This window comes from Macaca mulatta, chromosome 11 (genome assembly GCF_049350105.2).
Source record: "Macaca mulatta isolate MMU2019108-1 chromosome 11, T2T-MMU8v2.0, whole genome shotgun sequence".
Classification (NCBI taxonomy): domain Eukaryota; kingdom Metazoa; phylum Chordata; class Mammalia; order Primates; family Cercopithecidae; genus Macaca; species Macaca mulatta.
This window is the reverse complement of record NC_133416.1, coordinates 10,770,559-10,830,788: the sequence shown is the minus strand read 5'-3', so window position 1 is coordinate 10,830,788 and position 60,230 is coordinate 10,770,559. Positions and strand designations below refer to the sequence as shown.

At 38.4% G+C, this 60,230-nt stretch overlaps 2 protein-coding genes across 2 annotated transcripts; both read right to left on the bottom strand.

The window, feature by feature from the left end:
• Nucleotides 1-21,069: 21,069 nt before the first annotated feature.
• Nucleotides 21,070-38,513, bottom strand: CLECL1 (C-type lectin like 1). Its single transcript, XM_077953576.1, is given in 4 exon segments — nt 21,070-22,314; nt 26,833-26,952; nt 26,954-27,003; nt 38,162-38,513. Coding segments are annotated over 4 exon segments (483 nt in total). The 5' UTR covers nt 38,391-38,513; the 3' UTR covers nt 21,070-22,230.
• Nucleotides 38,514-53,048: 14,535 nt separating this feature from the next.
• CD69 (CD69 molecule) lies at nt 53,049-59,799 on the bottom strand. Its single transcript, XM_015151059.3, has 5 exons — nt 59,639-59,799; nt 56,827-56,949; nt 55,606-55,805; nt 55,136-55,239; nt 53,049-54,154 (listed from the first exon to the last, which is right to left on the bottom strand). Exons 1-5 carry the CDS (start codon nt 59,700-59,702, stop codon nt 54,043-54,045), a joined length of 603 nt encoding a protein of 200 aa, XP_015006545.1. The 5' UTR covers nt 59,703-59,799; the 3' UTR covers nt 53,049-54,042.
• Nucleotides 59,800-60,230: the final 431 nt, after the last annotated feature.

The window sequence follows — 60,230 nt, the reverse complement described above, 5'->3', positions numbered from 1 at the left end:
GAAGTTGTTCTCTGAAGTTCCTTTATCTGCTTCAAGTTCAGACTCACCAAATAAGAAAACAGCTACTTCTGGTGCCTTCCATGGGTTTTCATTAACTGAAGTCACATTGCAGGAAAAAGAATGAAGTCTCTTAACACACCTGGATAGATTTTTCTCACAAACCATTGTCTTCTCTGCAAGCCCAATAGACTTTGTCCCAGGCCATTCGTGTGATCTTCACCCCATTAAGTTCTCCCCAAATTATTTACTATTCTCCTAAAATCATCCACACCTCTCCATCTCCCTTTCCTCTAAGAACAAGGGTATTTCACCATCTATACCCTATTGTTTGGTGGGGTGATGACTTTGTGATTCTCTCCATGCATTTTTACAGATTTGTTTGCCATTTATCCTATTAATCTACCTCTGTCAATTGATGTTTAGCAAAACTTCAGAGGGGGAGAAGTTTTACTTTGGGTCCTAACTGTATATTCAACAAGGGGTTAATATTCAAACTATATAAGGAACTCGAACAACTCAAAGCAAGAAAATAAATAAACCTGATTTAAAAATGGGCAAAGCACCCAAATAGACCTTTCTCAAAATAGGAAATACAAATGGCCTAATGCTACAGAAAAAAAAAAATAAACCTCAATATCACTAATCATTTAGAGAAATGGAAATTAAAACCACAATTAGATAGCACCTCATACCTTTTAGAATGTTTGCATTCTCACCCATTCTGTTCTGAGGGAAAAATTATGTTTCATATTATCTTTTCAAATGCAAGAATCTGTTCATTCGGTTTCTCTTTTAAATCTTTCTCCAATGTAATTGCTTTGTTTGCAATTCAGTGTTTCCATATTAAGATGTCTAGGTGAAGACTAGGGATTAGGTAACTCCAGATGATACAGTAACTGGTGATCTGAAACCCCAGGTGGTTACTATCTTTGAGGTTCAAGGCCGTTGGTTGCCTAGATTTACACATTACTGTTCTCAGCAGAGCAGCTTAATAATGACCTTAACATTCAGAGTGGGAACAAATTCAGGCCTGAGATATTTCTCTGCAATGATTGGCAGCCCTTAGAGAAATTCCCATACCTTCAGCTTTGCCTTTAATGCAGAATTTTGAAAAATTTAAAAAGCTATATCTGGATTAATTTGGTTTGGTGGAAAGATCCCAGGGATGCTTTCCATGGGTAGTGTTCCCAGATTTAGCAAAAAAAATAGAGTATAACTAGGGTTATATTTAAATATCAGATAAACTACAAATCATCTTCTATGTAGTATATTCCATATTATATTTGGGACATACTGACAAAAGTTCTTTGCTTGGGAAAACTTTAGTCAGCCTTCTAAATCTTTGGCTAGTCCCATGTGTGGATTTCCTTATAAAATTCAGTTTTAGCAAATGAACTATCACTCTGGATATCTAATCAGGTTCCTCATCCACCATCCTCCAGGTGATGCCTGTTCACCCTGACCTGTCTCCTGCAAGAATCCTGTTGGGTTACTTTAGCCAGAGTCCCCCTTATGCCTGATGTTCCTGTTAGCAATTTTCCATCCACTGACTCCCACACTGGTCCTTGGCTATAAACTTCCACTTAACCATGTTGTATTTTGAGTTGGCCCAATATCTCTCCCTCACTGCAAAACCTCATTGCAGTGGTCCCTTTACCTATCCCGATGGTCCTAAATAAAGCCTTGCTAACAGTGCTTTAATAAGTATCATTGAATATTTTTAAAAAATAATATACTACAGAAAACCTTTTATCTGAAATTCATTTTTTTCTTTTTTTTTTTTTTTTTTTGAGTTGGAGTCTTGCTCTGTCACCCAGGCTGGAGTGCAGTGGCACGATCTGGGCTTGCTGCAGCCACCGTGTGCTGGCTTCAAGCGACTCTTCTGCCTCAGCCTCCCGAGTAGCTGGGCCTACAAGCGTGTGCCACCACACCCAGCTAATTAATTTCTTTCTTTTTTTTTTTTTTTTTGTATTTTTAGTAAGGATGGGTTTCACCATGTTGGTCAGGATGGTTTTGATCTCCTGACCTCATGATCTGCCCACTTTGGGCTCCTAAAGTGCTGGGATTACAGGTGTGAGCCACCATGCCCGACCTGAAATTTAAATTTAAGTACACGACCTGTATTTTGTCTGGCAATGCTACCTGAAAACTGGTTTTACTCCCCTCATTCCTGGTCACCAACAATCAGGCCCTCATTTTGTCTCTTTTTGTTTAAATTTCGGAAACTGGGAGAAAAAAAACTCCAATAGACATCATTCCAGCCTTTAGTATCAGTAGGTGGCGCTGTGGAATACTGCCGTATTGCTGCTGGGCCTCCTATCAGGCTGGATCAGGAAAGCCATGTAAGCTTGGGGTAAATCCTTCAGCTCTTTTCCCTAGAGCACCAAATTATGTGATGCACAAAGCCTAGTACATATTAAGTACTAAGCACATTAAAACATTTGTTTTCCCTTTTTTATATGATTATCATTTAATTTTAAACAAATATAATTTGTTACATCTAAATATAATGTATTATATATTATATAAAATAATACACAGTGCATAACAATTGTATATTTATAAACTCTAATCCCAAATCTGCGAATTTGTTCTATATTCTGGAAGTATATAACCTAGGAGTGTTCTATAAGTACTTCTCCCTTTTCATTGGAATATACAATTTAATCAGCTGTAAAAAAAAAAGTCTTTTTTTTCTCATCAATAAATGAATTTTACTCAGGATTATCTCCAGCTGCTTAGCTGCAGCTGAATAAATTCCACAAGACTACAGTTCACTGTCAGTTGCACAATACCAGGAATGGGGGAAGAGTTGGAATTTGAGCCCAGATGCTGGCAGCACCTGGGTCTAGGGTCAAACAGGGGCACCCCGAAGGCTGTGACCTTTCTGTCATATTTGGCTTAAAAACCAAGCAATGGCAATAAAGCATTATTTGTGTTGCTTCATATTTTCTAATTCTTAAAATCCATTTTCTCTAATTTATATCCCAAATAGAGAAACAGCTTTGCCCAAGCATTGGCTAGTATTTTTCAAGACTTGAAAACAAACAACAACAACAAACAAAGCAAAAATATTCACAGATACAAGCAGATACAAGAGGCTCCTAATTCTCTCTTCAGCATTAACATACCAAGGTCATAGTTCGGAAATTACTACCCAGAACGTTTTATTATTACATAATAACCACTTTTTAAAATTAACATAGAGTGATGAAAAAGGGTTTGCTTTAAAACAACTATTTCAGTAAGACTGCTTCATATAAAATATTGGGCAAGACATTCTAATTTTTTTATAATTTTTAAGAGTGCATTTCAAACAGTGCTATGGTATTACTGGATGCTTGGGATGAGGTTGGAGCCAACATTTCTCATTGCTGATTTCTATACCACTAAATATTTCCCTCAGTTGGCAAGTTATCGGCATATTTTGTGACTTTTAATTATTCTTAATGGAAAGACACTTCTGTATACACTGGAAATCTCAGAAAATTTCTTTTTTCCTTAAGCTTAATTAAAATGTTTGCTTTTCAGTAAAATTTGAAGCTTGAGTAATGTTCATGCCTGCTTTTCATTGAAGTAGAATGAAAAGGTTGTACAATAAAATATTATTTTCATGAAATTACTTCTAGTATAATTCTGAGTAAATACTCTGAAAGGCAGCGAACTGCAAATATATTACAGCTATCTCTCATTCTTCAGGGTGGGTCTCAATTATGCGAAAGATGATTGGCTTTCTGTTTTACGTAACAGTCAGTTTGAAAACACTTTAAAACTGTCAAGTGAAGTGTGATGGCTAATTTTACATGTCATCTTGACGGAGATAAGGTATACTCAGCAGGGAAAGCATTTCTCTGGATGTGTCTATGAGGGCTTTTCTGGAAGAGATTGGTGTTGGAATCACTAAGCTGTGTAAAGATGATCTACCTTCACCAATGTTGGCATGCATCATCCAATTCATGCAGTCCCTGCCCAAACAGAGCAAAAAGTCAGGAAGGGTAAATTCATTCTCTTCTAAACCTAGGGCATTCATTTCTTCCTACTCTCAGACATTGGAGTTCCCCAGTTTCCCAGACCTTTGGCCTTACACTGAGAATTCTGCTTTGTTTGACTTAGGCATATTTTAATAATACTTCACGTGTTAGTCATGAAGACATTCCCTGGTTCTAAGGCTTTGGACTCAGACTGGATTACAACACTGGCTTTCCTCGTTCTCTAGCTTGCAGAAGACAATACTAGGAAGCTTGTACTTCCTACACAAATAAGAAGAGGAAACAAACTCTCTGGTTTATAAACTATGTAACCAACCACAATTCACAAAGATTGCATAATTTCCTTGGCAGGAGGCCAAGATCTAAAGCCCAATACGATTGTGCTCCTCTTATCAGTTTTCTGTAAACACAAGAGTATAGAACTAAAATAGAGCTTTGTTAAAATAATGTTGATTCATTTGTACGAAATATCAGATCACAGAAAAAAACATGTTTTTATAAAATATGAGCTCTGTCACATTGGCTTATGGGAAAATTAGGCTGTTTTTTCCAAATAACAAAAAGCCGCACGCAGCAAGCTGCCAGTGCTCCTGCAACACTTCTAACCAGAAAGCCTTATCTGACTTTTATGAAGTTCAGTATAATGCCCAAACTGCATATTTCAAACTCCTGCCATCAGATTCACCTGAGAAGACAAAAGATACATTGCCTCTGAACCTACAGTCCCAGAGCGCCCGACGTGAACTTGCTTACATCCAAGGCGGAGCAGCTTCTTATGTAGTGAATTCCCAAAGCATTGCTGAAATTATGAACAGTGCCCTGCTTCATACTGACAAGTGAAACCTTTATCTCTGATTGCCCAAAAATGTCTAATGAAGCTATAGCATCACTACAAGTTGGAATAGACACTTAATCCAGATTAAAAAGATATAGATAAAAATGAACTGAGTTCAAAGTCAAAAGATAAGAATAAATATGCCCCCCTCGCTCCAAAAAAAGATCCTGACTAAATCCTTGGCAATGATATTAGAGATTCCTCGCAAAACTCCAAGGAATAAAACAAGAAACCATAAAGACAGGTAGAGATCCACACATTATAGTAAATCCCCCTTCCAACACTGTTTCTGATAGGGAAGTTAATGGTGAAACGACCCCTGCTGGCTGAGAACTGCAAATTCAGCAGGGCATATTTGAGAAGCTCTAAATGGACACAAACAGTTTCTGAAATGCCTTTTCAGTCCCAAAGTTGATTCCAAGCTTCAGGCTGAGGTCCCAAAAAGGAAAACCAGGTCTGAGGGATCCAAGGACAGGCAACAGACACAGCATAAATGGGCAGAACTAATTTCTGCCAATTGAAACCTCCACCCCATGGAAGGAGGCCATGCTTCGTGGCATAAACAGGCCCAGGGAACTCAAAGTTTGCCAACAGCAGGGAGGAAAGTAGATGTAGGTGAGGGCAGCTAATTCCTAGTCTCCAGATTTTCTCTACTTCATAGGTACCTACTGCATTGGCACCTATGTCACTTGCCAAGGTCACTGGGGCTTAGGGACAAGAGGTGGAAAGTGAAGGGGGACACTCACTTTCTCTCTCCATTACACCCTGAGTATTCGCTGAAAGAAGACAATGATGGACTCCTCTATTCCCTGTCTTTCAGAATGGGCAACCAGTTCTCTTCACCACCTCCAACTTATACTCCTCTGGAGTGTACCCTGCAGTTGGGACTGTTCTGACCCTCATAATCTGGAGGAAAAACACCTCATAGCCCTATGCACAAAGGTTTGGCCAAATTGTGATTTACAGGAAGGACTGAGTTGGCCTCAGGAAGGAATCATTCATTTCAATACCACTTGGCAGTTGGAAGTTTTCTGCAGACATGAGGACAGATGCTCTGAGGCCACATATATGCAGGCTTTCTCTACCTTGCAAGGCAATCCAGACCTTTGCTAAGGATAGATCCAGCCCTCGTGTTTGCCATCTCAGGGAAGGCTGCAAGGGGCAAGCCTAGAGAATTAAAGATAGGAGTCCCAGAGGCACCTCCAACAGAGGAGCCAGCTCCCTTTAGCCCTGCTCTTCCAGGTCCACCCCAACCTCCCTATCCAGCTTCAGCCTCTCACTTGCCCCCTCCTAGAAATCCTCACCCTAAACAAGCCCCAGTCTCACTCCTGCCCCTCCAACAGATGCCCAGTGAATTTGAGCCCAGTAAGGTCAAGGTCTCCTTCTTCCTACAAATTAAGGAGGATATTGACAAGTTTTCAGATGATCCTTATAGATACATAGAGGCTCTCCAGAATCTCACCCTAATATTTGAACTCCTTTGAAAAGACGATATGTTACTTTTGAATCAGACCCTGATGGACACTGAGAAACAATCCACTCTGCAAGCAGCAGAGAGATTTAGGAATGAGCTTTGTATCCCATATAGCATCAGGGAAGGGGATGAATATTATCCAACTGGAAGAGAAGCAGTACCGGTGAATGACCCTAAATGGCATCCCGATGATGAGATGGAAGACTGGAGGAGGACACACTTTCAGGTATGCATAATGGAAGGCTAGTATAAATTTATTACTCAGGCAGCGCCTGATATCAGGAGGAAGTTGCAGAAATGAGCCCTGGGACCAGATAGTACATTAGAGAACCTCCTGAAAGTGGCTACCTCGGTCTTTAATAATAGAGACAGGGAGGCCCAGGAAGGAGAGAGCAAATACACAAAAGAAGCAAAAGCTTTAAAGGCCACGATGCAACCCGACAAACCCTAGAATTCCCAGGATACACCTGTTAGTTGCTAAAGATGTGGCAAGAGCAGTTACCTCTCTTCTAAAGTTTATTTGCCCCTGTACAAGGTTTCCTTTCTTTCAACAGTGTGAAACAGCTTGGGGTACAATGTTATTGTTAGTATATTTTTCTTCTTATCTCTGTAATATTTGGCACTAAATTCTTTCCTTTAATAATATACATGTTTAACCCTTGCATACTTAACCTTATAAAACTTGTGTTTTCTCTCATGCCCAGAAGTCATCAAACTTCATATGTTCAGGCAACCAGAGCATCAGATGATGGTTCCGCTTTACTAGGAATCCCTAGGTAGACCTCTCGGAAGCCTCTGACAGCCATTTACCCCAAAACAATGCCCCCTGTCAGCAGGAAGCAGCTAAGACCAGTCATTGTCCATATTCTAATGGCAGTTAGATACACCTCTTCAGAGAGGGGAAATAATATGGGAGTGCTCGGAAAGAGAGAACGTGGTCCCTTTAAATGATATGGAAGAGGAGAAGAGAAGTGCTGGGTAGAGGAGGGTGTGGACCCTGGCTAGGGCTCCACACCCATGGACCTAATTGAGGACAGGCATTTCCTGCCCAAATGTTGCAATTCCCAAGACCACCCTGACCTGTCATGCCCCTATCTTGTGCCTATAAAAACCTGAGACCCTAGCAAGGCAGACACAGAAGCAACTGGACATTGAGAGGAGCACATCAGCGCAGGAACACACAGGCAGAGGAACACATAGGTTGCTGGAAATTGAGAGGAACACACTGGCAGGCACCAGCATGCTGGTAGGCCACTGACTGACAGAACAATGCAGAGTGTGGCTGGGGTAGCTGGAGGAGAGCCTGGGCCGCTAAGCAGCCTGACTCCAGGGGAAAACCATCTACCTCTCCCACCCTTCTACCTCTCCCATCTGCTGGGAGCTATTTCCACTCAATAAAACCTTGCACTCATTCTCCAAGCCCACATGTAATCTGATTCTTCTGGTATACCAAGACAAGAACCTCAGGATACAGAAAGCCCACTGTCCTTGTGATAAGGCAGGCGTCTAATTGAGTTGACTAACACAAGGCACCTAGAGCAGCTAAACGAAAAGAACAAAACTAGAAGAGAACACTGTAACACATGACTACTGGGGCTTCAGCTGCAAACATTCACCCCTAGACGGTTCTGTGGGATTGGAGCCCCACAGCCTGCCCGCCTGTAAGCTCCCCTAGAGGTTTGAGCAGTGGGGCACTGAAGAAGCCAGCCACACCCCTATCTCACACCCTGTAAGGGGATAAGGGAACTTTTCCCTTTTCACATTCAAGCCAGAACTGTTAAGAGAAACAATGGGTAATTTCCTGGCTTAATCTGGGTTCTAGAAAAGGTTGGTGTTCTGTTTCTACCTTCAGAATTGCGTTGGCTACTTAATCTAAAAGCTTTGGTCAAACGAGCTGATTGTGGAGTTAACTGCTCTTCATTAAAGCTACTTAGAGCTTTTCCACTTCATATAAGAAACCCACCTATTGGGTATTATACTCAATTATACCTGGATGACAAAGTAATGTGTACATCAAACTCCTATGACATGCAATTTACCCATGTAGCCAACCTGCACATGTACCCTTGGAACCTAAAATAAAAGTTGGGAAAAAAATGTTTAAACCACACATTTTATGTGATGATAATGTTAATTAATTACAGATGTTTGATAACTTAAGCATCAAATGCCTAATTATATATTTTTTCTTCTTAAAAGTAATATGAAAACATCAAAGATCTGGAAACTGGAAAATAGAAGACAAATGTAAAATTTGATCAAAACATAAGTACTATGGCTATTTCTTGACATTCATATACATATTTTATATAGGCTTTAATTACCTAGCTAAAACAAATTAATAATGTTGATTTTAATTTTTTTGTTAGTGACTATTTTCTTGAAATGAGGAGAAAATGATTTCCCTTTGGTATCAACATTGAGACCATAAGCAAGAAATTATAATTAGGAATTTGAAGGGCTTTCTTCAGTCAAACAATTAGGATATAGCCTCAAGCAAACTCAAACTTTTTTTCTATAAAAAAGTTAAAGGTAATTTATTTGATCGTTATGAAAGAGAAAAATAAATGAACAGAAAAGGAGGGTAGCCTGGTGAGAAAGTAAGAATAAATATAAAATTTGACTGGTGGTCAATGAATATTTTCTAGGGAAAAAGGAATCTCGACCAAGGAATTACATCATCACAATTTCATTTGTAAGTCTTTTCATACATGGAAACTGAGGGATTTGTACATTGAGGCAGAGCAAGATTGTCTCAGTTCTTTTTTATTTTGGTTGATGACAGGAAGAGAATTTACAGCAAAGGAGAATCTGTACTTTTGTTTTTTATGATGGTATTTCAGTGTGAATCAATACAGTTACATTCGATGTGTTTCTGAGTCTTATTTTTTAGTTTGCATAAGTTAGAATCCCTGAGCAAAAAACAACACTTCTATATCTTCACAGATTCTTGCTGTGGGTATCTGTAACCCATAGCCCCTGGGTTTTTGGGTATACACAGTGAAAAAGTAGCCCTTTGTAACTGTTGCTCCTTGAATTCTTACTGTTTTAAAAAAGTTCCAGGAAGAAACTGAGCCCAAGAGATTGGATCCAGAGATATCTGAGTTGGAGACAAACTGTAGCTAACTCATTGTTACCGCAATAAAAGCCATCCCAGGGAGGGGCTTACTTGCTATTTTCTATACATGCAATGTATATGGAAGCATGATCAGTGACTGCACTTGTGCTCCCTTTACTCCATCTCTGCATACAATGACTCAGCTCATCAGCCCAATAAAAGCCTGGTTTTCGCTTTTGTTCGCGGTGGCACTGCTTTGGGAACTATTACCGATGCCCTCCTTATTTGCGGCAAGTAATGAAATCCTTAGGTTAAATCTTTCTTGGTTTTGGTCCTTGGACTCTCTGTCACTTGCCAAGCCACTGAACCAACATGTTGTGTAGGTAACATATCCTGTTCAGTTGAAATCAATCATCCCTTAATGTGAGAAGCAAACACCACTCCTGACGTCTAGGAAACAGCATAGTACTAACAGCTAGCCTTTGATGTTACTAGGTTCTGATGTGGCAGTCACAGTTAGACCTTGGGGTTTTCCTGCTGAATATGAGGAATATCACAGAGCACAACGTCAGCCAAGGTCATTCTGTGACAGTAATAAAGTGATGCAAAGAACACTTCTTAAAAACAAAAACAAAACAAAAATCAAGACCATCTCATAATTGTATCTAACCACAACAAAACAGTCATGAAACCCACAAAAATGCCAAATGCCATCTCCTGTCTCATGATCTCTATCCCTGCTAACATGACTGATGCTGCTTTTTTTTTTTTTTTTACAAATTACAGCTATAGTCTCACTTTATTTTTAATTGCCTTAAGATGCATTGAGTTAAATATGGTTAACTGTTCAAAAACCAATTAGTTGAATTTCTTGTATTCATCTGGAGGAAATCTGTTATTTTTATTCTACATTAGCACTGTCCAATCAACTATCTGAAGTGATGAAAATGTTCTATATCAGTGCACCCAAAACTGTAGCCATTAGCTACATGTGGCTATTGAACAATTTAAATGTGGCTAGATTTTTGGTTGTATTTAATTGTAATGAATTTAAATTTATATAGCCACTTGTGATTGATTGGCACAGGCATTGCTGGACTGAACAAAGGAGGATAAATGTGTCAATAAAGACAAAGACAAAAGAGTATATTTGGACGAAAGGGTCAGTAGTCTCCTTGCTTCTGAGCCTCTAGAGCCCTTCGTATTTATTGAGTGAAGGAGATAGGGAGAAGGAGGTGGTTGTCAGTCAGCTGCTTGACTTAGTACAGGCCTGCATGACTGCATTCTTTGAACAGTAGTCGCCAGATGTTCCAGCAGATAACCTCAAGGAGCACGGTGCCAGGGAGTGACTGCCTTGAGCACCGTGGAGTGACTGCCCTCAGCATACCTTCTGGCAGCAGGAGCAGAAGTGAGTTTCCCCACGTTCTGCATTCCTGATCAACAGTTTGCTATTTGATCATACAGCCTCCAGTGGAATGCTGAGTCTGTCATGACCCTTAGGTTTTTGGCTCCCTACAATTGATGGCTACTATATGGGGCCGAGTAACTCTGTAGGTCTGGTTTGGATCTAGTCATTACAGCACTTAGACAACAATTGTTTCATGATAAAATTCCTTATCAGGATTGGGGTGGCAAAAGCAATACAAACTTCAAAATGAGCTCTTGATTACTGCTTGTGAAAAGTTGGTACATTTATAGATTATAGACATTAATCAGATATTTGTTTGCTATGATTACACAAATTAGCACCTACTCACAGCATAAGTCAAGGATTGATTTCAAAAGACCTGATGCTTTGGAAATCAGTTAGAAGAAATCGTGTTGGGGATGCAGTAAATTAGTAAAAAATTAGATACCATGTCTATAAAGTGCCCAGCAGGCTGGCAGATACTTGGTAGACACTCAAATCTACAAATCTATCTATAAATAAACAGTAGCTTCAAAAAGCAAGCAAGCAAACAGACAAACAAACAAAAACAAAATTAAAACAAAAAACAAAAAATCTGTGCTTCTACTCACCCCTAGGACCAAACTAGAAGCCCAGAGTTTGGTTGGTCTATTTGGATTTTGGAGAACACAGGCTCTACAGCTGGCCTGCTCCTTTCCATAAGACTACCTGAAAGAAAGCAGTGTACAAGTGGGAACCTAAACAAAGGCGGGTCTTATCTAAATTGCAAAAACAGGTAGCTTTCTCAATGCCTGTGGACCTTTATCATCTCAACTCAAATAGGATTTTAGAAGTGTCTGTCACTCCCACGAATGCAGACCGGAGCTTATGGCAACAGCTCCTAAGTGCCTCCCAGTGGTTACCTTGGGGATTTCGGACCAGAAAATTTCTGAATGGGGCCACCTAGCACACACCATTTGGGAGACAATCATTAGCTGCTATTGGGTATTAACTGAGACTGACTTAATGACTAAAGGACATAAAGTAATCATGAAATCTGAGATAGCTGTAATGTCTTGGGCAATGTCAGAGAAAGGGTCTAACAAGGAACGCAGTGCTCAGAAGGTCTGGACAATAAAATGGAAATGTACACAGGAGCATGCAAGCAGGGGGAACGCAAGGAGGCACCCCCCATATTCATGAACAGGTGGCCTCCTTTCCCCCAGGACTGACTTTGGAAGCATCTGAGTTGCTGCTGAAACCTATTGCCAATGTAGACATGTGCCCTATGAGCAACTCTTAGTCAACTAATAAAGATCTGCTTGGGTTAGGCATGGCAGCTCCAATGTGAATGGATGGTTTCCTGTTGGAAACTTACCACACATTAAGGCCAATGGATGGAAAGACTCTGAAGAACATTAAGAATGAATCGCCCTAATGTGCTGAATTTCATGCTGTTTTTCTAGCAGTAAAGAAGTGAACAATAATAAAACTCCTATGTTTAGATTTTTACTAACTCATAGGCGGTAGCCAGTGGCCTGGCCCTATAGTCAGGTAGGTGGGTGATGGGAAACTGGACCCTTAAAGCATGTTCATAAGGGATGCCACCCTATGGAAATGACTCTGGGAATTTAGGAGTGCATGAAAGTGGGACATGTCAATGTCCATCATAACAACACTCATTCAGGAGCGGAAGGTGATTGGAAGCATCAAGTAGATCTTTTGGTGTGCAGCCTTGAGGTGGCCACTTATATCTATAAAATGATTGGAAAGGGTGAAGGGACTGTAGCAATTTAGAGTTGGGCCAGATCTGGACATTCCTATTGCACTCTCTAAGGCAGAAAATGCCAACAAGAATTGCTCTGCTTGCCAACATGGGAGATAGAGACTTCCGGTGGCTGTAGAGAAGATTTCAGGGTGTGTGTGTATGTGTGGGGAGTCTCCAATATCGCTGGACCAATGCCAGTAGCCCCAAGGAGCTCTAAATAATTTCCAACTGGAATAGATACTCTGGACTGAGCTTTCATACCAAAATATTAAGCTTGCTCGCTCTTTCTTTTTCTTTCTTCCTCTTCCTTTCCTTTCCTTTCCTTTCCTTTCCTTTCCTTTCCTTTCCTTTCCTTTCCTTTCCTTTCCTTCCTCCCCTTCCCTTCCCTTCCCTCCCCTCCCCTTCCCTTCCCTCCCCTCCCCTCCCCTCCCCTCCACTCCCTTCCCTTCCCTTCCCTTCCCTAACAGAGTGTCGCTCTGTCACCAGGCTGGAGTGCAGTGGCACGATCTTGGCTCACTGCATCCTCTGCTTCCCGGCTTCAAGCAATTCTCCTGCGTCAGCCTCCTGTGAGTAGCTGAGATTACAGGTGCGCACCACCACGTTCTGCTAATTTTTGTATTTTTAGTAGAGATGGGGTTTCACCATGTTGGCCAGGATGGTCTCGATTTCTTGACCTCATGATCCACCTGCCTCAGCCTCCCAAAGTGCTGGGATTACAGGCATGAGCCATCGGGCCCAGCCCCAGGTATTAAGCTTTCATAGTAGATGTAACTGGTAGATGCAAGTGCTTGAAATACTATTAAATGATTGCAACAAAATATACTGTACCAATTTGAGCTGTTCAGTTACACTTTTTCAGACCACCGGACACATTTTACAGCTTGTAGTATTCAACGGTGGGCAAAGACATACCATGTCAAATGGACACAACATGTTGCATATCATCCTCAGGTAATAGTTTACTGGAGAATTGAAATGAGTAGTAAGAACATTTGTTAAGATCAGGGGAGATAAAGGCATGAAGCTCTGGCCTTCACGCCTTCATGATTGCATGCTGTCACTCAACATGAGGGCGTCTAGGAGAGAGACCCCACTGGATAGATTCCTCTGTCTTTCTGAATGATTTCTGGAAGAAACAGTGGAGGAAGGTGCTGGTTTAACTGTGTAATTCTTCCCAACATAATCTCAACTCTCTGTTTGTCTACCTAATACAGTGGTTCCAGAAACAGAAATGCAAACTGCAGATTCCTGAAGCAGAAATTATTCCTAAGCAGAAACTGTAACTATAACCTTATTATTATTATTACTTTTTTTTTTTTTTTTTTTTGAGACAGAGTCTCGCTCTGTCAGCCCGGCTGGAGTGCAGTGGCACGATTATAGCTAACTGTAACCTCTAACTCCTGGGTTCAAATGGTCTGTCTGCCTCAGTCTCTAGAGTAGCTGGCACTGCAGGAGCGCACCACCATGCTCCGCTAATTTTTAATTTTTATTTTGTAGAGACGGGGTTTTGCCATGTTCCCCAGGCTGGTCTTGAACTCCTGGGCTCGAGCCTCACCTCCCACCTGGGTCTCCCGGAGCGCTGAGATTACCGGCGTGAGCCACCGCGCCCGGCTGAACGCTTTTGTTTAATGGCGCCATCTTCTGGAAAGAGCCTGCACTGTTTGGCTTTGTTACCCGACAGACACAACAGGTGCAAGGACAGGCTTGGCAAGTCCCTAGAAGTATCTGGAAAATTTCCAGGGATTTGGCCCAGAGGTAAAACCATTGTTAACCGCATTGTGAGGGGACCGAGGAGGAGGAAGTTCTGGTCCTCTGGGCTTCTCCTTTCTTTGTTACCCGGCACCTGCCTCCCCTTACCCTTATAGGGAAATTTTATTCTCTGGAAATTCTCGGGCTCCTGTGGTCAATGTGTCCAGTCTAGCAGTTTATTTTGCAGTGCAAGGCCCTGTGTTAGACCTTCTCCCTTGTCTGCTGCCATCTGGTCTTACTTAGCCATAGAAATGTAACCGTCTCCGTCTAAAAAGGAAATTCTCTAGCCCAGGCTGCTTAGCTTTGGATTTGGAGTGAGTATGGATCTTTTCCCCAGTGCTTGCACTTTCCTATCCATACCGGATTTTCCTAAAGAGCCCTTGGGAGGTCTCTAACATTTTAGGCTGTCCCAGCTGCCTTTCTAGTAGCGGCAGGTGGTGCTCTTTTGACATTTTCTTGTCCCGAGACTTACAGAATCCTGAGACGTCAACCACGCAAGATCCAACTATCTCAAAGAGGATGGATGGAGTCTTCCTTCTAGGCCATTATCTTACTGTGGATACTTTACCCTGGAATTCTTGAGTGACCCTATAGGGGCCATCATCCAGCCCACTCTGACCACAGAGCTCCTGGCCTGCTGAATTTGGCTAAAGGGCCTGCTTAACTTCATGTTCCCCTCTCCTGAGTCCTCTATCTTTGCTCCTGGGTGCAACCAGCAGGGTGACGGGTCATTTAACCCTTTGGGTCATTTAACCCTTCTTACAGCCAAAATGTCCAGCCTTTCAGAGTGATAATAACCCTGGGCCAACACATGCATACAAACATTGGCTTCCCAGTGCCCTAGGTTCTGTCTCCTCTGCAAAGGGAGGCTCAGTTTGCCCTCGTAATACTCAATTAGACTTGATGGATACAGATTTTGGCACGGAAGGAGGTTCTAGAGAAGCAGAGTCTTCAAGATGAACATTCTGAATTGATTGTCAGGTTTCTGGAATCAGTTCTCTAATATGTTAGATTTGATTGCATGAGTGACTCCGTTTCCAGTGTAAAAACGGCACTGGTGCTCTATGGTGTATGTGGCAGTAGAGTTAGGTAAAACATCACCACCGAATCCTCCCAATCAAATGCCTATAAAACACAAGGTTCTGGGTGATTATGTATTTTATGCCTTAGAACATTTTAGTGAAACTGAGGAGTACAGTGAGATGAGCTACTTGTTGCTAACTGCACTGGAAAAACTGGGGGAAGGAAACAATGACCTTAGGACTTTGAATTCCCAGCTCAAGCTCTGTTCAAATAGTCTGAAAACTTTGATGTCTTCCCTGAAGGAAATCTTTATTTTCCATAGCCGCAGGGCTTAGAGCTCTGAAAAACAAAACCCAACCAACCCCAAAACAACAACAAAAATCAAAACCAAACAAAACAAACCATATTCTTATTTTGCAAGTGCATAAATTGTAATGATCCCATTACAATATAAATGGAGTACCTAACCTTGCAGGATTTCTTCTGTTAAAGTGGTAGCATTTATGGAAAAAAAGGGATCCCGAAAATTAGAATGGGAATGTATGGAAATAGCCAAACCAAGCTAGAGACATCAAAACTCTAAATTCCGCTGAGTCGTTTCTGCCAGTAGAGGTCGCCCTTCCACCATTGCCTGTAGAAATTAACAGGCAATTTCCTCCCTTGACCGAAGAATCTGTAATGCCCTTCCTTGGATAGAACAATTCTAGGTCTAGCTAACAGAAGTCTAATTTGAATCACCAGCACAGAGTCACAACTCCAGAATCAATTTCCAGACTTGAATCAGTTTCCAGACCCAGAACCCCTTCAATTAAGTGAGGACAGCTAAGTCTGCAGAGGAAGGATTCTGTTAAGCTGGCTAAATGTATACAACTCAATCTTTCACTGACTCTTCCTCAAAGAGACATGTGACCACGCACCTGGGTGACTCCTAAGTCTGTCAGTCACAGACTGGGTGATTGTGCATTGGAATAAAAGAAAATAATCAGACTTTGAGGGGGTTACTGGACACTGGCTCAGAATTAACACTAATAGCAGAAGACCGAAAACATCACTGCCTTCCACAAGTGAGAGTAGGAATCTGGCAGATTCCCCACATTAACTGAATGACCTGTGATGTTAGAGTGATTATGATAGAACAGACCAAGTGGAAGCCACTAGAACTGTTTCTACTAAGGAAAATAAATCAAAGCAATACCACATTTTTGGAAAGACTACTGAGATTAGTACCACCATCAAATATTTAAAGTAGGGGTGGTAATTACTAATAAATCCTCACGCCACCCACCTATTTGGACTGTGCAAAAAAGAGATGGATTTTGGAGAATGACGGTGGACCATTGTAAATTTCACCTGGTAGTGACTCCAGTTGCAGCTGCTGTTCCAGATATAGTTTCAATCTTTGAGCAAATTAACCCTACTGGATAAGCATCTCCTGATCTGGCAAATACGTTTTTCTTAATATCTGTTAGCAGAGACCACCAGAAGCAGTGTGCTTTCACTGGAAAAGTCCAGCAATACACCTTCACTGTCCTACCTCAGACACAGATCAACGCTCTACTCATATGTCATAATTTACTCCACAGGGAGTTTGATCATTTTTCATTTCCACAAGACATCACACTGGTCTATTATATTGATGATACTGGACCTGGTGATTGGACCTCGTGATTAAGAATTAGTGACTACTCTATTGACGAGACATTTGCAAGCCAGGGAGTGGGAAATTAATCTGACAAAATTTCAGGGAACTTACTTCTCAGTAAAAAATTTGAGGGTCTAATTGTGTGAGGAATGTCAAGATATCCATTCTATGGCGAAGGACAAATTATTGCATCTGGCCCCACCTACAACCAAAACAGAGGCCCAATGTCTAGTGGGCCTCTTGGGTTCTAGAGGCAAGATACGCTCTATGTCAGCACCAAATATGTGGCCCCATTTTTCCCGTAGCTAGTTTTCAAAGTTCTAGGAATCAAGGGGTGAAAACATCAGTGGCCCACACACTTTTATCTCTAGTGATCCACTAGAAAAAATGTTCTTTTCGTTCCTATGACCTTGTGCTCTGCTGGTCTAGTGGTCTGAGTTCCAAAGAGGATAATTCTTCCACCATGGTCACAATAATAGTTCCTTTGAACAAGAAGTGAAGACTGCCACTTGGCCACTTTGGGTTGCTCATGCCTTTGAATCAACAGGCCAAGAAAGGAGTTACTGTACTGACTGGTGTGGGTGATACAGATTCTAAGGGAAAACTGGACTTCTAATATACATTGGAAGTGAGGAAGAGTGTGTCTAGAATACAGGAGATCCCTTGGGGGCATCTTTTAATATTTAATACTACCATGTTCTGTAATTAAGGTCATTGGAAAATCACAATTCAATTCAGGATGGTCCAGACCCTTCAGGAGTGAATGTTTGTGTTACTCCATTAGGCAAAGAAGCACAGCTAGCTGAGATGCTTGCTGAGGGCAAAGGAAATACGGAATGCATATTGATGGAAGGTATTAATAAGTACCAACTATGATTAAGTAACTGTTGCAGAAATGAGGACTATAATTGTTGTATTTCTTTCTTATTTTGCTATGCATATATTATTTATATGTAAAGTCTATACAAAATATATTTTTGTGTGTATATATACAAAGAATATATACATATATAAAAATATATGTATATGTATATATGTATATTCAAGTAATATACATATATATTATTTACCTGTTGATATATGGTATATAGAGAGAGCACAAATTTTTTTGTTTTCCTCTCTTTCTTATCCTTTTATCATTTAAGATAAGATGTATTAATAACAGTGAACTTTACATGTATACCTGCCATCTGCCAGATTCCTACTCTCACTAGTGGAATACAGTGAAATTTTCAGTCACCCAGATACATGGCCATATGTCTCTTTGAAGAAGGGTGGATGAAAGATTTAGCTATTTAATGTTACATCTCAATATTTCAGTTACATGATTACCAAGAAGAGTGAATGTTACACAAAGACTTTGCATCCTTTTTTTGAGGAAAGGTTTTGCATATTCTTAGTTGCATGCAAGATAGTTGTGTCATTTTAGGCAGAATTATGCCTTTGTTATCATCTTTATTTGGAGATTAAGTATGGTTTAAGGAGATTATATATTAGTATCAGATGGACAACATGTGGACTGTGATGATTTGTTTTACATGTGGACTTGGCTAGGTTTCAGTACAGTCATTCAATCACACACCAGTCTAGATGTTGCTGTGAAGGTATTTTGTAGATATAGTTAACAGCTACAAATAAGTTTACTGTATGTAAAGATCATTCCTAATAATGTAGGCGGATCTTATCCAATCAGTTGAAAGTCCTGAGGTTTTCTGGGGAAGGAGAAATTCCACCGTAGACTGAAGCATCAACTCCTATCAGAGTTTCCAATCTGTCCTTCCTATGGCATGCCCTGTGATTTGGGATTTGCCTAGGCAGCCCTCACAATTGTGTAAATCAATTCCTTGCAATCATCATTCAATCAATCAATCAATCAATCACTCAATCAATCAAACAATCTCTCTTCCTTTCTCTAGCTCTCGTTCACAAATTTTTGGTTTTTTACTCCTCTACCTTCAGCATCCACTCTCCCAGCTGACACTCCAGAGGTCCAGTTACCATCTCCACCATCTCAGCTCCACTGCTGAGCTCTCTCCAGTGCTGGCCTTTATTCCATCTTCTTGTTGTGACCTCTCTTTGGAGGACTTTCATCATTGGTTCCGATCTTGGCTCTGATTCTCCCTTATCATCTTAGTTTTTCTCATTTTCTCATGACGTCACATTGGGTCCTGTTCCTGCAGCACTCCTTACTGACATCATTGGCCTCCTCTCTGCCATCAGAGGCCCCTCTGACATTGGCCTGCACATTTTCACTACTTTTTTCCCTCCTGCCCACAAATTGCCTTGTATCTTCTGCCTTCAAAGACTTTCTGGCCCCTGGGTTCCACTCATCCGTCATGTGTTCTTGGCTCACCTTCACAGTTGACTTGCTTATCTTGGTTACCTGGGCCTTCTCTGCCATGAGTCCTTGCTCCCCACATCTCCTTTCTGGCTCATTCTCACCACTGTGGTTCTGCCTCCCCAGCCCTTTGCATGACTGTATTTTATGTTCTTGTGGGACTGTCTTCTGCCCTCACAACTTGCCTTTTCCATGCTTTTCCTGGAGCAAGCAGGCCCAGGATCCTGTTCCTATATCTGTGTCTCACTCTGTCTCGGGACACCTTCTCTCATGATATTGTCTTCTCGCCAAACTTGGTCATCTTCATTTATCCCACTGATTCATATTTCTTTTATCTGCTATCACCAGTCACTCTTCCTCATCCTCCTTAGACTTCACTGTGTCTCTGACTAACACTAACTCTGACTCAGACAGGGCATGGCAACTTGATGAACACTGTCCCAGAGAGTTTACCTCCAGATGATTCTATTTATTGGTCTTGAATTTCCCAATAACCTGGAAATTGACTGTCTATTTCAGCCATCTCCTGGTGGCTGGTGGCTGCCAAGAACTTGTCCCATCCCTCTTGCTCAAACTGGGATATCAAGCAGAGCTTTCTTCTCTTCATCAGAGGCCTCTTCCTGAGAAGACCCCAGAGGCAGACATATGGATGCCTGTAGCCTCTATCTCCTCAGCACTGAAGTCTAGGAACTTCTATATGCATATGTCAACAAAGATTGGATTTCTAGATTTGAGAAGAGAAAGAAAATAATGAGATATCATTCCCAAAACATTTGAGGCAAAACCACTGAATGGATTATTATGGGACCATCCTAGAATCACTTGCTAGACTCCATCTTGGAATCACATGAGAAGTAAACCACAACTCCCATGTCCTTGTGTGAGCTGGATGCAAACCAGAGCACTGACACATCTCTAGCAGGGTCTGAATCCTAAGAACTTGGTGAACCATTAGCAGCATGAACGATGTCAAGTATTGTTGTGTCCATCCCTCTACCCGGCGAGTCCTGGATGATTATTATTCCTGGAAGTATTTCTGTGTTTTAAAATAGCTTAGTTTGAAAATTAGTGAAACAAAACTGGGCGCGGTGGCTCACGCCTGTAATCCTAGCACTTTGGGAGGCGGAGGCGGGCGGATCACGAGGTCAGGAGATTGAGACCATCCTGGCTAACATGGTGAAACCCCGTCTCTACTAAACATGCAAAAACTTAGCCAGGCGTGGTGGCACTCATGTAATGATGATGGGCGTAACGAGCAGAAACCCCGTAGCAGATCCAGATAATTATGTCAAAGAGACCACCTGTTGCATATATTCTAAGACAAGTTTTCCCCCAGTGCTAATGTTTTGGAATTGGAAACGTCTTATCAATGACTTGCAGTAGTTTAATGGGCAACTTTATTTTTGCTTTCTAATTGATATTAATCTTACACCTTATAATTGAAAGGACCTTAGATGCAATAAAATAAGTAAATATTTATCTTGCTTAAGCTTGTTTTGCTTCTCAGTCACCTACAGCTGAATTCACTTAGCATATTAAGTGCTATAGCTATTTGCTGGAAAATAGTAATTAGGCATACAAGTGAGATAATAGCTTTCCTGCATGAATTACCTTTGTACTATGTTAAAAACAACCAGTTGACTATATTTGCCTGGGTCTATTTTGAGCCTATCTTTCCAGTTTCACTCATGTATATATCTCTACTTTGACAGTTCTACCTGATCTTAACGAACTTAGCTTTATAGTAAGACCTGAAATTGAATAGTGTAAGTCTTCCATTCTGCTTGCTTTGGGTTTAGCTTGCTCTTCTTTTTCTGTTTTTTTTTTTTTTTTTTTTTTTCCTTTAAGTAGATGCTTGGATTATAAATTCTACATTATCTCCTTTTCAAATATAAGCATTCAATATTATACATTTCCCTCTAAACTCTGCTTAAGCTAAAATCCATTAGTTTTGATACTTTATGTTGTTATTTTTATTTTTTTATTTTTATTTTATTTATTATTTTTGAGACGGAGTCTCACTCTGTCGCCCAGGCTGGAGTGCAGTGGTGCGATCTCCGTTCACTGCAAGCTCTGCTGTCTCCCGCATTCATGCCATTCTCCTGCCTCAGCCTCCCGAGAAGCTGGGACTACAGGCACCCGCCACCACGCCTGGCTAATTTTTTTGTATTTTTAATAGAAACGGGGTTTCACCGTGTTTGCCAGGATGGTCTCGATCTCCTGACCTCGTGATTCGCCCGCCTCAGCCTCCCAAAGTGCTGGGATTACAGGCATGAGCCACCGCGCCCGGCCTATATTGTTATTTTTATACAACTCAGAATACATTTTTAAAATTTCCCCTGATTCTTCCTCTTTGGCCTATACATTATTTAAAAGTCTGTTGCTTAATTTCTAAATATTTAGGCACTTTCTTTCTTTTATTAATTTCTAGTTTATTATGATTTGAGATATACATTTTATATATCTATATTTTCCATATTTGTAAATATCAGATTTTTATGTCCCCAGATATGATCCACATGAACATTTCATGTGCACTTGAAAAGAATGTATAATCCCTGTTGTTGTACAGAGTTTCCAATAATGTCAATTAAATCCAGTTGGTTGAGAGTGTTGTTTAGTTCTTCTGTTTCCTTACTATTTTTTCTTTTTGTCTATTAGTTTAATTAGTTACTTAAAGAGGTGTTTACGTCTCCAGCTACAATTGTGAATTTGTCCATTTTCCCTTTCAGTTCTGCAGTCTTTACCTTGGTGCATGCACATTTATAATTGACCCTTGTTATGGGCCGTGGGGCCCAGAGAGTGGAATATTACGGGCTGGATTGTTCTACTCCAAAATTCATATTTTGAAGTCCTAAACCCTCAGTATCTCAGAATGTGACTGTATTTGGAGACACAACCTTTAAAGATGTCATTTACTTACAGTGAGGCCATTGGGGTGGGCCCTAATCCAATCTGACAACGTCCTTACAAGAAGAAATTTACATAGACATCAGAGATGTACAGACATTGAAAAGATGCCATTTGAAGGTACAGCAAAAAGGTGATCATCTGAAAACCAAGGAGAGATGTCTCAGAAGAAACCAAACCTGCCAACAATCTCGATCTTGGACTTCTAGGCTTTAGCTGTGAAAAATAAGTTTCTGTTGCTTCAGCTACCTAGTCTGTGATACTTTATTGAAACAGCCCTAGCATATTAATACAACTCCTTTATCATTATGTAATGCCCCTCTTTATTCTCAGGAGTGTCTTGGGCATTTTTGTATGTGTGTCTTTTCATATACCTCTTACTTGTTTGTTGAAAGTTGTACATCTTCATCTCGTCTAGGACAGTGGGAATTGAATTAAAATGCTTTTGTACTTGGAAGTGAGCACACAGGTCCTTCTCCTAGGTCTTTAATGTGGGGTTTGAGTTAATCATTAAGAGTTGGAGCCAGGTGCAGTGGCTCAAGCCTGTAATATAGCAACTGTTCATGACGCTGCCGTGGGAGGAACCCTTGAGTCCAGGAGTTTGAGAACAGCCTAGGCGGGGCATGGTGGCTCACGCTTGTAATCCCAGTACTTTGGGAGGCCGAGGTGGGCAGATCACAAGGTCAGGAGATTGAGACCATCCTGGCTAACACGGTGAAACCCCAACTCTACTAAAAATACAAAAAATTAGCCGGGCGTGCTGGCAGGTGTCTGTAGTCCCAGCGACTCGGGAGGCTGAGGCAGGAGAACGGCGTGAACCGGGGAGGCAGAGCTTGCAATGAGCTGAGATCGCGCCACTGCACTACGGCCTGGGTGACAGAGCAAGACTCTGTCTCAAAAAAGAAAAAAAAAAAAAAAAAAAAAAAGGAGCAAAAAAGAGAACAGCCTGGGCAACATAACTAGATGCCCATCTCTAAATAAATAAATAAGCAGAGTGTGGTGGTGCATGGCCTTCTGGAGGCTGGGAGGGTGGATCCCTTAAGCCCAGGAGTTCAAGTGGGCTATAATCACATGACTGCAGTCAGCCTGGGTGAGACACAGTGAGATCCCGTCTCTAAAAATACAACCAAACTAAAAAGAGTTGGTTTGGGTTTGTGATTTGTTCTTGCTGTGATTATCCTCATTGTTTCACACACTTTAAATTCCTGTAATGATAGCTGGTGTTTAATCTGGAGATTTGTTTGCCAGAAAAATATCTTCTTCATCCTGGGCATTTTACTTTCCATTTGCGCAGTGCCTTGGAGAAGATTACTTGGCACATTCTGATTTCTCTTCTTTTTCTCTTCCAGCAGCATTCTCTTTCACTCCTTTTCTGAAAATGCTATCTTGGTAGTACAAGGCAGTGAGTGGAAGGGAAGATTGCTGTTCTCACTGGAATTCAGTCTTATGCACTGAGTGAGTGCCTGTAATGTTAGTACCTGGCCTGCTCAGGTCTCTGCCCCTACCCTGGATATAGTCATTGGTCCAGTGTGTATTCCTGCCCCTCTTACAAGAGTAGATTTTGTGTTTTGGCTCTTTCTCCCACCTGCAATGCTGTTCCCCCAGTTCCCTAAGCGCAGAGATGTTTGTTGCCCTTCTCCCCAGCACACACAGTAGGTCTTTTATTTTATTGTGTAGATAGCAGACAGGGGAGAAGGTGCTCTGTGGAATTTCATGCCATCTCTGTATTTTTTTTTTTTTTTAGATGGAGTTTCACTCTTGTTGCCCAGGCTGGAGTGCAATGGCTGAGATCTTGGCTCACTGCCACCTCCGCCTCCCGGGTTCAAGCAATTCTCCTGCCTCAGCCTCCCGAGTAGCTGGGATTACAGGCATGCACCACCACGCCAGGCTAATTTTGTATTTTTTAGTAGAGACGGGGTTTCTCCATGTCAGTCAGGCTGGTCTCGAACTCCCAACCTCAGGTTATCTGACCACCTCGGCCCCCCAAGTGCTGAGATTACAGGTATGAGCCACCTTGTCCAGCCGCCACCTCTGTATTATCACTGTTTTCTCTCTCCAGGTCTGCATCACAATGGATACGAAGAATTTCTGCTTCTTTCTCATCATTTCTGTGAGAGTCTGGTGGAGTTTGTAGAGAAATAGCCTGGGCGAGGTGGTGGGATTCTCTAATCTCTGCAGACCCCAGGAGCTTCACACTGTTCTGCCACCCTACACTTAGCCCTAATCCATCTTTCAATTATCCTGGCTGAATTCTTACTGGAATCTGGTGTTGGATTTCTCTATCCTAAATAAGTGAGATGTGTCTCCTCTCTCTCGCATGTGCCTATCACCATAGATTTTGGCCAGTTGGTTGTTCTACAAAGTTCATTCTTCAATGGATTTGAAAAATACTGAGAAGTTAATTTGGCTATTTTCCATTATACAAGGGGTAGCAGCATTTCTCTGAGATATCTGCAGCATGGAAGTGAAAGCCATACATCTCCCTTACTTCTTTTTATGCCTCTTTCCCTGCCTCTCTGCCCTCCTTCTCCTTTTTCCTTCATACTTCTTATTTTATTTGCCACATGATGACACTTGGATACCCTGGATGGACTAATAATCCTTTTTTTTTTTTTTTTTTTTTTTGCCATTTTAACTTTAACTTACTTGAGAACTTGAGAATAATTGCTAGAAAATGATTTTATATTTCTTGGAGTAAATGTTCTTGTAACCTTTTATCTGTTTTTCACTTTTTTTGGGGGGAAGGTGTTTAGAAAGGGACATGCTTATGCATAAATTATACACTAATTCCTTTTAGATTTTTTTTTTTTTTTTTTTTTTTTTTTTTGAGACGGAGTCTTGCTCTGTCGCCCAGGCTGGGGTGCAGTGGCCGGATCTCAGCTCACTGCAAGCTCCACCTCCCGGGTTTACGCCATTCTCCTGCCTCAGCCTCCTGAGTAGCTGGGACTACAGGCGCCCGCCACCTCGCCCGGCTAGTTTTTTGTATTTTTTAGTAGAGATGGGGTTTCACCGTGTTAGCCAGGATGGTCTCGATCTCCTGACCTCGTGATCCACCCGTCTCGGCCTCCCAAAGTGCTGGGATTACAGGCTTGAGCCACCGCGCCCGGCCTCCTTTTAGATTCTTGTTTATTCTTGAAAGGGAACAGTTGGGTCTGACTCATATATTTACTTAGGAATGATGTGAAGAGGGAAAGCTTAAACTGGAGGAGGTAAGTTTCTGTTAAAATGTGTTGTCTTAGACCACCATTCTCCTAAATCTGGTTTATTGTTTGCTGAGAGACATGTTTTTCTACATTTTCACATTTTTCCTTTTGATTGTGAGCAGGAGATATATGAGATTCTTTTTTTTTTTTTTTTTTTTTTTTTTTTTGAGACGGAGTCTCGCTCTGTTGCCCAAGCTGGAGTGCAGTGGCCGGATCTCGGCTCACTACAAGCTCCGCCTCCCGGGTTCACGCCATTCTCCTGCCTCAGCCTCCGGAGTGGCTGGGACTACAGACGCCGCCACCTCGCCCGGCTAGTTTTTTGTATTTTTAGTAGAGACGGGGTTTCACCGTGGTCTCGATCTCCTGACCTTGTGATCCGCCTGCCTCGGCCTCCCAAAGTGCTGGGATTACAGGCGTGAGCCAGATATATGAGATTCTTAGTGAAGTCATTCATTGTGCAATGGCTCCATGCTATTATTTATTGTTGATTCCTTCGAGAACACTCTTTCTAGATGCTTTTTAGTTACTCTCTGCTTCCTCTTTCTTGCTCTTTAAAATTGAGCTCTAGAAGAACGAAGGTCTCTTATCAATTGCTAATTCCATTCTTGATTTGGCTCATAGTTTGCTGCGCCTCACAGAGTCTTCAGTTTGACATTTGGGGTAATGCTAGTTTCACTGAAGATATTAATAGGTTACTTCTCTTTTAGTTTTTCTTGGTGCGGATTTCTGTGAAACTCAGGAGGGACTTTTTCCCTCAGATGTCTCAACAGCTGCCCTTTTCTAAGTTCTGTCAGATGACCGATGTTCAACCAGGTTTGTAAAGCACTGCTAGCTATCGGGTTTGCAGAAACTGAGCTGTTGGCGTAGCTTGTGATTCTAACATACTGAGTCCCATGCTGAGAACTTTAAGATTGCAATTTAACATACACGTTGACCTTATCACTGAGAAGGTTTAAAGTAGTGTCCAACCTCCATTCAGCAAAACTTCAATTTAAATTAAGGCAGAGTTAGCTAAATGTTAGCTATCCTCTGGAAATACTAAATCTAAGTAAGAGATACTGTTCTGCCTTCCCTTTCTCACAGCATCATCCTTAATTTCAGCTGCCATGATATCTGGCTGTAGCCTTTATGAGCGTTGCAATAAACATGGGTGCTAAAAGCATATATTCAATCTCTTAAATTTTAAAATGAATCTGCTAAGAAGCGAGGGTCCTTTGGAGACAAGAACTTAGGTATAAAATATAAGATGAATGTCCACTCCTCCTAGCCAAGGGGGAAAAAAAAAAAAAAAACCTCGAAGGTAATCATGTAATTCAACAATTCATTCAACTAATATTTTAATAGTTAATAGAACATGAAGTTGAAACTTTTTTCACATACTTTCGCCAAGTTTGTAGCACAAAAAATTCACTGCCAATGTGGGGGATGCTGTCATCTCTAAATGTCAAATTCTCACCATAGCAGTAATGTCTTGAATCACCATGAGATATGAATTTTTCGTGGCATAGTCATTTTGACTTTCGTTCCAAGATTTCTTAGTTTCAGCAATCCAGTGACATTTTCCCTTATGCACCTTTCCAGTCTTTGGCAGGACATGATTTAAGGACAGTAGCAAAGTTGAAAGAAACTGGGAGAAAGAAAGATAAGCAATTAAAAGAAATGTAAAACTGTATCCTAATGATGTATACTAATTGCAGGGTCTCAAATTTGGTTATATTATGTGCTAAGCTTTCTTTGAAAAAAGTATGTGCTTTGTTCCAAGGTACATTTGAAAAAAAATTAAAAGAATTGAAGTCATGTGTATATTCATTAATTCATTCACTCATCCATCCTTTTTCCCTTTAATTTATTCTTTTAAAAATATATCATGTTTTGGCCAGGCACGGTGGCTCATGCCTGTAATCCCAGCACTCTGGGAGGCCAAAGCAGGCAGATCACAAGGTCAGGAGATCGAGACCATCCTGGCTAACGCGGTGAAACCCCGTCTCCACTAAAAATACAAAAAGTCAGCCAGGCGTGGTGGTGAGTGCCTGTAGTCCCAGCTACTCAGGAGGCTTGAGGTAGGAGAAGGGTGTGAACCCAGGAGATGGAGCTTGCAGTGAGCCGAGATTGCACCACTGCACTCCAGCCTGGGTGACAGAGCGAGACTCCCTCTCAAAAATATATATATGTATGTATTTTTTAAAAATACACATATATATAATGTTTTCTATAAGCTAGGAAATGCACCAGACACTAGGATAAAACAATGAACATCCAAGCTTCAAGGAACTAAAACTTTAAAGGAAAAATCGAAATTAAAAATTTTAATTAGTTGTCCACTAGCACATCAGAAATGTTGGGAGTTTATATCACACTAGAATAGTTACTCACAGGCAAAATTTGTGCTATAGATGGTCCCCCACAATCAAATAGATTCATCTCTACTATCACACAAAAGGATCTTGACATCTAAAAATGTACTCTTAACAGCTAGTTCTAATTTATAATATTTCCCAGCAAATTTAGATGATGATACAGGGTATTCTAGATATACCAATAATTTAGTATTCCTGTAAATAAATATTCTTTACACAGACAGACACACACACACACACATACACACATACACGACCTGAAGTCATTGAAAGTAAACAAAGCCAGACAGATCCTGGAGGGCGGATGACACTTCAAAGAAGGTATGGCAGGGCAAAAGTTTATCATTTTTACAATTGTTAGCCTTAGGCCAATTTTAGTCCCATGTAGAGTGCGTAAAACATCATTAATAAACCTGCAGCCTTTCTAACCTGAATAACCGGAGAACAGAGTTAGAAGAAACCGCAGATGCTGAAAATGAAGAATCAATTCCATAAAATCAAAAACATAAAGGGGGTGCTCTAACTTGTGTGTATACTTTTTCTCCAAAATCTCTGACTGATGCAAGCACAAGCCAGGTTACAGTAAGAACAAGAGAACTGGACTGAGATTTGACCTGCTGCCCCAAAGATAGAGATTTAAATTTAAGTCCAACTACACCAGTTGCTTGCTAAGGAAGGAAAATTGGCCAGGTGCAATGGCTCATGTCTGTAATCCTAACACTTTGGGAGGCTGAGGCAAGCAGATTGCTTGAGGCAGTTTGAGACCAATCTGGCCAACACTGCAAAATCCCTTCTCTACAAAAGACACAAAAAACTAGCCAGTCACGGTGGCATGTGCCTGTAACCCCAGCTACTCGGAAGGCTGAGGCAAGATACTTGCTTGAGTCTGGGAGGCAAAGGTTGCAGTGAGCCCAGATCATGTCACTGTACCCCAACCCTGGTGACAGAGCAACTCCATTAAAAAAAAACCAAAAAAACAAAAAAACAAAAAAAACAAGAAAGAAAGGAAAGTCAACACTTTCACTTTTTTTGGAGAAATATATGAGAAAACAGAGACTTCTCAATATAATTTTTACAGTGTACAGTATATAATCTCAAATGCCTTACATGAAAAACCAGAAAAATATGACCAATTCTAAAGGAAAAGGACAATCAGTGCAGCCCAGTATAAGGATGATGCAGAAATTAGAAGTACCAGGCAAATATTTTTAAGCAGCTATTGTAACTGTGCTTAATGACATAATAGAAAATACGCTTGCAAATAATGAAAAAATAGGATACCTCAGCAAAGAAGGACAGTAGGAAAAAAGAGCCAAATGAAATTTAGGATGAGAAATATAGTAAAATATTTTACATAAAAACCGTCTCTGGATATACTTAAAAGCAAGATTTAACAGGAAAACAAGTTATCGAACTTGAAACTGTCCAATATGAAGAAAAATGTTGGAAAATTTTTAGAACCTCAAGGACTTGTGGAATAATGTTAAAACATATGACATCCATAGAATTGAAGTCCCAAAACTCAAGAGAAGAGAAAGAAGAAGGCAAAACAGGTTGAAGATATAATTAATTTTTTTTCCAAATTGCTTAAATCTATAAATTTACACATTCAAGAACTTCAGCAAAGCCTAAGCAGGGTAAATATTAAGAAATGTATATGTATGAATAAGACAGTCAAACTCCTTAAAAGACAAAAATAAAAATCTTGAAGACAGTTTTTGCACATTACCTGCAGGAAAACAATTATGCAAAAATCCTTCATCATCCTCATTATAAACTATAGGGGCTAGAATACAGTAAAAAATATCTTTAAATTGTCAAAGGAAAAAGTAACTGTCAACGAAGTATTCTATATCCAGTGAAAAATCTTCCAAAAATTGTGGGAAATTTAAGGCATTTTCAGAAAATGCAAAGAACCCCTTGACAGCAGATAATCACTATAGCTAATGTTAAAAGAAGTTTTCAGGCTGATGGGCAATGTTTCTAAATGAAAACTTGAATATTCAAGGAAGAACATAAAAAATGGCAGACATCTGGATAAGCATAAAAGTATAAGATATACAACATATCTTCAAAAGACATTTGGTCTTGCTTACAAATTAAGTTCATACCGTTGCCCAGCTTACAAAGTTCTTTCTCAGACTGATGTAATGTACCTAAATCAAACCCTTTCTGAATAAGTGTATAATTATGGTGAAAGGTAGAGCAACTATGTAGCTGAAAAATTTTAGGACATATTTAACGAAAACTATAAAAACTACATTTTCACTTCTCTGATAGACTAGATAGCTGGAAGCAGTGTTTCTCAAATATTTTTATATCATAGAATATAAAAAATGATTTCTAAAGTAGAACAAGATAGCTAAATAATAGTTTATTTATAGTCTGTCAAATAGCAACTTTGTTTTGTATAGTTCAGGAACTTTAAGGCATACAAACGTGTTAGGGCATGCAAAGAAACAACTTTAGGAGAAGCAACACTGTTGTTTCTTTGAAGATGTTTTCCCTACGGGACAATTATAACCTGAAATAATTAGGTTAAACATATTGCTTTCCTTGTAAGAAATGAGGAAATCGCTAATGGAAGGCACTTAGCTAGAAGCAGAATGGGGAGCAGCATTTGGTAAATGAGTTCAGAGGGCAAGGTGGCCCTTCACAGTAATAATCTATATATTGGTGCTGGGATTCTAAGAACAAGCTCTTGGTTACTGAAAGGTGATGGAAGAAATCAATGAGATTTTCATCAGTCTGAAACCTTAAAAAGGGCCTCAAGACATCCAAATCATTAGCTACACTCTGCCCTCTTAAAGGTGAAAATGCAATTAATCTCTGGAAGAAATCATCCTTAATTTTTCCTTATGAATCCCATTATTGAGGTCAACCAATTTTAAAAAATCATCAAACACTTCAGGAAACAAGCCAACATATCAATAGGAAATCCAAAGAATGAATTTGGTCACCAAGGACTTTAGATATTTGAATAATCCTATGTATTATGAAAAATAATGTTTAAATCATTTTAAGAAATAAAAGAAATAAAAACTGATCACATAACAAAAAAAATCAAAAGTCAGTAAGTTTGAAAATACATCCCTAGAATCAAAAACTCTTATCATTGAAATTAAAAACTCAGTGAATGAGAGCAGATTAGGCACAGGAAAAGGGATAATTAGTGAATTTAAAGATATATCTGAAAATATTGCTAAGAATTCAGCACAAATTGACAGGGACAAAGGTGAAGTTAGGTGAAATGGAGGATAGAAAGCAGAGACCCACTGCACATCTAATTTGAGTCCCAGAAAGAAAACAAAGAGAAAGTAGAGAAAGAATTTGGAATGATGGTTGAATACATCAACTATGTTTTACTTTAGATATTTTAAGTCTATTTTGCTATTTTAAGATCAAACACATTTAGATTTGATGTACTTTCCTAATCAGTTGAAAGTAGAACCTTAGGAGAGGTACCTCATCCATCTATAACAATAGAATAAGGGTAAGAAAACAGATTTGGAAGCATTTAAAGCCAGAGCTTTATTTATTATCTCCCTGTGTCACAGATATAAGGACTACAAGAAAGTGCTTTTGCTTTGGGGATAATGTCTCACAAAGTTAAGAAAAATATTAACTTATGTTGTATGACATAGTCTTTAGATTGTGATTGAGGGGGCTTGGGAGCATCAAAATCCAATTTAAAGTCTTAATGAATCCTCAGAATTTGATTCTAGGTTATAATTTGGACATGATGAATAAGTTATTCTAATATAATTGTTGTGAAAAGATATATAATGTTTCAATACAGAATTAAAATGTAAATTAAAATATTAAAATCAAATAATCTAAGAAAATATAAAGGCCATCTAATGACTTTTAAAATATGCAAATACATTCATATGAGAGAGCAAAAGAAAGACTAACAAAATTACCATTTAAAATTCTAAATATGTAATAACACTAAAAAATTGAAAAACCATCTGCAATGACCATGAATTTTAAGCGAAAGAAATTTTAACCCTAACCTGTACTTGCACATACCCCAATAAAAAACAAAATAAAATACAGTTATTTCAATGAAATACTTTTAAATTCATTTAAAACTTATGGTATAAGCTCATTTGTCTCATTTTGCCTTGTCCTTTTACATATTCATATTTTTATCATAATTGTAATGAGTCCATCAAAAGCAATGATCTAAACCATCGGTCTATTGTGATAGAGAAGTTTCTCTTCTATTCAGATATTGTCAAAGAAAATCAGGGCTACTGTTCATGCTTGGTTACTCAGGAATTTGGCAATACAAAATAACATTACCTATTGAGGTGATTGTTCCAGATTTGTTTTCTCCAGTACAGTTTTTCTCTCTGGGCTCATTATACAATTTAGTATTGGATAATGAATAGTATGTCACGCAGTGTTGAACTAGGCAACTAATGAAAGAAGAAACATGTTTTCCAATTAGATGCAAAGCCCAGAACCTTTAGTTTGTAGTTATTCCATGAAGTCCAATAATACGGAAATTCCATATCAAAAGTTAAATGATTAAAAATTTAAGAGAAAGGCGGGGCGCAGTGGCTCACGGCTGTAATCCCAGCACTTTGGGAGGCCGAGGCGGGTGGATCACGAGGTCAGGAGATCGAGACCATCCTGGCAAACACGGTGAAACCCCGTCTCTACTAAAAATACAAAAAATTAGCTGGGCTTGGTGGTGGGCACCTGTGGTCCCAGCTACTTGGGAGGCTGAGACAGGAGAATGGTGTGAACCCGCCAAGTGGAGCTTGCAGTGAGCGGAGATCCTGCCACTGCACTCCAGCCTTGGGGACAGAACAAGACTCCGTCTCAAAAAAAAAAAAAAAAAAAAAAAAAAAATTAAGAGAAAAACATAACTACTTTTTCCAAGATTTAGAGTCTCCTTTGCACTCTTATTAACCTTAGCAATGTTAACTTTAAAAGAATTGGAAAAATATGACCAGAAGAATAAGCACCTGAATTTTTTCCTGGAACTGTCATAATTACTTTAATAAGCACAAAATGTTCAGCTCTGGATATGACTCATATTTAGATCGTTTGTGTTTAGTGAGTTCTTGGTGATTATATCAGGTGTCACCTGGTTGATGTTTTGTATGTTTTGGCTTTGGCTAATGATTTGTTCCTTTGAGATTCTGCATATAAATGCTGCATGTATGAGATAGAGTTAGCCCAGAGTAGTTTTTTTCTGCAATGAAGAAAATATTTGTCTTTCTGCTGGCCATTTAACTGAAATTATCTTTGATAATTTATAGTCTCACAGCAATGTATATTAGGTTATTAGTATTGACCATCTAAAACCACATAAACATATCTGAAAGTAATAAAAGTAAATATTTAATAGTGCTTGCCATTTGCCAGGCATTAACACAAGATACCATATTCACAATATATTTAATTCATTTAATGTATTAAATATATAATCTCTAATTCTTATGTTGATACAGAGTACTTTTAATCCTTCAACATATATACGTCATAATATAGTGTATCCAATGCAAGAATTTTATTAGTGATGCAGCTGGGGTTTGAAAACAGGTCCTGGGTCTCTAGAATATCCATGAACAATGTTGCATTCTAGAGAAACTTTTTAAGAAGATGCTTTGTCTTTGAAATCTATGAGTAACATCAATTTTAGTAGCAAAAAAATCTGTTTTGCTAAAAAACTATTTTAGTAAAGTAATATTTTAAAACTATTTAGTAAGGTAATTCTATTACCTTAACATAATGAAAAGGAGTAGGGATTTTTAATGCTAATTATTTTTGCTCCCCCTACCCCCATTTTATAGCCCTAATTAGTCTATTGGCTAGTTACATTAAAGTAGTTAAACCACTTATCTCTCTGGGCTTCAGACTGCCCATCTAAACTAGACTTTGCTGATTTCTGGAGTCCCTTCTAGTTCTAAAGTTCTACAACTCTGCTTATTTACTTGTAATAGATAATGCCGTTCATAACTTACTAACATAATTCTCTAAGATTCAGTCACATAGACTCTGCATTGACCCTTTCTAGGGTTTAGTTTAATCTGGAAGTCTGAATTACTTGGAATGTGTATCATCTGTATATTATCTCTGTTCTGTAGATATTTGTAAAGAACTTTTCCCCAAGCATTTATTCAACAAAACATTAAAATAATTGCCATATGAATAATTGGGCTATATTTGGCTATGTCCAAAGTACATTAGTATAAATTTATAATGCTCAATTGAATTGATTTATTGTAGAAAAATTTCTCACCTGTTGCCACAAGATTGATGATGCTTAGGAGTAGTTAATATAAATAAGCATACAGAAATACAAGTCATAATTTAATTTGCTTTCTTCTGAACATGCTTTCAGAGACATCTGTGTATATCCCAATATCAGACTGCACTAGGAAATTCACTGCATGATCTTGATCATAAAATAAACAACTAATCTTGGCATCACTTCTCTTTTATCATTGAGATGACTTTATTATATTTTATCACATGGTGAAATTCTATAGAAAATCTCTAATTTTAGTTGTGTATGAAATTTTACACTTTTTGTGAAGTCGTATCATATCTTTAGGAACCATTTAAATAGGAAACACAGTTACAACAAGTTATGAGAAAAATAATACCTTGAGATGAACAAATAATATTAGTAATTACTTACCCAAAATATTCAGTACGATTACTGTTACCAGAAGGATAATATTATTGCACATCCAACGTCAAGGACAATTCCATGGTGGTGAGAATCTACCAAATTGCATAGATTTCCCTAGTAAACCCAGCAGGTAGTTCCTTAGATGGTAAGAGATAGGAGAGGACCAAATAAACTTTCTCACCTATCATGTTCCTGAGTTACTTTCCTTTGAAATATGTAGACCCAGCTTCTTCTTCTTTTTTTTTTTTTTTTTTTTCAACACAAAGCACACATATGCGTGTGTTCTCTGGTTTGAATAAATATGATTTTTTCCTTGTGGATTCACTGTATACATTCCCCAGTATTGATCTTACTTATGATCACTGTCTGTGTCTCTGCCTTTTTTTTTTTTTTTCTTTTCAGACGGAGGAGTCTGCAGGATCTCCGCTCACTGCAAGCTCCGCCTCCCGAGTTCAGCCATTCTCCTGCTTCAGCCTCTGGAGTAGCCGGGACTACAGGCGCCCACCACCAGGTCCGGCTAATTTTTTTGTATTTTTAGTAGAGATAGGGTTTCACCGTGTTAGCCAGGATGGTCTCGATCTCCTGACCTCGTGATCTGTCCACCTCGGACTCCAAAAGTGCTGGGATTATAGGTGTGAGCCACTGTGCCTGGCCTCTCTGGGTTTTTGAAAACAGGTCCTGGGTCTCTAGAATATCCATGAACAATGTTGCATTCTAGAGAAACTTTTTAAGAAGATGTTTTGTCTGTGGAAACATCAGACTGTGGAACTCTCAAGATTCTCTAATAAGCTTATTGACAACCCCACTAATTTGAGTTGATCTTTTCTGTTTCTCCGCTTACATAATGTATCCATTTCCTGTGATAGATCATTGTAATTCCACAAAATCATACATTTAAACATAAAAGAAATGTTAGCGATTATTTTAACACAATACCCATGTGTTAAAATGGATATATTCAAGTTCACAGTCACACAGTTACTTGAGAGCAGAGCTGATATCTAACCTCAGGTCTCTTGACTACCAGACTAGTGCTGCCTTCGGTATCCACACTTCTCATTGCATTTGAAGTACTCAAAAGATAATAAATAAACCAAATAAAAGAAGTTGTACATTTAACTTTAAGCTGAAAGTTTAAAACAACAGTCTCTGGTACATACAATTTACAGTACATTGTTTCCACTAGATACGTGACATAAACACACAATACACTGAGAAAGTACTGAAAAGTACTGAAAATAGCTGATATTGAAATATAATCATATCAAGACTGATTAAGTGGAATGTTTATTTGGTAGATTATTATTGAGTGCATTGTTTCATGTTCTAGTTATTATTGTTATTAAAACATCTTTAATAAGAATTTATTAATTTTCAAAACATCAAAAGAAGTCCACATATTTTCACTCATCAGACAAAACAGTCAAAATTGTAGGAGTCAAGTCAGTCACAGAAAGAATGTGGTGATATCACTCTACGTTTCCTTTTTTTTTTTCTTTTCTTTTCTTTTTTTTTTTTTCCTTTCTTTTCTTTTTTTTTGACAGGCTTTTGTTCTGTTGCCCAGGCTAGAGTGCAGTGGCATGATCATGGCTCACTGCAGCCTCCACATCCCAGGTTCAAGCAATCTTACTGCCTCAGCCTCCTGAGTAGCTGTGACTACAGGCACGTGTCACCGTGTTCATTTTTAAAATTTTGGGTAGGCATGAGGTCTCTCTGTGTTGCCCAGGCTGGTCTCAATCTCATGGGCTCAAGCGATCCTCCTGCCTCGGCATCCCAAAGTGTTGGGATTACAGGCGTGAGCCATTGTGCCTGGCCACTACACGTTACTAATATGAAGAACTGAAATTATGGACCCCTCAATTTAGGAGAATAAAATTGTAGATTTCATAAAAAGACTAACATAAAAGATATTGATCACTCTTTTAGGCCTCCAAAGTAAGATTTAAGCCAAGCATAAATTTCTGGGATATTCTTAGTTCAAGCACAACCTCTCACTGATGTCCTGCTAAGCTTCCTGGTGACATTCCCTTATGCTTTGTATCTTGGAGAACCAATGAACATTCATCGTCTAATGAGATTCATTTATTTATTCAACCATTTATAAATTATTTTACTTATCAAGCATCTGTTAATTTCCTGCTCTATATTTGGTACTGTGTGAGGTGCTAGAAACACAAAGATTCATAGATTAGGTAGAAAGATTCAGCATTTTTCAGCCTCTGAAATGGCAAGAAATATGATAACCTTTAGGAGCAAAGAAAAGGCCAGTAGCCACAGCAAAATCAGAGAAAGTTAGGAAGTTAGAAGACATCAGGAACGATTGTGTAGGACTCTGTATGTAAGATAACAAAAATCTAATCTACCCAACAACTCTTTCCCTCGATGATGATGTGACACGTGAGAACAAAAGTTGCATTTATCTAACACCACACATACACAGCACAAGAACAATATGATATGTGACTTCTGGTCATAAGCATGACTATAGGTAGGTAATTTCATCTTCATATAGTTTTTCTCATTTTTAACATTATAAGATTGAACTAGATCACATTAAAAGATGTCGTCCCCAAATCCCTAAACTGGGAAGAAGAACAAGGTTTTATTTATAAAAGTTCAAACCATAAACAGAAAGGCAATTAAACCCTGGAATGCAGAATCAAAACTATTGGTTTTCTTGCTTAAACTGAGTAAAATAACCTCTAGAAAAAAGAAACTAATTGCAGGATATTTTTGAAGCACAGGGGAATGAGACTGCAGTTGTAGTCCATGTTATTTTTCAAATTATGTTTCACTATTTCATAGGAAATGAAAGCACCTAAGCTGGAAGAAAAGAAAGTAAGTTAGCCTCTGCTGGGCAAAATAGAGAGGTAAGGTTTAAAACAAGAAACAAGATGCTTTTATGACCAGAAAAGGGCACACACTGGATTCATTTGATAAATATAAACTTTTGAAAATATAAAGAAGAAATACATTCCTTGGAAATACGGACAAACAAAATATCAGATTCATTCCACAAGGGCAAATGCAAAGGAGGAACCTTAAATTATTTAAAACACCTATATAAACTCTATGATACAAAAATTCTTACCCTAGAGCAGAGAATGGAACTGTAACATGACAAAGAAATTTCCTTAATACTTCAGGGAATAGAAAAGACACTGGCTATGGAAATCTATAATTTTTGAGGGGGTTTTGTGATGAAGGCACCATGTTAAGTTGAGGCATATGCTTATCTCCTCTGGTTCCAGAAATATTCAATTACCTAGTCATTAATTCTAGCCTTTATAAAATTAAATCTAACATTTCATGTTTTCTTAAGTTAGTTTAACATTTTTATCCTATTGATATTGTAAAAGAATAAATAACAATGTGAGTAAATTGCCACAGGTATTTTTCCCAGTGGAGATGAATTTATCGTATTATGTTAAAAGGACAGATTTGATTGAGAGTGAGCAAAGCTGTAGAGCAGAAAGGGATGATCCCGCTAGAAGTTGCTGTGTGAATATAAACATTCATCACAAGAAATCAAGAAATAGAAAGGCTGCGAAAACAGAGGCAAAGTTCTACATATTAAAATCAAAGTTACAATTTATTTTATGAACCAGACATTTTGCTTCATTAAAAACATTCACTCTTATTCTTAACATTCAATGAATTTTGCTTTGAATCTAGTCTCCTATTTTCAGTTTGGCAAATAGAGACACAGGATAGAAATAAAGGAGATTACTAGTAAAATTTTAATTCTAAAAGGCACCCTAAATCCAGCTTACCAGATCTCTGAAGTGGAGACGGGAGTTCTAATGGGGAAGTCCTGACAGTTTTGATGTCAGCATAGACTACATCTCCAGCCAGAGCATAGACCAAAAAGAGACAGAAGCCCACAAATGATGTCCCACTGAAGGAACAGTCATATTTCTGCAAAGAAACTTCTGGTAAGTTAAGTAAATTGAGATGACAGATTTCCTTCTGCTCCCCAAGTGGGTGGTGGACTTCCTCCATGAATAAATGACAAAACCAATGTGTTCAGTCTTACTAATCAGGGTAGCAGATTTCCTGAATACTTGTATGACATGAAAGAAATTACTAACCATAGAGTAGGTTCTTGTTTTTCAGTTAGTTTTCTGCCTAAACTTGAAATGCTTTTAACTTTTATTAATACCACAGAAGATAGCTCATCATTTTCTTCTATAGGCCACTTCCTCTTTTAGTTCAGGCCTATATTCTCTGGCAGAAACTCTGAGTATCCAGCATCTTCTCCAAAGTAGGATAGCTGTTTGGGAAACAGAACAAGGAAAAGAAGAGATTTTATTATGAAAGTCACAGAAAGCGGCACTAGGTCTTTTATCCTCCTCTCGAAATGCATTGTATATCTAGATAGTACCTTAAATATTCTGAAAGCTATTTGCTTTCCTGTATGCTTTATAATATTAACATTAAACTGAGGTAAAACATGAATTATGCAGAGGACTTCTGAACTAAAAAATATATATTTAAGAAACAGAAATAACTCTGTTAAAATAATTCAAGATAATGGCATAAAAGGAAAAAAAAACTAATTTTAAAATGAGGTGTTCAGAAATTTACCATTGAATACAACACAGCAAACATAGATTTTATCTCCTATTTCTTCTAAAATTCCACCAAAATTGTATTAAGTGAATAAAAATTTGTAAGTCTAAAACAATAACACAGAAAGGCTCAGGGTTCTATTAGTTGATGAAAAATTTCAATGAATTCCTGGAAAATGGAGAGTAGATGGAGATGTGATCATTGATGAAGAAGTAAAATGAGAGAAAAATGCAGCCAAAACCATACAGAGGGAAATAATGGAGGAGAGCCTAGCCACCTGTGAAACCGTCATAGGACATAGAACTCAGAAATGTCAGATATGAAAAATGGCAGGATCCAGTAGCTTATGACCAGTAGATTAACTGGAAATCTGCATATGGAAAAACTGGTTTACTCCATACCCACTCAAGTGCTTTCTACAGAATTAATCTAAACTGCAATCACCTCATCCCTATCCCTCATCCAAGAAATTTAACTTAGGTTAATTAAATAACTAGAGAACAGATCCTGGCTTTGTGGCATTTAGGGATTCCTCAGTATAAAGACCAGCTTCTGACCCTGGATGAGGCTTGAGCACTGACCTCTGTCTCTTAAGACTGCCATGACACTGCCATGACACTCTCCCTTTTCTGGGCTGTTTTAACTGTTTGTATGTGACTAGACAATACCTACTACATTTTGATCTCCATTTTATACATGAAAAACTGACTTTTAGAGGTTTTATTATCTGCAGGTGGTTGCATAACCAGTACTTTTTTTTTTTTGAGGTGGGGTCTTGTTCTGTTGCCCAGGCTGGAGTGCAGGGGCGTGATCTCAGCTCACTGCAAGCTCCGCCTCCCGGGTTCACTCCATTCTCCTGCCTCAGCCTCCCGAGTAGCTGGGACTACAGGTGCCCGCCACCACGCCTGGCTAATATTTTGTATTTTTAGTAGAGACTGGATTTCACCATGGTTTCGATCTCCTGATCTCGTGATCTGCCCGCCTCTGCCTCCCAAAGGTATAACTAGTACATTTTAAGAGTGATAACTGAGTTCTAAATCCATGCCGTAGTTCAGTTATGCAGTCTAGATTTTGAGGGTAAGACTCACATTTTATTATTTTTATTTTCATCGCTTAGTTTTGTGTGAAACATAACAGTCACTCAGTAATTATATGTTGAATTACCAAATCAGTTATGCTATGCTGAATGTTATAATTAGGCTATAAGAGTTTTCCAGAATGAGAATAATCATTTTTCACTAAAAAGTAGACTTTTATTCATATGAAAAATATGACTGATGGGCCATGGCTCATGCCTGTAATCCCAGCACTTTGGGAGACCAAGACGGGCGGATCATGAAGTCAGGAGCTCAAGACCAGCCTGGCCAACATAGTGAAATCCTGTCTCTGCTAAAAATATAAAAAATTAGTCGGGTGTGGTGGCACAGGCCTGTAATCCCAGCTACTCGGGAGGCTGAGGCAGAAGAATGGCTTGAACTCAGGAGGCAGAGGTTGCAGTGAGCTTAGATCGAGCCATTGCACTCCAGCCCTGGAGACAGTGCAAGACTCCGTCACCAAAAAAAAAAAAAAAAAAAAAAGAAAGAAAGAAAAAGAAATATGACTGATGATCTCGTTGTATAAAAGTAAAAAAAATTACTAGCATGTAGAGTGTTAAAAAATTAGGATAAGTATGTCAGTTTCTGCCATAAAAAACGCAGCTAGGATTCATCAGATCAATTTTGGGAATACTGCAAACTGAGTAATACTAATTTTTTCAGTCCATAAATACAGAATCTCTCCTTTATTTAGATATTCCTTAATCTATTTCAAAGATGGTTTGCATTGTACACAGAATGACTCTTACACTTCTGTTATTAAACTTATTCTTTATTTTCTTATTTTTGATGTTATTGTAAACAAAGATTTTTCTAAATTTCATTTTCGGATTTTTCATTGCTAGTCTGTAAAAGCACTATTAATATTTTATATTGATCTGTATCCTGTAATCTTGCTGAACTTGTTTATTACCTCTAATTTTTATTGTTGTTGTGAATGTTTTAGGACGACATGATATGCAAGATCATGTTATCTGTAAATAAAGACTGTTTCACTTCTTCCTTTCCTATTTGAGTCTGTTTTCTCTTTTTCTTGTTTTATTGCCTTGGTAAGAAACTCCAGCATAATGTTGAATAGAAGAGGTGAAAGCAGATCCACTCCATCATTTTCACCAATATCATCCCCAGGTTGGGTTATCAAGGACTGGCTTTTCAGTATCAGGGCAACGAGTCCTTGTTATGTACAGTGTGAAGACTTAGTCAATGAATTTAAAATCACTAAAGTTTATATTTACACAGTTCTCTTATTTTAGACGGAGTCTCCCTCTGTCGCCCAGGCTGGAGTGCAGGGGCATGGTCTTGGCTCACTGCAAGCCCCGCCTCCCGGGTTCATGCCATTCTCCTGCCTCCGCCTCCCAAGTAGCTGGGACTACAGGCGTCTGCCACCATGCCGGGCTAATTTTTTGTATTTTTAGTAGAGACAGGGTTTCACCGTGTTAGCCAGGGTGGTCTCGATCTCCTGACCTCGTGATCCGCCTGCCTCGGCCTCCCAAAGTGCTGGGATTACAGGCGTGAGCCACCGTGCCTGGCCTATACATGTCATTTTTTTTAACAAAGGTTATCCTATTATATTTTCTCACTGTGTTAGAAGTGCTTAAATTAAACTTTAAATGTATATTGATGGACCACAAGTCATATCCAAGTCTGACACAATAATTTATCCAAGACAGACACATAATTTTGAGATCCTGGAGGTGAATAATAAAGACAGTAAGTGCATAGAAGTATATTTCTCTTAATGGAGAGGCTTCATGTTTATTTATGTGTATGTTTTCAGTAGTGGTTTGTGTCGTTAAATTTTTGGAAACGAAGGTTTTTTTATATTTAGTTTGAAAAGAAGAATGTGCTTACATAGCCAATACCTAAATGCAATTATAAAAGTGTTTTAACATCTTTGCATGCTTGTTTCTTCATTTGTGTCACTTCATGGTATTTTTTAAAAATTTCCACAGTTACTTGTTATAGTTCATATTTTCTGCTTCTTGGCATGTTGGATAATTCCTGATTAGATGCTGGATATTATGGTTTATGTTTACAGATGCCTTGACGTTGTGGTTTTTGTATAAAGCATGTTATATTGGTAGTCTTCATGTAAAGACTATCAGGCAGTTAACTTACCTTACATGGAGATACGTTTCATAATTTCGAAACCTGTTTTTAATTTTTGCTAGGTTATGAGCTAATCTTACCTCCTCTTCAGGGACAGTTTATTTCTGCTACCAAGGTCTGATCTCTCTGAAAGACCCTGGTGATCACTGATGACAGCACAAGAAGAGATTAAGTGTTAATAGCATTAAAATGTCAAAGATGCAGAACAGACAGTACAGTGTACTAAATAATGACATTTTGGGGGAGGCTAAGAAAAAGGAACTTTTGCAGTTACAAAAAGAGGAAATATGTTCTAAAATAAAGAGCAAACTATTAGCTTAAAAGAAATCAGTAACTTCAAATACAGATTAAAAAATTTGAGGTTTACACAAAAGTGGAGGTACCAGTATTCTCTAGCTAGTAAATGATGTCAAAGGTAACTCAGAGTCATTTAGTTGTAAGCACACGAATTTGCTTAAGAGAGTTTTCTTAACAAAGACAAGATGCATGAGAGAGAGCAAAAGAGAGAGAATAGTTTTCAGTAATTTGGCTGGGAAGAGTTGTATTGTTCTTATGTACCCGAAGTATAGTTGGACTGAATACAAAAGTTGAGATCTGTTATCAGATTTCCTCTGAATTTTAGTTGCACTTTCTGCCAGATGACATAATTATTAAAAAACACAATACAGTTTTGATTTCTGATCCTGTGTCTGAGGCTCAATTTTTCTATCTGGAGACTTTCAGGATCTTGTATTTATTCCTAGAATTCTTAAATTCTGCAGTGATGTGTCTTTTAAGTCTGTTTTTATTCTTTCCATTGGGCATTCAATGTGAAGCTTTAAACAGGAAACTCACACCCTTAGCTTCTGAGACTTCTTTTTTATACTTATTTCCTATTTTTCCTCATATCTTTATTCTAATGTCTTTTTTCTAGCATTCCTGTTAGTGAAACCCTAGTGCTCTTGGGCTGATATTCTACTATCATTATACTTTTTCTTTTACCTCTTCCTTTTTAGTGTTTATCGTCTAGGAAATTTCTCAAGTTTTTCCTCCACCCATTTTATAGAATTTGTTTTTCTAATTTATTTTCTTATAATTTTGATTTTCAAGGATTATTTCTTGTTGTCAAATGATCTTTTTTATAGTTTACTTTTTGTTTAAGTGATATAGTATTTTCTTTCCCCACTCCTGAGATTATGAATTATAAGAATATTTTCAATCTTTCTTTTATTTTTACCATCAATTCTAATTTGAACTTCATCTTATGTGTACTTGTTTTTGATCTCTACTTTTTTTTTTTTTTTTTTTTAGATGGAGTCCTGCTCTGTTGCCCAGGCTGGAGTGCAGTGGCACGATCTCTGCAACCTCCGCCTCCCAGGTTCAAGTCAAGTGATTCTCCTGCCTCAGTCTCCCAAGTAGCTGGGATTACAGGCATGTGCCACCACACCCAGCTAATTTCTTTATATGTTTAGTGGAGACGGAGTTTCACCATGTTGGCCAGACTGGTCTCGAACTCCTGGCCTCAAGTGATCTGCCTGCCTCAGCCTCCCAAAGTGCTGGGATTCAGGCATGAGCCATCGGGCCCAGCCTGATCTCTACTTTTATTGGAGACTTTTCTAAATATCTAGTAGTCCTTAGGTGTCTAACAGTATGCAAGACTGAGGTATTAAATAAGCAAAGGGAATTTCTGTGTCTGGGATCAGTGGACATCACTGGATGTTCAGGCAGAAGTTATTTATTTCTTCTTAATCTCAATGTTTGTAGGTCTTTATTATTAAGCAGGTCAGTTTTTTCAAAGAAAAATTCTCCAATTTTCTTCTTGGGTGCCTTAAGTCTGATTGTCAAGGATATTGAGGTCAATTAGGAGATGGGTCAAAGCATCTCTCTGCTATTCAGAATTTCAATTAATTCCTCTGTCTTTAATAAAGCACTTTCCTCCCTTAGCCTTGCCTAGAAACTCCCACCCTGAATTCAGCCTCCTTTTGGTTCAATAATGACAGGCAATACACTTCCAATCTTCAGTAGACATACAGGGTTGCAGTTTGGTTGTTCAAGGTGTTCCTTGTATATATTTTCTACTAATTCTCCAGTTTTTCCCCATATTGAGCCCATACTATATTAGTTTTCTATTGCTAAATAACAAATTACCTTAAGCTTTGTGGTTTAAAACAATGCACATTGGTTATCTCATAATTTCTGTATGCCAGGTGTCTAGGCATGGCTTGGGTAGGTGCTGTGCTTCCGACACTCACAAGGCTGCAGTGAAGGTGTTGGCTGTGGCTCTCATCTCATCCGAGGCTCGTCTGGGGAAGGATCTGCTTCTAGGTTCACATGGTTGCTGGCAGCATTCCCTTCCTTGTGGGCCATCAACTGAGGGCCTGAGTTTCTTGGTGGCTGCCAGCCAGAGGTAGCCCTCAGTTTCTTGCTGTAAGGACTTTCCCAACATAGCACCTTGCTTTCTCAAAGCCAGCCATGGAGAGAGTCCCCTCTGGCAGACAGTTATTATAATCTCAGGTACATAACATTACATTCATGTAATCATGCATATACCATTACCTTCTGTATTTTATTGCTTAGAGGCAAATTACAAGTGCTATCCACACTCAAGGAGAAGAGATCACACCAGGGCTTGAAGACCAGAACACAGGGATGATGGGAGCCACCACAGAGTCTGTGGTGCACAGGGTCTCTGATGCTTTAGCATCCAGGGACCTATGCCTAAGTTACTCAACATATTCCAAACCTTGTAGACATTTCTCATCTATGCCTAGTTGCTCCCAATCATTTTTATTCTATTGAATGTTTTTATTAATATAGTTTTTACAGAGATTTGAGAGAAAGCAGAAACAAATACATCTGTTGAATGTTACCTGAAAGTACCCTATTGAATTTTTAGGTAGACTTTGTAAGTTTGAAAATTAAAACAAAAAACTTCACATCTATGAGAAAAAAAATCAGATATATTACTTTTAACACTTTATTTAATTTTCTTAATGAGCAACCTAATTTAGAATATTAATCAATTAGTTTTCTTTTCTTTTCTTTTTTTTTTGAGACGGAGTCTCGCTCTGTCGCCCAGGCTGGAGTGCAGTGGCCGGATCTCAGCTCACTGCAAGCTCCGCCTCCCGGGTTTACGCCATTCTCCTGCCTCAGCCTCTGGAGTAGCTGGGACTACGGGCACCCGCCACCACGCCCGGCTAGTTTTTTGTATTTTTTTTAGTAGAGACGGGGTTTCACCTCGTTAGCCAGGATAGTCTCGATCTCCTGACCTCGTGATCCACCCGTCTCGGCCTCCCAAAGTGCTGGGATTACAGGCTTGAGCCACCGCTCCTAGCCAATCAGTTAGTTTTCAAGCCCACTTCATATATATATATATATATATATATATATATATGCCAAAAAGTTTCCATCTCAGAGAAACATTGGGTTGGATTTGTATTCATAGATTAATTTTTATGAAATTTCATACAAAATTTATAAGATTTATATTGAATTTGTATTAATTTATGTGAAAATATTCATATGAAAGTAATTCATACTAATAAATATAGTTTGATGATTTGATTAGCTAAAAGTTAACATTGACTAAGAACATTGTGTGTTTCAGGTATTAGTTCATTTAAGTCTTCTGGTATCACAACCATAGGAGCTAGGTACCTTTATTATCCCTAATCGCTGATGAGGAAAACAAGGTAATTCACTCAAAGTCACACAGAAGGATAGGACTTGAGCAGAAATTTGAAACCAGATTACTTGACACCAAAGCCTATCAACTCAATAGTTAAACTATATTGCTTTCCCTGGAACTGGAAGTCGAGATTAAAAATGGTGTCCTCCCTTCAGGGAGCTGATTTTCTAGTATGTCAATAAGTAAGTAATTTACTGACAATTTATATACAAAACAAAAATGCCCCAACAGAGCACGCATGAGGTTTTACTGCAGCCCACAGGTGCATCAGAGAGGAAGTGCCACTTGAAATAAGATGTTACATTGAAATAAATAAACATTTAGTTTTACTAAGAAACAGAGATGATGAATCAGTGGTCTAACCACACTGAAACGGGCGGTGAAGAAGCATTTTCAGGTTTTGCAGCAATTTGTGTTAGGCTGTTTTCTCTTTGTCATTCCAGGGTTTAAAAAAACTTCATACAAATGGAATCACACAATCTTGTGATCATTTATGTTTGGCTTCTTTGCTTAACGGTAGGTTTCTGATATTTGTGTTTTTGCATATATAACGAGTATAGTGCTTCTTGTATGGATGCTGCAACATTTATCTATTTTATAGTTGATGGATATCTGATTCCAATTCAGGGCTATTATGAATAAAACTGCTACGAATATTTATTCCTTTCTTTGGGTGCCCATACATGTTTGTTTCTATTAACGAGTGAGCGGAATTCCTGGTTCACAGAGTATGCTGATGCACAGCTTTAGTAGAGACTACCAAATTAAGATGGTTATCAATTTGAACTTCCGCCAGAAGTTTATGAGCATGTCAGTTGATCTAAATTCTCACCAACCTCTGGTATTCTCAGATTTTACTTTTTTAATTTCTTTAAAAATTTTAGATATTCTAGTTGGTGTGTACTGACTCCTTTAAGTTTACTCATTTCTCTGATGACGAATTTGAGTGTTTTGATAAGACTTTTTTTTTTTTTTTTGCCATTTGGTGTCCTTTTTCTGTGAAATTACTTCTGTAGTCTTTTTCTCACTTAAACATTTGTTGTCACCTGTTTTTTCAAATTGATTCATGAGTTTGAAAACTCTCACTCTCCCAGTCTTGGCGGAGAGACTTTGCGTGCACGTAGGAGCACATCCTGGATCCTCAGCAGGCAGGTAGCTCGCTGTGCTGTTCCTTCACTTCCTGCACAGGCTGAGCTTTAAGGTCAGCCAGAGGTGAGAGCTTAGGTTCTTCTCAGGTAACTCCTGAACCTGTATACAGCCCTGTACATTCACACTGCCCTGTGCTTGTGTACGACCTTCAAGATTCCAATAAATATGTTGGAGATTTTGAAGCCTACTATAGACATCTCATCTCCAGTTTTTTGTTTTTTTTTTAAGTTTTCATCAGTTCTTTGTCTCAGTTTTTATTATATTGCTGCCTTGGGAAGTTAAACAATTATCCCTGGTGTTTTTGACAAACACCCTCAGGAATTATGGAAAGAGTAGATGAATTTAAATAGTCCGGAGGTGAGTAGGCAAGTTTCAGCAGCAGTGCAAGCTGGAAGAAAAGGAGGCGTTCTGCCAGTAGGGGGCCAGTGTGATTGAAGTTGCCATAAACTTTAACAGAAATGAAACCAGGCATTCAGCTTTAAGTACATATATAATTTGAGACAGAGTCTCTCTTTGTCGCCCAGGCTGGAGTGCAGTGGCAGGATCTCGGCTCACTGCAACCTCCCCCTGCCACGTTGAAGTGATTCTCTTGCCTCAGCCTCCTGAGCATCTGGGATTACAAGCACCCGCCACCACGCCCAGCTAATTTTTGTATTTTTAGCAGAGAGGAGGTTTCACCATGTTGGCCAGGTTGGTCTCAAACTCCTGATCTCAGGTGATCCACTCAAACTCCTGATCTCAGGTGATCCACTTGGCCTCCCGAAGTGCTGGGATTACAGGCATGAGCCACCATTCCCGTCCAACGTCCTATATTTTTATGTGTCAAAATATGTCATGTTTTTCCAAACTGCCAGATTGCCTGGGTATGAAGCCTAGATCTGAAATTTAAAGCCTTCTGGTAAAGCAATTATTTGTGACTTGGTTTTGTTACATATTAAATGAGATATTAGATCTAAGTCACAGGGCTGTTTTGGAGATTACATGAATTATATATAAAACATTTAGCGTCTAGCATATAGAAACACTATAGAGATGTTGGTTATAATTATTGTCATATTTTAATCATCCTTATTGTAATTACCACCATCTGGTACACATTTTCATTACTTTTATTATTTTGGTGCTTTGGATAATACAAGGAGCAAGAGTGCTAAAACTTAGCAAAGTAGTGTGGGTTGAAGACCACATCATATAGAACCAGCTATAAACCAACAGGATGTGACCAGTGGAGCAGACCAGAGCAACAGTTAAGAGAGAGGATTAATAAGCAACAAACAAGTTTTTAAGTACTCTCTGAGAATTCTTAGGATTATTCAGAAAAATATATTTTTAAAGGCAGAATGAGACTTCAAGTTATTTTATTTGGCTATTACGAAAAATATGGATAATCCATTGCTAGGCAATACCAACCCTCTTTCCACTGAGGACAATTTGAAAGGCTGGACAAAATGTTTCAAATTGCTATTTTAATTTAATTTAATTTAATTTTTTAGACAGCATCTCACTCTGTTACCCAGGCTCAAGTACAGTGGTGCAGTCACAGCTCACTGCAGCCTCAAACTCCTGGGCTCAAGCAATCCTCCCACCTTGGCCTCCCAAAGTGCTGGGATTACAGGCACAAGCCACTGCACTCAGCCTCAAACCATCATAAAGGCATCAATGAAATTATATGCTATTGAAAAATAAAGCAATACAAATCCAAGAGAAAACTGAAACCCAGAAATAAGAGCTGCTTTTCCAACAGAAAATCTTACAGATAGAAAATTTAAAAATTTTAAAAGATACTATTTTTTTATATTGCTGCAGTAACAAATTACCACGAATTTAGCGGCTTAAAACAACACATGATTGTCTTGCAGTTTATATGGCTCAGAAGTCCAGGCACAGTACTACTCAGTTGGTTTTCTGTTTAGGGTCCTATAAGGCCAAATTCAAGGACCCGTTTTTTTTTCCTGGAAGCTCTGGGGGGAAAAATCTGCTTTTAAGCTTGAAATAGTTTGGATGTTTGTCCTCTCCAAATCTCATGTTGAAATGTAACGCCAGTGCTGGAAAGGAGACTGGTGGGATGTCTTTGGGTCATGAGGAAGATCCCTCATGGATGGCATAGTGCATCCTCTTGGTAATAAATGAGATCTCACTGTGAGTTCAGGCAAGATCTGGTAAGAGCATGTGGCACTTTGCCCCCAGCTCTCTTCACATGGTGGCTCCCCATTACCTTCTGCCATGATTGTAAGGTTCCTGAGGCCTCACCAGGAGCAAATGCTGGAGTCATGATTGTGTGGCCTGCAGAACCATGAGCCAATTAAACCTCTTTCCTTTATGAATTACCCTTCCTCACGTCTTCCTTCCTTCCTCCCTTTTCTTCCTTCCTTCCTTCCTTCCTCCCTCCCTCCCTCTTTCCTTCCTTCCTTCCTCTCTTATTTCCTTCCTTCCTTCCTTCCTTCCTTCCTTCCTTCCTTCCTTCCTCCCTCCCTCCCTCTTTCCTTCCTTCCTTCCTCTCTTATTTCCTTCCTTCCTTCCTTCCTTCCTTCCTTCCTTCCTCCCTCCCTCCCTCCCTCCCTCCCTCTTTCCTTCCTTCCTTCTCTTCCTTCTTTTTCTTTCTTTCTTCTTTTTTGACAGCATCCTCAGTCTGTTGCCCTGGCTCTAGTGCAGTGGCAATCCCAGCCCAATGCAGCCTCTACCTCCCAGGCTCAGGTGGTCCTTCCACCTCAAACTCCTAAGTATCTGGGATGATAGGCGCATGCACCATGCCCAGCTAATTTTTGTATTTTTAGTAGAGACTGGGTTTTATCATGCTGTCCAGCTGGTCTCGAACTCCTGAGCTTAAGGGATCCACCCACCTCGGCCTCCCAAAGTCCTAGGATAACAGGCGTGATCCACTGCACCTGGACAGGGAATTCTTTATAACAATGCAAAAAGAGTGTAATACAAAGGTTATTCAGGTTGTTGGCAAAACCAGTTTATTCGACTATAGTGCTCAAGTTTCCTTTTCTTCTTGGCTGAGGACTGAGAGCCTCCCTTCTTAAGGTCAACAGTCATTGTATTATTGATTTGTTGTCTAGATACATGATAGGTAGGTAGGTAGGTAGATAGATAGATAGATGATGGGGGTGGGGAGAAACAGATTCCTTTATCAATTACACGTGTTAGAATGTCTTGCACTCTGTGACGACTTGTCCTTCTGTCCATGATATCTTTTGAAAACTAGAAGTCCGTAATTTTAAGTTTACAATGTGCACATTTTTGTTTGTTTCAAGTTATTGAAAAGTATATGTAAAATAAGGAGAAAATAAGGTGAGCTTCAGGTCTCAGAACCTAGAAATTTGGAAGTAAGTCAACTTGTGGTAACATAGTTCTTTAGCATATACGAAGCACTTTTACATGCATTATATTAATTACATTTTATACTTGGCAATAAAAATATTGAGAAATATGGATGGGGTGCAGTATTAACAAGGGTTAGGTTTCACTTTTCTAGATTAAGTTATTTCCTTTATAACTAGAAAAAATATAAAAAGTAGTGTTGAGAGAGTGGTGACTACCGTATCTTTCCACTACAGAAATCAAGAATCATCATCCACACACACACAAGCCACTTGAGTGTAAAAATTTTGAAAAATTTTATTGTTAATTGACAAATTATAATTGTATATATTTGTGGGGTATAATGTAATGTTATTTGTACACAGTGTGGAATGATTAAATCAAGCTAATTACCATATCCCTATAATTATGTGAAACGTGCAGCTGACGTATTCCCCTTTCCAAAGGAAGAAATTGAAATTATGTTGAAAAAGCAACGCAAAACGCGGATAACTGATGGTTTTATTTTACATATATTTATGTAACTATTCAACATGAATGTAGCCTACAGAGCCTACAGAGTTAAAATTTTGATGATTAGCTAAAGGTTTGAATATGGGAGTATATCTTTAATATGCTTCCATCGCACCCTACATTTTTCCTATTATAACCTTCATCACACCGTATTAATTCATCTTCTTGCTTGTTTTCCAAACAGACCGTGAATTCCACAAAGTCAGTTGCCATGCGGAATTTGCTCAGTATTTTAACTCTGGTGTCCATCATAGCAGCAGGTGCTTGCCAAATGAAATTTTAAAAAGGTTTTCCGAAAACAAACACAAATAAGATATATTACGTAGAAATAGACATGTCTTGTAGAAACGTTGCTTTATGCCAATACTGGAAATGTGAAGACATTGTGTTTCTAGTTATAATAATCATCATGAGTGTTTAATACATGCCTACGGTGTACTAGGGAGCCAGATAATGTTTTAAGTTTGTTTTCATGTACTAACTAATTTAATATCTAGCTAATTTTAGCTGAATTTTGAATGAGTTCTGATAAAATAGCTAGTCAGTCCGCGTGGCAGAGATGAAACTAGGGCGGTCTGGCCCCCAGTGCCTTGGCTCTGAACAGCGCCATGCGCTACATATTTTGTTCTATACTTAAAACAGAAGTGCAGTAATCTCCTACAACCACTAGACGGCACTGCAACTTTTGTAACGGGGACAGAGCCTGGGGCAAGAGGGGTTCTTGAGACAAACTCAGTTTTTATATTTGTAATTGCTCACTAGCAAGCAGAGTCATACTTTAAATAATAAAATTATTCCCTTTAAGAATTCTATTTTTTAAATCTATTTAAAGAAAGCAGTGGTCCTTAAGAATAAAATGACTTCAAATTATGTGTAAAAAAATAACTCTCAGTTATCCGTGTTTTATCCATTGCTTTTTCAACATAATTTCAACTTCTTCCTCTGGAGAGGGAAGCACGTTAGCTGGTCATTTCACATAATTATAGGGATTCAATAAAATTATTTTTAAAAATGATAAAATTCATTGAATTTTTAGGTGATACAGTCAGTATTCAATGAGTTAAAAACTATCATACTAATATAGAAATAATATTTTTAAGCTTGCTCAGTTTTCATAATTTGATTAGATTTTATGCACATAAAAATATGTTATAACTAAAATATTAATCACAAGACATTGTTTTCTAAGATGACTGGGGAGTAGATTGTTCTTAACGATAGACTATTAGAGCTAGGAAGCTGCTTGTTTCATTTTTTTCCCACAGCTGTGGGAAGTCAGGAGCGCAGAGGTCGTTATTTTTCACTAAGCAGTGTCTGAAATCCACATTTCCGTTTGCCATCTGTCAATAGTTTAGAGATACCATACACATCACACATTTCCAACAGGCAGAGAAGAATATTGCAAATTACATTTATAAAACAATTTTGAAGGTAATCGAATGTATTAGGCTATTCTTGCATTGCTATGAATATATCTGAGACAAGGTAATTTATAAAGAAAAAAGGCTTAATTGGCTTACGGTTCTGCAGTTTTTACAAGCATAACACTGACACTGCTCAGCTTCTGTGGAAGCTTAGGGGTGCTCTTATGGTAGAAGGTGAAGTGGAGTGGGAGCAGGCATGTCACATGGAGAAAGCAGGAAAGAGAGGGAGACAAAGAGAGAGAGAGAGTGCTGCACACTTTTAAAAGACCGGATCTCCTGAGAACTCACTCACTGTTGCAAGGAGACCACCAAGAGGATGATGCTAAACCATTCATGAGAAATTCGCTCTCATGATGTCATCGCCTCCCACCAGGCCCCACCCTAACAAAGGGGATTACCATACAACATGAGATTTGGGCAGGGACACACATCCAAGCTACATCATCAAGTTTTTTGCTGATTGAAATATCCCATGAAGATTATGCCTCATTTCTATGTATTGAATTATTTTACGTAAATAACTAAAGTGTATATAGCACTTCAGAATTGAACAGGATACTTTCAGAGCATTGACTATGAGGAGTAATTATTACTGAGCATCTTCTATACACAGAAAAATGAATATGCATACATACACCCTTTAGCATATAAGTATATGAAAACAATTTGATATGTATAAGCTGTTGTAAAACTAAGAGTTTTACCCTAGATGGGATTTTTTTCTAAGTTATAGTACTCTGTTTTCTTCTTTCTCATACAGTATATACTTTTAAATGTATTTTGAAGGAATGAACTTTCTTGGAAACCATTGTGTTTATTCTACTTTTATTTCACATACATGAAAACAGCTTATAATTGTACTGAACACAAAATACAAACAAATACATTTTATTGCACATAAAAATATTTTAAAAGAAGTATTGAAGTATTGCACATAATAGAATTGATTAGGAAAGTCACAAACCTATTATAAGACTAGTATTATTCTAGGTTTGAACATTACAGAATATTTCCTGATGGAGATTTGCCACATCACATATTGCACATTTTCCAACACTTTTCTAGGTTTTACAAATATTCCTCATACTCTTTGCTTATGTCTTTTCTCTGTAAAACAATGTATAAAAGATTATAAAGGTAAAGAAATATGTACCATCGAAAAGGACCAGTCTATGGCTGAGGAAGTAAAAAAATAAATACATGATCATCCCATTCTTTTTGGGGAAAAATAACAAAGTAAATTGGCAAATTTCTCTAAAAAGAGAGAAATATCACAAATCTTAGTTTCATAAGCATTTGTCCATTTATAAATGCTCCCTGAGTTTAAGGGATTCAATGACTAAATACGTATGTTACCAGCCATAATTCCTTTGTTTACATTCAGTATCTAGTACCAACATCTAACTCCTTCCAATAGTGCAAAGGCGTGAAGCGCTCTCACTGTTGGTAGTCATTCAGCAATAAATAGTAAGTCCATGCCTAGTTATTTCATTATTTCTGGATTCAAAATAATATAAAGTGCATCCAAAGGTTTCATAGTCATTCTTCTCATTCTTGGGCATGGTTATCAGTCAACCTGTTATGCTTCCAGCTCATGGCAACAAGAGCCCACAATGAAGATTTTTCCTGGAATTTCTTCCTTTTTTCCATAGTTCTGTTTGGAAGAAAATTCCCAAGATACTACAAAAAAAATTTTTTTTTCACAAAGTCTGCATGGAAAACTTCAGACCACAGAGCAGCATCCATTGACACAGATTTCCTTGAGTTCCATTCTACAATAGTCAATAAGTGAATATGTTTCCTTATGATTTGTAAGGTTTGTTACATATCCAGTATAAATTCTTCTCACATTCCATGCTGCTGACTTCCGTGTTTTTCAGAAAAGCGCACTTCTCAGACCCTGTCAAGTTGAACCTGTCAAACAATAAAGAAACTTACAATTATTTTCAGCTCATTGTTTTCATTCAGTTACATGAGAATGAACTCAAGATGGTGACCTCTGCTTCTTTTAAATTCTCAGCAGGATACATAAGTCAAATAATCATAGACTAATTTGTAGAGACAATGGACAAGAATTGAAAACAAAAGTATGTGGAAAAAAAATATGGAGGTAAGAGGAAAGCACGCCATTCATTTGGCTGGCATGGCACCAGAGAAGTGATTCTTGGTCATTTTTGAGTTCATAGATTTTTCAATAAATAATTTCACAAAATTATATGCATCCAACAGCCAGGCATACTAGTGCATACAGCTTTAGGGGGTTTATGGTTCCTGAAGCCCATCTGTGGATATGGAACCATAGGACAAATATTAGGAATCTCTTTTCTAGAGACCTGAATTTTAATCTCGATACTTTATCAGTATTATGATCAACAACAAACTTATAAAATGATCTTCAAACATTAAATGTATTTTAACTAAAAGTAATGAAAATAGAGTATCTAATTCTGGGGCAAATTTTCTTTCAGGTCTATAGAAATTCATAATTAGGCATTGAAACTATTCTTTATTCTGTGGAGATGAAAACTGAGAAATAGTAAGAGGGATTTATTTTCCAACAACTATCTCATTAGTAAAGACTAAATGTGACATTGAAAGTGGGGTTTTGTTGCATCATCATAATTATCATTAGAATATATCCAAATGAACCAGATCTATTCCTCTCATTAGAGTTTGCTGAGAAAAATTACTATAAGCATTTATTTTATGTATTATAAGTGTGGATAAAGAAAAAAGAATAATAATAAAGGCTGTCATTAAAGAATTTGAGTATACGCATTCAGAAGAGATTGTTAGAGCTCTTGAAGAGCTCAGCCTTCGTATCTAAAGTGCTTTGAAAGGAGAAAAGGAAAATGATTTTCCTGAGATGCTCGCCAGAGGCTTCTGGAGACTTACCAGTTGTTAAATTCTTTGCCATTTGACCACTTCCATGGGTGACCAGGCTCCTTTTTCAGTCCAACCCAGTGTTCATCTCCACCTGCGTATCGTTTTAGAAAGTTCTTAAAGAAAGCACAAGGGAGTTGTTACATTAAACACCCTTCTAGGGAAGTAGATAGTAAATCCTGTTTCTCAAAAGCTGCAACTTGAGGCATGACAGCTCATGTGACCATTGACTCATTCTATATAGGATCAGCATATTTGGATTTCTGGTCTTTGAAGCTAAGCAATCAAGTCAAATTTAAAAGACTAAAGTGAGTAAATCTCATTTTGACCTCAGGCTGATCATATGGTTCTCTGGGGTGATATTTTCCTACATCTGAAATAGGTACAATATTGTTTTTTTCTTCCACTCAGAAACAGAAGGAAACCACTGATTAGCCATATTAATTAAAATAGTAATATTTTATCATTTTTTTCATTCTTACCATGTCCTTAACAGAATCAATGACAGCGAGAGTAGCACCATGTTCAGAACAAGCACTTTGGGCTGAAGTCCAGCTCCTCTTCACAGTAGAAATAAAGTAGCATTTCCTCTGGTAGCTAACCCAGTCATCAGAGCATGAAGAAACATGGCTATCTGATGGCATTGAGAATGTGTATTGGCCTGGACAATTGTATTGGCCCACTGTGAAAAGAAAAATGCTTTGTTTTAGTAACAAAAGAAATGAAATACCCATAGCATGCAAAACTAGCCTTAGGATGCTATGTCGTGCTAGGTGGTGATAAAGTAAAGGATAAAAGCTAAAAAGGAGAATTCTGAAAAGGGTATGAAGAAAGAAAGTTCTCAGGACCATATCTGATTTTCCATTGAGCCTAATCGTCATTGGATGGAGGTATGAGGATGAGGGGATGTACCTTTGGCCATTATGTCAGAAAATGACAGAAATATAGAAAAATTCTGAAAATTTGGACTAGATATTTCTTTGGACTAGAAAGGGTAAAGTACATTATATATTTCAAATAAGGTTTTGAATCTGAATGCAGAGGTGGAAGAATTTGAAGATGCAGTATTTATAACACTAGGTTGGAAAGATGAAGAGAGTAACTTTTAGGGAACCAATTCAAAATACAGAAAGACATATGGCTGAGAATATCTCAAAAAATGGTAAACATTCCCATTTGTAAAAGACACAAATATATCTCGGTATAGCTGGAGGTATCGAATACCGAACTCTCTGGGAACTTTTAAATATAATCTTAATTATTCAGAACTACCATTCTGTGTCCTTTGAGATAAAACACAAAAGACTGACCATTTCCTGATGAATCTATGACTTTAGATACGATTTTTTCCATAATCAATGAATGTGAAGTTCACATTTTTTTTCCAGCTAAATAGCTATTTATTCAGAATTCAAATCGGCTCCCTTCATTCTAGATGTAAACGTCTTTTCAAATGCAATTTTATTCTACAGTAATATATAAATCATAGATACTTTAATACTTATAAAAGTATTACATTAATTATTTGAGGATTGTGGAATTATGTCTAGTATTGAGTAGGAAATTGGCCATATATGGTACATGGGATGATTCTAAATTAGCTACAATTGCTGATTAACTAGACTAAACTAATATTGATTTCAGCTGGGCATGAATGCTTACAGCTGGGAGGCTTTGAAAGACTTGATGACGAGCAGACCCACCTGATAAGGCAATGAGAGCTATGATTAAAATGGTGATGAAGACCACATTCATTACAGCACACAGGACAGGAACTTGGAAGGATCCTTCACGATGTGTTGAGAAACGGGGGCTGGTGGCGTCATCTGGAAGGGAGAAAGTTGAGGGTGAGTTCAGGCAGACTATAGAAGGAATATGCGATATTCTTTTCAGGCATTTAAATTTAACATTTCCTATCTCCTGACATGAAATTTCCCCATCTCTTTATAGAAATTTTTCAAAAGATGTTAAAATAATAGAGGAAATGTAACAGTATTATAGACCAAATATTCAGTGAAAGATTTTTCATTTACCCTCTGTACAGTGGTGAAACAAAGTAAAAGCCTTTTTTTCCCCAACAAGTAGTGTTTCAGTGGAAGGATTTAGAATAGGAATATGATGTTAATGATAATTGATAGTTACAAAAAACTCTAGGAGGATATCTGTTCTATAGTCTAAGTAAATAACTGAGGAAAGAGAAAAGAGAATTTTGTGATTTAGATTTTGGATTTTAATTTTGCAGGATGAGCTGTTAAGATTCTTAACATGTGGCCCCACAAGGAGTATACAGGTCCGTGTTATGTTCTCAAACACTGAAATGTAAAATGGCTGCTTGAGTAACTGACAATGCAAAACAGTTTCAAAATAAAAAACATTCGATTTTTCAATATGGATGATTTTCATAACTTAAAAAAGTTTACATAAGACATATCCTGAAACACATGTATTTTTATCCTTCAAACATTTATCTAAAGGTAAACTGGACCAAGAGATGTTGCCTTTTTTCATAGCAATTTACTGGGTACTGGTGTCAACATCAACTTTTGCTTTATCTGGAAGCTCTTTTTCCCATCACAGATCTGCACTCAGATTTTGCAAGAGAAGTCTTTACTTCGCTGCCATCTAGCTCGATTTTCTCAACTTCTCAAAGTAAATTTTCCTTTTATCACCTGTGTAGAACCATCATCGGAAGCCACCATTGCTACCCAAGGTACCAAGTTCGGAGCTCTGTCTGGTTTCACTTCACGTTATGTGAGTCAGTTGTGCTGCTTGAACTCAGTATTGCAACAGCTCTGTCTCCTCAGTGAGCACTAACACACCCCAATAACCTATGGGCTCCAGGGTCTCACTCAGACCATTGGCTCAACTGGGGAGTAAGCTTTGAGATGACTCTCAGATGATACTTTACTCCCATTAATGAGGGCTATTGTTACCCACAGTTTGACTTATCTCCTAGGTGACAAAACATTTCCCCCAACACTTTTTCTTTGGTTTCAGGTCCCGCACATTAATGGAGAAGTTGAAAATAAACCCAATTTGCTACTTATTGAATCACCCAAAGATGACGTTCAGTGCTTCTTCCTACTAATGAAGCACCTACTAGGGCAGCCTAAATTAGACATTCAAAAGAAAGTTGAAATGGTATCAGGAAAAGTTAAGAATTTCTGCATTAGGTCCTTATTTCAGCTATGCTCTCTATTTTATTGAGTAGTAATTATTATTATTATTTCTTTTTGGCAGCGCAACTGTGCCATAAGTAACGGCTCACCTGATTACCTGAAAATTTGCTTGCTTTGCATTTGTTATCCACACTAAATTTTATGTTCTTAAACCCAGGATGGATTTATGAGAGGTAACTGATGTTTTTCGGAAGTAAGCTAATATAGTAGACATATGCTTAGAAAATAATGCCTTTCTACAAGATCGTTTTAGTTCTGCTGTCTCTCACATATCCCTTTGTTACTAGATAGCTCTTGCTGACAAGTAAAGACTAATTCCTAAGTGCTAATGCTTTAGGGTACCTCATTAACCAAGGAGAAAGGAATAAATGGAAAAACTCAAATAAATTTTACAGAAATAAGGTATAAAAAATAGGCAAAATCCCAGTAACAGGAAGTAAACTAGATAGGTGGACAGAATAGACAAATAGAAGAGAGGAAAATTTCTAGGATGATTATATTTTGATGAGAAACAAAGGAAAGGAAGAAAAAGTCTAAGTTACATAGACTTTGAAGCCAGACATTGGAAAGGTTAACTAGAAGGATGAAATGGAGGAAAAAAGTCTGATAAAGAATACCAAAGCAGAAGATTGCATTTTCAGGAATTCTTTTGTGACTTTTTTTTTTTAGTAAATTACACATGGACACTGTAAATTTTCATCTGCTCATATAGCTATTCTCTCAAAGATGGCAAACTTGCCCGTTTCCAGCAACGACATGATGCTGTCATGAGAACACAGGATAAGGCACGCTGAGAGCAGACAAAGATGCAAAGGAAGGCAAACAATGGAATTGCTTATGTGGAAAATAGAATTTTTCATAAAGGGAGACAGCACTTCCTGGAGAATGTACACATGGATATGAAAAAAAAATGATGGAGAATAACTGGCCTACAGCAGAAAGTTTTCTATTTAAATCTAAACACTGAGATGATATAAACTAAAGCAAAGAGAAAGATCTTTAAAGATCTTCTGAAATTAATTTTTGCAGCTTTCTCTTATCTCAGATATTCTATCTTCTTATAGATAAAGAGGGATTTACCTCTTCCCTGAAGAAGAACCTGTCTTCTCTAAAAGACAAAGCCTCACTTTCTTCCCTAACAACCATTAGATATCACATATATAGAGATTAGCAGTATATTTTCTCTACGATGATATATCATATATAGAGATTATATATCACATGTAGAGATTATATATCATATACACATCATATATAGAGTATATCTTCTATAACTACTATTATATGTCATACACGGAGATACTAGACAGTAAATATGCAATCAGAGCTGACTTACTTTCTTGTCCACTCTCCGGATGCAAAGAGCTGTTCTCTGTTACGTAACAATGATCAGAGCTCATCTTTATTCTCGAGATTCCCTAGTTAATCTGAGGTCAAGTCGATCTACAGTGAAAGTCTTTCCTGGAGCTCTTGTTCAGTCTCTGAGGCTCCGAGGCATTGGAGGGAGTTTATACTCCCTGTTGAAGTCTCCACCCCCTTCCTCTTACCGCCTACTTGCTTGACTACATTGTTTCTCTTTAATTTATGCTCCAGTGGACCAGACAATGTATAGTGTGTTGTTGTGGTGAAGTATGGGTTTTCCCTGTTGTCTGAAATGCGCTTTCTCACAACTGTAAGGTGTAGCAAGAGGAAAGTGGGATTTTCCCAGACTCTGAGACATCCTGCCCTAAATTTCTAGAAAACGCAAATAGTTTAGGAGACAGCATAATCTAAGTAAAGAATTAAAAGTTAGAGATTCCTGTCTTTGAGATAAAAATAATTTGGAGAAGGAGAGTGTAGTATTTTCCAGGAATCCCGTTCATCCATTTATTCATACATTTAACTGATATTTACTGAACACCTGCTATGCATCTGACACTGTCTGGGGC

Excerpts from the sequence above, each read along its gene's own strand:
- CD69 (XM_015151059.3), bottom strand. The coding sequence starts at position 59,702 with ATGAGCTCTGATCATTGTTACGTAACAGAGAACAGCTCTTTGCATCCG. Across the intron at positions 55,240-55,605 it reads TTGATTCTGTTAAGGACATG|AACTTTCTAAAACGATACGC; the intron begins GTAAGAATGAAA and ends GCTTTCTTTAAG. Across the intron at positions 54,155-55,135 it reads GGCAAAGAATTTAACAACTG|GTTCAACTTGACAGGGTCTG; the intron begins GTAAGTCTCCAG and ends ATTGTTTGACAG.